Source organism: Delphinus delphis, chromosome 19, assembly GCF_949987515.2.
Source record: "Delphinus delphis chromosome 19, mDelDel1.2, whole genome shotgun sequence".
Taxonomy (NCBI): Eukaryota; Metazoa; Chordata; class Mammalia; order Artiodactyla; family Delphinidae; genus Delphinus; species Delphinus delphis.
Window position 1 is genome coordinate 31,691,767 of NC_082701.1, and position 71,635 is coordinate 31,763,401.

Consider the following 71,635-nt stretch of genomic DNA (forward strand, 5'->3'; position numbering starts at 1 on the left):
AGTCCAGTCCTGAGCTGTACAGACTGGCAGCCTCCAGCCACCTGTAGCTGTGGAGCACCTGTGCTACTGTGAGTCTGAACCCACAGGCTGGAGTGTAAAATACACACGTGGGATTCCAAACTTAGTATAAAAACACTGTAAACTATCTCAGTATTTCTAAAGTCCATTACATGATGGAAAAACGGGTTAAACTATTATTAATTTCATCTGCTTTTTCCTTTTTACTGAGGCTCCTAAAAATTTAAACTATGTCTACTGGACGGCACTGGTCCTGAAACGGGCCTGGGTTTTCAATTTTCTGTCCACATCCTTTATGTGGACTTGTTCACGTACTCTTAGTCTTACTTTCTGATCATCATAGAGTTAAAAATGTTCACTCTCTGGCCTAGATGCTGCCAAGTTTCTCCTGGACTTGTTTACATAAAAATAGGCAAAATGATGGATCTCTCCTGCCAGCGCTTTTCCAATTCTCAGTTCCACAGCTTTCCTGTGGGCTGGTCCATCAGCCACTGCGGTGTGTGTTCGGGGAAACGGCACAAGGCATGATCCTCATGCTGTTGCAGAGCAGTCATGGTTGAGAACCTGGCTTTGAGCCTCAGCTCCACTCCATCCGCAAACTGGTCTAGTCTCAATCTTCTACCTGTGGCATCAGGCCCTGCCTCGCTGGGTTGTCATGAGACTAATAAGTATTACCTGTAAAAAAGCACGGCGTCTGACAGGAAGTTCTCCAGCTAAACCTTGTTCGATCTTCAGCTTGCAGTGGTTAGGTGCCACCTCTAAGCTGTACAAGGTGCAGCAGTAACCCCAGAACCCAGCCTCCACGCTGACACCCCACGAGGTCTGGTCACTCCACCCGTACCCAACAGGGCTCCAATGCACACAAACACCTGCAACGAGAACAGGCTGGATGCTCTAGCTCCCGTGCTCAGCCACCCACCTCTCCCTTACACCCTTCTCCAGCCCCGGCTTCTCCCAAGAGGTCAAGTTCACACTTCAGCTGGCCCCTGGATGGCCCACAGGTAATTCAAAGAACATATCAAAAATGTACTCGCCCGGAGGGTCGTCGTCTGGCCGGGTGGAACAAGCACCTCTGTAAAACCGGAAACCCGCTCCTCTGTAAAAGCAACAAGATTACCGGCAAAATGGTCAAACTCAACGTTTTCAGAACTCTGGCAATTAATCAAAGGCCCACAGCAATCTAAGAAGTGTTCATCCGAAGAGTACATGCCTTTCAGCAACTTCCAACTCACCTTCCCTCCAATATTCCACCCCTGAAGGTTAAAACCCGAGACACCAAGCACAGCCCACCTCCGCATCCCCACGGCCTCCCCTACCCCGTCCTGGGGCCTTAGCCAAGGACCCTGACCCCGTCATTTGTCAGACCAAGAGCCACCCCAGAGGAAGCCTGTTTCGGCTGGACCACCCTGGCTTTGGTCTCTGCTCCTTCACCTCGCCCATCCTCCTTCCTGCACCAGAATCACGTGGTTCCCACCTTCAAAACCCCTCCATGGCTCACAAAGATAGAGACCAAACCCACACACCCAGCTTTGTGAACCCTCCTCAAACTAGCTTGAAGGCTCCCATACACCCTTTCCTGTTCCAGTGATGCAAACTGTAGGGAACAAAGCTGAGACCTGAGTATAATCCGCCTTGGCCGAAGTCACACCCAACTGCTGCTGGGACTTAGGGCTGTTGGCAGGTAAGACCACATGAGAGCTGGCAGTGGGCCAAGCTCTGTGCAAGCAGAGATATCCGGTTGGCCAGAAAGTTCATTCGGGTCTTCCCGTAACACCCTACAGAAAAAGACCCAAACGAACTTTTTGGCCAACCCAACACTTCCATTTCATTTCATTGCCTTACGAGGTTGGTACCATTATCTGATCCCACAGATGAGGGAAATTGAGGCTTTTATTTTAACCACTTGGTCCCCACAGCTTGGGAGAGTGGCTGCAGCTCTGCAGAAGGATGCCTTCAGTGTGAAGGACCCCAGGGCTATCTCAGCTCCCCAGAGACCCCTGGAGGGGTGGGCAAGCCCAGAGGCACAGAGGCCTGGACCTACCTTTAAGAGGCGGGGCCCCTGGATCAAGACTTAGCTCTGCTCTCACCATGTAAATGTATTTTTTTTTATATCATTCTTAGCACTACAGTACCTTAAATAACTTCACAGATCTATCAGGAATGCACAAAGAATTGGGGAAACCAGTGCTTTAAACTCAAGCCTGGCTATTTGAGACCGTCACTGGGGGAAGCCAGAGGAAGCTTGGCTCCCACCGTGTGGGGCAAAGGCAGGGAAAATACCAGACGGAGATTTCTGGCTAAACTGTCTTCAAAGGAGCCATGGGTCTCCTAGTTTAGTTGGGACCCTACAGCCCATCACACTTACAACCATCCTTCACTCCCCTTTTTCACCATGGAAAAAAATGGACTCAAAGTTACAAGGTATACAATTTGAGATTTATATAAGCTTAAGTTATTTAAACCGCACAGTGCTGAATGCAGTCTAAAAAAGAATCAAACACACACCACTGCAAGGTAATTCAATGAGCTGCTTTTTTTTCTTTTCCTTTTTTTTAAACAAATTTGTACAGAAAATAAACAAAAACAAAAATCCCCGGATCACACCTATACCATACAGTCACCCTGTCAGGTATGCAGGATGCGATGGGAGCTGGGACGGGCAGCGGTAGCCGGCACAAGTAACTTCTGCTCACAGACAACATGGGATGTGGAAAAATCGTGGGTTCCCTTTGTTCTCCAGTGTATCTTGTACAAAATAATTACATTTTTTTAAACATATTTACAGAGTTTGCACAAATAGAAAATGGTTACAAATTACAACAGGATTGGCAAGACAACAGTTCCCCCCTCTCCCACTGACCGAGGCTGGAGGTATGATTGCTTTGTATTTACAGATGCATTAAAAAGTCTGCCTTCTTAGAGACCTAGACGGAATTTATAAAAAACGGTTAAATATCATAAATTCATTTGTAAGCTGTACAAGTGATCGATGCCCATCAGTCAGTTCGTGTCTTGCTCCCTGAAGATAGACTCTGAAGGTAAAAGAAACCCTTCCCCACAAGCAAGCGACACCTCCCCTGGCCCGTCTGCCACAGGGGCTTGGGTCTGGGTAGCGGAGGAAATAGGAATAATGGAGGGGGGGGCAGGACAACCTGGTTGAGACGGTTTTCCTTCCGCTTTTGTTTTAAATAAACAGCTTGCAACCAGGTTTAGCCAACTGGCTTGTTACGCGCCATCCTATGGCTTTGAAAAGAACCCACAGTTCTTTCCTTGTCTCAGAGACGGAACATCTCAACATGACTACAGTACAGAAAGAAAGGACTTTCGGGGGAGGACAAATGTTTGTAATTCTGATGTAAAGTCTTTGCCTTGAGTACCAAGCCCAACTTCAACAGTGCAAAAAAGACTCCAGAAGCGGCGTGGGGAGGGGGTCAGAGGCTCGAGTAATAGCTGTCCACCCACTGAGCAAGTCCTCGCTCCACCAGCGACCGGTTTATCAACACCACCTAGGAGAGAAAGGTCTCTGGAGAGCATGGCCACGGCACCAGGGACCACTTCCCAAGCCAGCGTGGGTTCCCCCCTCACAGCAGGCGCCTGAGTCATGGGGTGGAAATTTGATTCATCTTCTGGGCCAACAGGGGATTCACTTACAGGTTCTGTCGGCATGCAAACAGCCTTTCCAATAGGCTGAGGAAATCTAGGCTTTAGTACCAGGAGATGAAGGAGAAAACCCAAACGGACAAGGTCCAGGAAGGCTCACGGACATTCCGCTGTGGGGACTGTCACGTGCACTGTAGGACGTTTAGCGGCACCTCCGGCCTCTACCCACTAAGATGACACTAGCATTACTCCCAACTGTGGCCACCAACAGCGTCTCTGGGCGTTAAAAGGGAAAGAAGGACAGAACTCACTTCATCTCCAATCACACTCCAGAGCTGAATCAGAGGAAGGCCGGTTGGACTATACCTCGTCACCTGAAAAAAAAAACAAAAACCAAACCCTCCACACCATGTTTAAAAGCTACCCCATGCACCTCTCCTTAGAGACTGCTGGCCAACCCGGGGTGTGAGGCACAGGAAAGCAGGCACCGAAAAGTCAGTTCCCAAGAAGCCCAGAGAGTTAGGCGAGGCCGGGAGGGACTGCAGATGCCAGGGAGGAGGCTCCTGAGACAGACCCTGTCCGGCCTGCCCCCCGCCCCTGCCCCCCCCCCCCCCGACCAGCCACACACCTGAGCCAGCAGTGCTGCATTGCCTGTCATCTCACTCATAGCTGCATCCGCCTCAGGTGAGAAGTGGTCATCATCTTTAGAAGGAAAAGCAGCATTTAGACTCTCACTGAGGCGAGGCACTCGTCACTCACACAGCTTGCAGGTGTTTTCCAAGCAGAAGACTTCACACACTCCCGTGGACTTAAGAACTCCATGGGGCGTAGCCACACCTACGCCAGGTTCAGAGCCCCAGGCCTCCCCGGGGCTCCACGTGGGTACACTCGGGGTGCCTGCTGCATGCCAACCGCTGGGGGACGGAGGGCCAAAGGGACAGAAACTCTGCCTTCAGCGGAAATACCACCGCCACCGCTTATTTGGGGGCCATGTGGACTGAGCACGTTGTATGTGTTCTCACACCAAATCAAGAACACGCTTTACAGGCGAGAGCACGGAGACACAGGCCAGTGGCCAAAGGTCAACCAGCTCCCAGAGTGATGCAGGTGGAATTCAGATCGATGCAGCTGGCCACACAGCCCAATTCAGGCAGTGACTCTAAGTGGGCAGGGCACGCAGACCACATTCTTTGTCAGGTTATACAGGTCACGTCCTTGTACAAGGACATACCCAAGGCGAGAGGCAGTGAGGACGGGAGGGGCAGGATTAAGGTCTGGGAACGTCTTATGAGCCACGTTCTGGTAGGTGCCTCTGTTGGAAGCCGGAAGCCTCTCAAAGCTGGAGGCCTGGGCAGAGTCTAGAACAGTGGATCTGAAAGGGTGGTCCACGGACCAGCAGTACTGGCATCGCTGCAGAACTCGTTAGAAATGCGAGTTCTCAGGCTTCCGCCCAGACCTATTCCATTGGAAGAGTGGCAGCAATCTGTTTGCGCTTAAGCCCTGTAGGTGAGAACGAGGGTCTCAAAGAGGAAGACCTACTTTCAACACCTGCCTGCACCCCCCCAAGCCAGAGGCCCCCCCTGTTACCTGACAGGGGCATCACGCTGTCCAGAAGGACCTCTGCTCCCTGGAACGGCAGGGTCACAAAGTCAGACCTAGAAAGGCAAGAAAGGCACAAGCTGAACAGGGACTTCACGGCTGACTCACTCTGGGCTGACGTTCGCCTTCTGCTTAGCACCGTGACCCCCACAACCCAGGGTGAAGCCACACAGAGGTACACACGACAGGCAGCAGGCCACAGCACCCAGCTCGCCCTGCCACAGGCCTGGCCTCAGAGGCGCTGCCTGCATCCCGCTCCCCAAGAGAAGCCGCCTCACTTTTGCCTAATGACACTTGGGGGAATTCTTCTACCAGACGGGCCTTTCTAGCTCCGTCTGGCTGAGGCGAGCATGGAGTTTGTTTATATCATACTCTGCTAAAACAGAGTAGGCAGCAGCAGGGAAGAGTCAACCCACGTCCCAGGCTCCAGCTCTGCAGAAACCACTCCCGACTCACCGGATCTGCCGGAGCACGCCTACTTTCACTCTCTTGTATCCACCGTAGTCAACGTAGCGAATCTCGACTTCATTGGTCTCCTCGTAGGAGGCCACCACCTGGGCTCGCCACCAGGCACCGTCCACGCCAGGGGCAGCGCAGATGACCGTTACTGCAGGGCAGGACGAGAGCATGTGCAAAGGCCCGGCGCAGGGCAGGGCGACAGCAAGCATCCCCCAAGGGAAGGACTTGGCCCGCCTCACATCTGCGCCGCCCAAAAAGCTACCCAGACCAGAAAGTGTTCATCCACATCTGTTTACTCTGAGACTCACTGAAGCCAGAGGTAGACACAGATTAACTGGAATAAACCAAGTAAATTCCACAATTCAGGGAATGGACCAGCAACTCTGCCTTCTACTCTTTAAGGGAATGTCCCAGAAAAACATCGAGAGCCTCTGAGTGCAGATCTCAATGGCTGGTTGCTAGCACCTGCTCTGGCCCACGACAACTCAGATGCAGGGCCCATCAGAAGGCTCCCAGGCCCAAACCCCAGTTCTTCTGGCCTTTGCTTCAGGAAGGCACTGAGAGCACTAATGCCCGGGACAGCCAACCAGGCCAGAGAGCAAGTGCCCCACAGCGTCACCAACCACACCCTGGCGCAGCAGGGGGGGGGGGGGGTCTGTGACACAGCTGGCCACGCCGTGTCCTAACCCTTAAAGGCAGCCCCTGACGTAGTCACCTCCTGGACTCCAGTTTGCTCTTTACTTCTGGGCTGAAGCAACATCAGAGAATCTGACAAAAGTGAAATCCTTATTCCTCTAAAAGAAAACCCATAAAAAATGCTACCGAAATTTCAAAGGTTTTCCTCACGCCTTAAAGCCCTCTGGGGGCTCCAGGTTAGGAGTCCCTGATGGGGTGGGTTAGAGACACGTTTCAACGTTCGATTCCCTCCCGCTAACGAGGGCAACAAAGGTAACAGCTCCTGCGCAGGGACCACCTGGGCACGTCACTGACTCTCTCACCTGTCCACTAGAGATGACCCAAACCACCACAGGACTTGCTGCACTTGGGGATCTTCTATGGGACCTGCATCTGCATCAGGTACTGTGCATGTTTAACACACACAGTAGCCAACTGCAATTCCTAGATCAGCCCCACTCAACAGGTAAGTAGCAGAGCTGGTGCCAACACTCTACTCTGACCCCTTTCCTCCGTCAGCCGATGGAAACGCCATATTGGGCTAGCCAGGAAACTCAGCCCAGCACACTCCATGCCAACAGCAAGAACCCAGGGATGCTGCTCCCATGAAGGGTCCAAAACAGCCTCCTCTCGGTCAAGACCAAGGGCAGAACAACAGGAGACCCCCCAAAGCTTCTCCCCAAGCCTGGCCAGAGCCCAGGTTCCCCTCTGACCCCCAGGGCAGCACTTACTTTCCACTGGGGTGGGCAAGGTGGGGATTCCAGGCTGAGAGTAGCAGAGGTACATCTGCTGGTCCAGGCTGCGCAGCGCATGGAAGGTAGGGTGTGTGTGCTGCTGCACAAACAGGTGCCCGGCATTGACCTGGTTGACCACGATCACCTCCACAGTGATGCCATCCGGGAGCATGAGCTGCAGAGGAGAGGGGTGGTGAGCACGGCAGCAACTCTTCTCATGTCTGGGATGAGCACTGAGGCCCCAGGGGAAGTGTCTGAACTGGCACATCTTTGAAAAAGGCATGACTACCCAAAGCAACATGGCACCCAGAGGCTGACAGAGGTTCAAGGAGAACTATTTTAGCCGTGCAGTGTTTGGCTCCACTGTGGCCCTTGCCCTGCAATACCACAAGTAACCACTAGAGGCAGCCTCAGCTCAGCTGGGCAGAGAGGCTCCCAGGAGCCAGCTGTGGATGCAACGTCCCGCCTCCCACTGGCCTGGGCACAACTTCCCTCCCTCGCCTCTTCAAGAGTCTGTAAGACCCAGGGAAGACAAACAGGAATGAGGTGGCCACTGAGAACAAGAATAAGAGGTAGACCAGCCCTCGGACCCCTCAGCCAGCTCACTGGGACCTGCAGCTGACCCCAGGAGCTCTGGTTTGACAGCATCTCTCTGCTCTGCCTTTCTACCAGCAAGCAGAGGCCTGAGGTCAGGTCCACTGTCAAGGTCTGCACAGTCCGAGTCATTTGTTCTTCTCGACTCTCCACAGACATCCTCCCAACTCATTCCCACTCTGGGATTTGGAATGTAGGTTTGCTCGGTGTGAGGTCCCATGCTAAAGACCCTACAAGAGGCCAAGACTGGTCTCTCCAAAAAAAAAAAAAAAAAAAAAAAAAAAAAACTGTCCTTAAGGCACTAGTTTCCCTGATACTAAGGCAACATCCAGGTGCGCCGGATGGACACAGTAGGGCATCTACTCCACCTCCCAGCCAGGTGGCCACAAAAAGCCTCTGGCTGAGAATTCTGTGCCTCCCCCCGCTCCTGCCCCCGTCCTCTCAGCGCTGCTGGCTGAGAGGCACCTCTCCAGTCCCACCCAGCCACAGAGCACAAGGGCAGGAAGCCTTACCAACCACTCACTTACTTTCACCTCTCCCCGCAAAGCACAAGGGTCTTTGGAGGGAGGAAGATACCCTCCCCTAAACGAAATCCAGCTTGGAGCTGCACATTCACTCCGCCTGTGAAATGCAGTGTTCTCGGCCTTCAGAACCCTACAGCTCTACTCCCGGTGAGACGGGGCTCAACAGGGCTGGGGGCACACAGCAGGGAAGGATGACAGGCCCCAGAGAGCCTGCAGCCCCAGCACGCAGGCCCCCGACGCGCCCGCTACCCCTCCGCCAGGGCTTCCGGGGTGGGGGCGGAGGCAGGGGTTCTTCTCCTTTATGACCCAGGAACCTCCCGTGAGGCAGGAAGGCGAAGGGGAGCCTTCGCCAGGGCCACCGCTAGACCTGGCTCAACTAGGAGGAAGGAACGACGACACAGTAAGAGCCCGTTCGAGCCCAAAACGGTGGGTCCCAACCAGGTCTCAGAGGTGATCCAGGACACAGCACCAGCTTTAAGGAGTCCCGAGCCAGCCTGCACACACCCAGTCTGGACAGACTACAATCCTCTCTAGGCAAACGCCCTGAAAACACGAAGGGTGCCCAGGCGGCAGAGCCAGGGGAGAGTGGTCCTTCCGAGCAGCAGGGACCGAGAGGCCTGTGCCTTCCGACCAGCACTGTGGCCCCCAACCCGATCCAGAGCACAGGCTAGAAGCAGAACTGACCAGTGGAGGGCAGAGGTGAGAGGGCACCGGCATCAGGGTGCTCCCGGCCTTCCTGGCCCACGCTCTTGGGAGTCTCCTGTTTGGGGTAGGCTGGGGGAAAGGGGCAAGGCAGCCCCGGCCCCCAGAGGCATGCTCACCCAGGAAGTCATCGGGAGAGAAGGCAGGGCCAGCGAAGGCAGTGGGGGAGCGTAGATGTTGGTGAGGTTCAGTTCCTTGAACTTCTTCCCAATCAAGCTCAGGGCCTTGTCCACATGATGCTGAGAGCCTGAGTGGGGTGTGGGAAGCAGGACACAGCCACAGGGTAAGACAGACAGCAGAAGGGCACTCAGGCACACCCCCCACTGCACGGGACTTTTCCTAGAGTTCGGGTACATCTCTCATGTGCCAGAATGCCCGGCCTCGCCTCCGGATGAAAGGCATCTAAGAAGCTGGCCGCCTGCTGACCTTTCAAACGAGACCTCTACTGCTGTGACTACACTCACGGTAACAGGAGCCTAGCCGCCAGGGAGGCCCAGCCTTCGTCGACCATCAACCCAGGACCCCTGGCCTGCCCCTGAGTGCCCACACCTCTCCTGACCAGAAGACCAGACTCAGGGGGGACCCGAGTCTCTTTCAAGCACCAGAAGTGGAAAGGAGGGTAAAGGGAAGCCCCGCTCCCTTCACCTAGGGTGAGGAGCAGGGCTTTCCACTCAGAGACTTAAATCCCAAAAGGGGAGCAACCGGGACTCAAACGCTTCAAGTTACTTACACTTCAGGTAAGAAAACTCAACACAGGGCAGCAGCTGCCACTGACCTTCTATGTGGCAGATCTGGACGTTCTGGGTGTACGGAAGGCTCGAGATGTAGATCTTGGCACCAGACGTCTGCTTCAGAAAACTCACATACCGTCCCTGCTTGCCAATCAGCCGCCCAACTAGGTGCTTCCAGAGAGACAGAAAGACGAGAACTCAGTGAGAAATCAACTCCCTGCATCCCCAAGACCTGCCTTTGTTTTATACCAGGTCAGGCTCGAACATAATATCTGTTAACACGTCAGCACTCACTTGCCAGGCACCGTTCTAAGCACTTACATTTACTCAGAATAAATGTATGAAACAAACAGCATGTGTTTATCACCATTTTACAGTTGAGGGAACAAACCCAGAGGGGTTAAGTAACTCGCCCAGCTCACACAGCGACTAAGCAGCTGAACTAGGCAGTATGGCTCCAGGCCTGGGCAGTTTCCATTTCATCCCCGACAGTGGGGCCCGTATTCAGAAGCTGCAGAGGCAGTATTTTCTCCTCCCAGATCCACACTATGAGATGTTTCACTAGCACAAAGTTTGATTTACAAGTCGTCCACTCCTCCAAGTCTGCTCAGGTCCGAAAAAGAGGCTCGATTTGAAAATAAAAGTCTATGAAAGAGCCCTTGGGCTCCAAACTTAGCCACAACATTAAGACGAGCCCTGAAACATTCCCCAACGACCCCACCCCGAGGAGCCGCTAGGGACATGGTCACTCCTCACCCAGAGCTGCCTGGGTGTGCCCTTTGCAACCACTGAAGGAGAAGAGGGCAGGACTGCCATCTGGGTGACCAGGGGAAGAAAGAACTCAGGAAGCCAGAACCGCAGGGCAGAGCAGCCCCCTAGACCCCGAGTTCAAACCAATCCAAGTCTCCACCTCGGTGGGAGGCTAAGAGCCTCAGGAGAATGCAGTCGGCCAATTATTTCTGAGCCCCAGAGACAGCCATCAAGATCAAGCTAGTAAGATATAAGTTAGAAAAGAAGCTAGAAACCACTTAAGCACGCTGGAACTGGGGGACTGGTGAAGTAAATTGACATTCACACAATGCATAATGCAGTTAAAATTACATTTTCAAAGAATAACTCAGAAAGCTAAATTGTTAAATATTTAAAGGCATTAATTAGAGCAACAGAATCTTAGTTTTGTTTAAAAACCACAGGGTGCAAGATGAGAAGGAAATAGAAGTCTTCCCCGTCACTCTCGGGGGTGGAATTAGAGACTGATTTTTATTTTCTTCCTACACGGCTATACTTCTCAAGCCCTCTAAGATACAAGTTTATGCTGTGCTCAATCATAAAACACACTTTGCATCGGAGAGCACGAGAAGAGCAGCGAGGGGACTCCCGGCCGGCCCCTGCCCTCCGTCCGGTCTTGCTGCCATCTCCAAACAGATCTGAGTCCCAGGCCCACAAGAAAAGCCCCAGAGGAGGGGAGCAGGCCTGCGAGTGGGAAGAGGATGCTCCTGAAGGCAGCCGGAGGGATTCCACTCTGCAGGAAGCTCTCTGGATCCCGGCAAAGTGGAGCGCTCCCATCCCTTCGGCCTCTGGCTCCCTGGGGGCTTCTTCCGGTTTACGGCCCCTCCCTCAGACCCCTGACCCCAGCCTGGGGGCACCGAGAGCTCGCAGCCCTTACCTTAGGCACCTCGATCTCCCAGACGGTGAGGTCGACCTTCTTGGGATGGGAGCCTGCCTGGGCATTTTGGAAACCGTCAGGCTTCCTGAGGCCACAGCAGCTGTCCACCGAATCCATGCTGTTCCCGTCCGAACCTGCAGGGGAGGAAGCAACACGCACAGACACACAGACAGACACCAGCCGGAGCAGTTAATAACATCCAACTTCCAAACTCGCATTCCCGGGAGGCCCCCGCCCCTTGCCCCCTCCCTCAAACTTGGCAGGTGACTGTCAACTCACAGTCTAGAAGGCTCAGAACAGCCCCCAATGAAAGGAGGCCTGGGGGTGTAGAGACACCTAATTTTAGCCTGTCACTTACAGTCCCACTTGCTTAATTGGCAGCCGCGCCCAGCACAGCTGCTGGAGCAGAGACAAGTGGTGAACTACGAAGAGGGCGACGCTGGCCCAGGAAGGGGGGCCCACGGGGGGGAGGGGGGCCGGCAGGTCCCACGGTCTCAGCAGCTGGAAGTAGGTCCCCATGGAGACCAACCCGTCACAGCTGGTCCACACCCTTCCAACTAGGCAGCCCCTCAGACGAAGGGCCCCTGGTCCCCAAGGCCCCAGGCCTGGGCACACAGGCGGTGGCCTTCCGCCAAGCAGAGCTAGAGAGAGTCCTCCACGGCCCTTATCCCGGACAGGGCCCTGCTAGAGAAGGTGACGGAAGGAGGCCCCCCTCCCCTCCGCTTAGGCCTGACTCGTGCCGCCCCTCTGAGTGCTCTTCTGGGCCCAGGGGGTCTTCGACCCCCGCTCAAAACCGGAGCGAAAGTTCGGTCCCGGTCCCGAGAGGAGAGAGCGGGAAGCGGGACTGGCTCCGACAGGGGCTGCTCCACTCCCGCGCGGGGTGTGCCAAGGGGCCCATCTCAGAAAACGGGGGCCACACCAGCTTCAGAGAAGTGGCTCTGGCTTCAATATGGAAGGCTCAACTGCCAGGAGGTCGTTCCTCAGCGTCTACTAACTAGGTTATTTTCCACACCGTTTCTCCAAACCCTGGACGGACACAGGCCCCTGCCGAGCAATCCACCTGCTACCTGGATGCCGGGGAGGCAGGCGCTGCTGCCAGCTAAGGACGAGTCCCCGTGAAGCGACTCCTTCAGCCCCGGGGGCCCAGACGGGCTTCACGCAGGGAACGCCACCCCTTCGGAGAGAAGCCTGCTTAGCCGACCTGCTAGGACCAGAGGTGGCTGACGGGGGGGCTTGGCTCATACACGGCCCCCAGCCGCTGCCCGACGGAACAGGACGCGCCTGTCACCCCAGTGACACCTAGAGGCAGCTCCAACCACACCAGGAACTCCGGCAAGGCCGGCTCCACTCAGCTGGGTGGTCCCTGGGCCACTCTAAGCTTCGACCTCCTCGCGCCCAAGGCAGGGCTACTGCGGGAGAATGCTGGAAGGCTCGAGCCTGGAGCCGGGCACAGCTAGTGCTCAGTGGGTGGCTCCACCACGCTCCCACCTGCCATGCCCACACCTCCCCGCTCACCACTCTCTCCCCTGCAGCCTGGACACATCTGAGTAGCTACTACAATCAAACTGGAGTCAGCATGGTGAGGCTGAGGGGCAAGAGGCAAAGGGAAACTCCTTTATTCCTAAAAGATTTTCACCCATTTTAAGATGCTTTAAAACAATTTTAAAGCATTTTAACATCCCTGAAGTTGGGTGCACCTTACGGTCTCTGGCTTCCTACACTCGTGAGCAGCAGCATTTCTTTTTTCTTTTGGAGGTACACACAAAACAGCAGCGCCTTAACAACAGCATCTTACAGGTGACGACTTGTAGCGTGTGGTACACACCAGATGCTGCCGAAAGCAGTGATATTCCCAAGAGTCCCGACCTTCCTGGAGCCGCAACGGTAGGGAGTGGCTCCAGGACAAGCAAGCTGGATACCCACAGAGGGAATCCATGGCCTCCTTCCGTGAGATCAATGAAAATACCCCAGGGAAGCTGCAAAACCGGGGACAGGAGCTGCTGACCTGTCTACGCTGGGGTCAGCACTCGAAAAACCCAGTGGACACTTCGTTACCAAAGTGCCCCTTTCCCGGGGGTGGAACTGCAGCTGCACAGAAAGGAAATGCCTGAGGTTCTCTGCGAAGGAATAGGTGACAGCAACACGCAGGGAGGCGTGAGCCTCCCGCGAGGATTCAAGGCTGTGGCCATTCTCTGGGCACTTACCCCGAAAGAGCTTCTGGAGAAGGAAAGCAGGCGGAGACATGGGAACAAGCACATGATTAAAAGGAAATAAACCATAAAAAAAAGCTTACCCATCCTTGGTACTCAAGGGAATTAAAGCTGAGGAGGCCTCTCCTTTTTAGAAAAAAAGCTATTACGAGGTTAGCGTTTAAGAGAGAGACACACTCAGGTTAATGGGTGAACCCAACTTTGAGCTGGTTCCTTCGGAAGGACTGGGAAGGGTCCCTGGCTGACGAACCAAGTTACAGTTCCCGTGGCTTTGGGGTTCAGGGCAGCCTAACTTCTCAGTTACCCACCAGCTCTATGCTGTACCCCGACTTTCTGCAGGCCGGCTGGGACACAGCACTGGAGAGCGTCATTACTTGCACAAGGAGCAGAGGCAGGCCGGCTGCCTTTCCCGACCAAATAAAGGGAGACCCCTGGTCCTCTGAGGGACACCCCAGGCCCTCCTACCTCCCGAATGATCTGCTTCCGCACCCACGGTCCATCCATCCTCAGCCCCCAGGTCCGACAGCTCCCCTTTCAGCACCCCGTTGCTGAAGGGCACAGTACTTTCTGGCAGCAGCGGGGTGGTAGCCTTGTCCCTGGGGCTGGAGGTGGTCTCTGTACAAGAGTCTTCGAGCCCCGAAGTGCTGACAGAATCTGAGCACTGCCCAGAAGAGGCCACGGAGGGGACACCCTGGCCGTTGCTGGACACGCAGGTGACACAAGCGGCATCTTCTGCCAGGATGCTTGCCTCGTCCAGTGACTCTCCAAGGGAGGCAGCCGGTGGAGGGCAGGGGGCCAGGGAGACGTGGTGCGCGGAGTTCTTTGGCTTCCTGTCCTTGGTGGGGCTGGACAGGGGGCTGGTCAGGCAGCTCACGTACGTCTTTGGTGGGGGCAGATCCTCTGCCGGCAGGTCTGCAGAGGGGAAGGCGGCGTCCACCGGGCCCGTGGCTGCCTCCGCTGTGGCCAGAGCAGGCTCCGCGGCATCCTGGCCCAGGGCAGCTCTCTGGTGGGCTCGGGCGCAGCTCTCCTCCTTCGGCCCTTGGAGCTGAGCGGCCGAGGCCGGATGCATCCGACCCGCGATCCTGCCCATCGTGGTGCTCAGCACCTCCTCGGTGGCCTCCAGGATCACTTTGGAGATGATCTGGAAGGCAGCCTGCTCGACCTTCTCGTTTCTGTCCAAGGTCTCTTCCTTGCCCAGCTCCCGGCTGAAGTCTCCGTCCCAGCCTCTGCTCCCCCTGACCCGGGGCGCTGGTGTCTCATCGGGCGTTGCCAGCTCCGAGTGGGCCGACTCCACGAAGCTACTCAGCAACTTCCCCACGGGGTCCTCGTCCACCGCCAGCAGGCTGCTCCCCTTCTCTCCCCCTCCTCCCAAGGGAGCCAGGCTGGGGGCTCTGCTGCTCGGCAACTCGGGGCCCTGCTCCCGGGACACGGGACCTTCTTCCGGCACGTTTTCTCCCGTCACCGCGTCACCTGTGCCTTCGGCGCCACCCATCTCCCTGGTCTTCTCCCCAGGGTCCACCTTCTCTGCGGGCGCTGCAGACTGGCCCTGCTGGCACCGCCCTGCCGGCCTGCCCATCACGGTCTCTCGATTACACACCTCAGCTGCTTCGTGGGGGAACGGAACGCCTTTTGGGGACGGCAGGGGACACTCTAGAGGAGCACACTTGGCTTCGTCACCCGTCAGAGCGAGCTCCACCCTTGCACTGTCCTCTTTGCATGGTCCTGATGGAAACCTCGTGTCCGCGGTGTTGGGAAGGCCGCCCGAGGACTCTGGTCGCCGGTAGGCCGGGTGTGCCCGCAGCAGGGCCGGCGGCTCCACAGGGGGCTTGCTGGCGGTGGGGAGCTCCCTCTCCGGCGGCTGGGCGGCACCGGGGGGCGGGGCCGCTGCTCCAGGACAGGGGTCCTCCGCGGGAAGCGCGTCCTCCGTGGCAGGGCCAGCCCTCAGCTTCACAGCGCTGGCCCCCATCTGTTTGTTGTGGCTGCTGAAGTGCTCTTTTTTACGAGAGAAAAACCACCACCAGCCGAGGAGCGCCAGCACTCCAGGCAGTGCCAAGGGGAAAAGTGAGCGGAACTGGATCGCCATCCTGGAGGCCTGAAGTAACTATACCTGCGAGAACAGGAGAGAAAAGGGGATGCTGTGAGAGCCAGGTAAGAGGATCCCCGATGCGACTGCACAGCAAAGACAAACAGGTTCTGGCAGAGCCCTCGCTCCCCCACTTTCCCTGACCCCGCAAGGAGCATCCCTCCCTCTCGGCACACCCAAGACTCTGGGTGATCCTTGGAGGTGGGTGGGCAGGAAGACACACCTCCCCCCGCTTCTGCTCCCTCATCCATGCACACTCCCTTGAAACAAGCTGAGCCTTCTCTTGAAACCAAATCCCTTCCTGCATCACTTCTTTTTTTTTTTTTGCGGTACGCGGGCCTCTCACAGTTGTGGCCTCTCCCGTTGCGGAGCACAGGCTCCAGATGCGCAGGCTCAGCGGCCACAGCTCACGGGCCCAGCCGCTCCGCGGCATGTGGGATCCTCCCGGACTGGGGCACGAACCCGCGTCCCCTGCATCGGCAGGCAGACTCTCAACCACTGCGCCACCAGGGAAGCCCTTGCATCACTTCTTGATGCCAAATTCTCCCTATGTTCCCCCAAGGGACTAGTTATGTTTAGTGCTTTAGTTCTCTAAACTCCCAGAGCACTTATCTATCCAGGTGGTGTTGGAGCATTTTTAAATACCAATGGAATCCACATGTACATGTCCCTTGCGTGCACCCCCAAAATCATGAGTCAGTGAAATAGTAGTTACGCAGCAGTAAAGTCAGAACAGAGGATGAGTAAGATTTTTAAAAGGATAGGGGAGGACTTCCCTGGTGGCACAGTGGTTAAGAATCTGCCTGCCAATGCAGGGGACAAAGGTTCGATCCCTGGTCCGGGAAGATCCCACATGCCGCGGAGCAACTAAGCCCGTGCGCCACAACTACTGAGCTCACGTGCTGCAACTACTGAAGCCAGCACACCTAGAGCCTGTGCTCCGCAACAAGGGAAGCCACTGCAATGAGAAGCCCGCGCACCACAACAGAGTAGCCCCCGCTCGCCGCAACTAGAGAAAGCCCACACGCAGCAACGAAGACACAACGCAGCCGCCCCAGAAAAAGGATAGGGGATACTCCAAGGTGAGGGACCAGTAAAACACACAGTGGCGTGGAGATACGGTCATGTTTGAGAGTCAAGTCGTTTACTGGGCTCGATGAGGGTCCTGCACCCGCTGCAGAGTCTGGACTTTTTCCTGTAGACAACAGAGAACCAGCTTTGGTCTGCAAGGCACACACACCAAACTGTGTCTCTAGCTTATTCTGGGAGCAGGACAAAGAGTATTAAGCGAAAGAAAGCTGAAGACCTAGAGTCCGTTAGATCCCGGTAAGTAGAAATAAGAGCCTAGAGGAAGGCGGGAGACACGTAAAGGAGACAGGGAACTGTTTTCTTCACCTGTAAGGTGGGGACACACCTTGTAAAGGATGGCTGGTATAAGATCACTTGAGATACGTGTTAATCATTGTAAAGCAGGTTAGCTCTCATTAGAGGTATGCGACAAACTTATTCTAGAATACACACTTGTATCCTCTGCCTCCCATACAGCAAATTTTATTCTGTCTGCAAAAACTGTAAGTCTTCTTAAAACCAAAAATCCTCCACTGATATGGTGAATTACTCCTTAATTTGGTTTGTGCTTTGTTGCAGAGATGAATGTAAATGCTTTAACAACTCTTATTTACTTATATCAATGTTTAATTTTCTTATATCAATGTTCTCGGGAAAACCCAGAACAGAGTTCCCCAGGTGGTTCTAATGTTCAACCGAGGCAAAAAAAGTTTAACCACTGCACAAAAAAAAAAAAAAGTCCTGGAGACTCTGCTTCTCAAAGTGCAGTTTATGGACCAGAAGCACTGAGCATCACCTGAGAAACTGCTCTAAATACAGTATCTCAGCTCTACCCCAGACCATTTAACAAGACCAGCAAAGGACTCACAAGCAACATGACAGCTTGTGAAGGACTAGGAAAAGTGTTCTGCTCCAAAGTGAGGGGGTCGGGGAGGGGTGGGAGGGGTCATCTCCAGAAACTCCTTCATCTGTAAAAATAAACCTTCTTGCTAATATCTGAAGATGAAGCAATGGAATTGGAAAATACAAAGCAGAGTTAAACAATGGCCAGGGCTCAGAAGACTATATTCATCCCTTCAGGCACAAAACTCCAATGATGCTACCTTAGAGCTTCAAATTCAAACACGGAACCTCACTAGATGCTTTCCCTTGCATTGCTTAATCCTCAACCACCGGGTTTGCAATATGCATTACCATCCTAAAGGTTAAAATAACTCCAGGTCACACAGCCAAGAGGTTGAACTCAGGTTCTACTCCACATTAAATCTAGAACCCACTTTAATGAGTCTGTGCAGACGAGGCATTGTACAGGCCAAGGAAAGGAGAAGTTTGTACCCCTCTTAAAACTTGATGGCCCTATTTTTTGACCCACCTCCTCGAGTAATGGAAATAAGAACAAAAATAAACAAATGGGACCTAATGAAACTTAGAAGTTTTTCACAGCAAAGGAAACCATAAACAAGACGAAAAGACAACCCTCAGAATGGGAGAAAATATTTGCGAATGAATCAATGGATAAAGGATTAATCTCCAAAATATACAAACAGCTCATGCAGCTCAATATCAAAACAACAAATAACTCAATCAAAAAATGGGCAGAAGACCTAAATAGACGTTTCTCCAAAGAAGACATACAGATGGCCAAGAGGCACATGAAAAGATGCTCAACATCACTAATTATTAGAGAATGCAAATCAAAACTACAATGAGGTATCACCTCACACCGGTCAAAATGGCCATCACCAAAAAATCTACAAACAATAAATGCTGGAGAGGGTGTGGAGAAAAGGGAACCCTCTTGCACTGTTGGTGGGAATGTAAATTGATACAGCCACTATGGAGAACAGTAGAATAGAAAAACAGAATTACCATATGACCCAGCAATCCCACAACTGGGCATATACCCTGAGAAAACCATAATTCAAAAAGACACATGCACCCCAATGTTCACTGCAGCACTAATTACAGGTTATGGAAGCAACCTAAATGCCCATCGACAGATGAATGGATAAAGAAGATGTGGTACATATACATACAATGGAATATTACTCAACCATAAAAAGGAATGAAATTGGGTCATTTGTAGAGACGTGGGTGGACCTAGAGACTGTCATACAGAGTGAAGTAAGTCAGAAAGAGAAAAACAAATATCGTATATTAATGCATATATGTGGAATCTAGAAAAATGGTACAGATGAACCTGTTTGCAAGGCAGAAATTGAGACACAGATGTAGGGAACCAATGTATGGACACCAAGGGGGGAAAGGAGCGGGGTGGCATGAATTGGGAGATTGGGACTGACATATATACATTATTATGTATAAAACAAATAACTAATGAGAACCTGCTATATATAGCACAGGGAACTTGACTCCTCTTTGCTGTACAGCAGAAACTAACACAACACTCTAAAACAACTATACCCCAACTAAAAAAACACAAAACACCTTGATGACCCTACCCTATGACCCCAAAATCCCACACCTGGAATCTTTCCTTAAAAAAAATACCACAGGCAGAGGTCTATATAAGAGTGCTCACTGGGGTACCATTTGAAACAAGACTCAAAGCAACGGCTGCTAAATCTATCGTAGACTCCATGGTCATACCAGTTTTGGAAAATGAGGCTGATTCTCCTGTACTGACATGGAAAACTTGCCATGATACAGAAAATAAAAGCGGTAGACCACTGTGGGTACGTGATGTCTATGTCCACATAATCCCATGGAAAAACTGGGAAGGATCCAGGCCAAACCTTTCAGCTGTGGAAGAGGGGAAGGTTTGTACATTGATCTTGTATCCTACAAACCCTCCCAAACTTGTTTTTTTCCTTATCTGCAAATAGGGATAGTGTTCCCTTTTTCCTTTTGGAAAGAGAGAGTTTTAAATTTCTTTAACAGAGATCCTCCAACTTGGCTGCCCACCAGCATCACTTGGGAGGCTTTTAAAATCTCACAGTGGTACCCAGAACAATTACATCAGAACCTGAGGGTGAAACCTGGGCATCGGGTTTGTTTTTTTTTTCCACTGTGCAGTCAAGTTGGGGAAGCCACTGTTCTGGAACAACCTGCACACGCCCGCAAAAAGGTGGTGGCAGATTATGGAGATTTGCTTTCTGTTCAACGTCCTTCACATAAAAATAAATAAATAAATAAAATGAAATGTGAGAAGGAAAAGAGGTTATGGGGGACGGGCACACTCAGGATAAGGCCCATTATCAGGAAATCAAGTCCCACCCAACAGATCACCTGCCACAGGAAGTGGGGCTGGGGTCTGAACACAGGTTTTCTCCTCGTCAGTAAAGTTATATTCTAATTCCTTATTATTCTAATCCCATTTCAGCAGGGCTTATAGCTGTGATTCCCATAGTATTCCAGCAATTCTCTGCTCTCAGGTAAAAGACTAAATGGAATGGGATGGAGAGGAAGAAAAAGAATCCTATGTCTTAACTACCCATAGGGGGCAGTCTCCTCACTTTACACACCAAGGACCCAAGGCCACAGACTTACATGGGGGGGGGGGGTGGTGTGTGTGTGTGTGTGTGTGTGTGTGTGTGTGTGTGTGTGTGTAAGGGGGGAGTTGCTACCAAGACATAAACTGCTTCTCAAAATAGCTGGAAGAAGCCCCCCCCCCTTTGGAAGTAAAAGCCAATCACAGGGGTCTGCTCTCCAGCAGGTGTCCCCATCCAACCCCCAGGATCTCAGAAGTTGGCTACACTACAATAGGGCAGAGGCCCAACACAAACCACCAGTCTAGCTCTGGTTCTGCACTCCACGAGGTCCACACCGCGACCCAGACCACAGCCCACCACGTCCCTGGCCTCCCCTGCCGCCTCATCTGTTCCGTTCCCAGCCCTAGTTCAGATTGAACGCACAGAACCAGCCGCCTGGGGCCATGACACGTGTTCCCTGCCTGCTGCCCAGGGACACCGCTGCCACCTGCCCACCTAACCCTGCCAGCCGAGCTCGGTCCCCAAGAGACTGAGGCACAAGCCCCCGGATCCACCATCTATAGCCCCCCCACCGCCCCCCAACAGGCTACTCAGCTAATGACAGCTCAGGAGACACGTTCTGCATTTCCAAGCCAGACAAATACCCCGTTGTTGTGCCAGAAGGGCCTCAGAGAAGGGGGGTGATGCTGCCACCGTGAAGCAGTGTCAGCCACCCCACAGGACCCTGAATGTCCCACCTGATCCCAGTGGCCACCACTCACCCCAGGGACTAGAGCTGGGGCGCCAGGAGCCGCTGCTTCTACGTGGGGAGCAGCAGTGGCCCCTCTTCTCCACGCCCACAGGGACAGGAACCGCCCGACAGGGAGAGCTCCAGGCGCTTGAGAAAAGAAGTATGAGATCCCCAGAAAGAAGGGGAACACAGGGCTCGTGTACTTTTTCCCAGCAACCAGGGGACCGTGAATAGCCTCAGGAGCCAGCTCCACCAAGAACAGAGCCAGGGGCCGCCGGGATCAGCAGACACCCCACCCAAAGGTGGCGGGTTCAGGAGGCTAGTGGGTTTCACCAAGGGCGCGGCGGCCTGGGGGCACCTCACGGGGAGCCCCACTTCTCACGAGTCAAGGAAAGTCCCTCACTTCCTCGGCCCTTCAACTTGGAAGGGCCCTACCTGAGCCAATTCACTCAGACAGACTTGTGCATCGGTAAGGCACCGTTTTCCCTGCTCCACCCGGTCTGATAGGCCTGGACAGGGGGTGCAGGATGTACCCACCTTCCCTGAATCCTGAAGGGGCTGCCTTCACGCACACACACAGCGGCAGCCCTCACGAGGCCCGCTGCTACCTTCCTTCTCTGGGCACAGACTCATGTATGAGCTGCTCTCTTTGCCCTGGTTTTGTGTGCATGTGGTTTTTTTTTTTTCTTTTTTAAACCTGAACCTCTGAAGAGGTTTGTAGTGGCATTTAACACTGGAGGTCTAACGGCCTTCACACTCGCTCACTAGTGAAGATGGCCTCCTCCCCCAGGGCCTCCCACCCCAGGCCCAGGACACTCAGGCGCAGGAAAAACCTTGCAGAAGAATGCAGAGCCGGCCCTAGCACTGGTGGGGAGGAGACCTGGCTATTTTGAATCTGGCTGCCTGCTTATTTTTAGCAGGTCCATTTGCTGGGAAATAGATGCAGGCTGGCTGGCCGCCCAGTGGTCACACAGAGCTCAACGCAGGCACGTGCCACAGCCCCCCAAGGCTGCAGCATTCACCTGGGTCAGTCCAGGTCCTAAGAAGACGTCTTCCTTCTCCCAGAGGAGCCGGCAGCTTCTCAGAACAGCTTACCTCCGGAGAAGTAATGGTCTCACTCCCAAGCGTGATGACCAGGGCAGTCACTGCAGTTTAGAGCCTTCTGCTAAATAAGAAGGCAGATCTTTGCGAGATTTACTAAACAAGAAAACAAAGAGTGTTGGTTCCATTAAATCAATTTGGCTGTGGTTACTGTGGGAAAAGAGCTGCGTGTGATTAATGATGGGGGGGGGGAAATCGACCCTAAAACAAGAGCTTAGGGGGCCAAGAGCCTTACAAGTCCAGTGTGGGCTTGGGCCTGGCCAGTGAAGCCAGATCTACTCTATGATCTGGGTCTTAGTTGCGGCATGCATGCGGGATCCAGTTCCCCGACCAGGGATCGAACCCAGGCCCCCTACAATGGGAGCGCAGAGTCTTACCAGCGGGCCACCAGGGAAGTCCCTACTCTGTGTTCTGAGTGGGCTTTTAAACACTCTCCAAGAAATCTGAACATTTCTTCCATTATTCCAGCATTACATGTTCACTTTTGCTGAAGACGGTCCCTGGGTGTTCACCAACAGGGGGCGCAAGACAGCCCATCTCTGGAGTGTCCAGCACATCAAATTCTTGCTAAGGGGCTTCCCCTCTTGAAGGGGGCCTTCCAAGGACAGGGAACAGCTACATGACTCAGAACCTAAAGCCTAGCACTTGCTGCCGCTGCATTCAGAAAATAACGGCAGGCTGCTGGCTGGGCCCATGTCGTCCCCCACCTGCCCCCCACCCCAGAGGTCTTTACAAGACTACAAGGGTGTCTCTGGGTTTGTACAGGATGCATTTACCCAATTCCTCATCAGGTTGAGCTTCCGCACATACAAATACGTTTAAGTCGCTGCAAGAAAACGCTTCTGGCCACCAGAAGCTCACAGTCCGGATGGAGGAATCTCTCTCTCTCACACACAGATGCACCGAGCTGAGCCTGACTTCGGAAGTGGGCAAAGAGAACACAAGGAGGCTGTCTCAAGGAAGGCCATGACTTCCTTAGGCTGTAATGGTGGGCTAACAGCATAAATTAAGGTTCTAAACCCAAGATGCCTTGGGGGGTGGAGCGCGCAGCAGAGTAGAGCAGGATGAGTCCGGGAGCTGGAGCCGAATGGCTGGCAGGGCCGGACAAATGGTGTTTGACCTCTGCTGTCAGGACAACGGGAAGAAGCCGTGGCAGCTGTGGCACGGCCAAAGCAGCAGGTCGCAAGAGGCAAAGGCCTGAGCCGCCCCCGAGGGGGGACTGCAGTCCAGGACTGGTGGCCACTTAAGGCACAGGGGGCCCCTGAGCGCTGGAAACGTGACCAGTGTGACTGGGGGACTGAATCTTAAAGTTTATTTGATGTTAATGTACATCTTAAACAGCCACATACAGCTGGTGGCTACCTAGTGGACAGCGCAGTGCTAGGTGGTGTCCCCGAAGACCTGAAGGAAACACAAGGGCTGGATAAACGCTGCAACGGCCAGCGCCTACCTTGCTGAGCAGAGCATGGTCCTGCCCCTGGGGGTGGGGGACGATGGTGAGCTGGGCCACTGACCCTCAGCAGCATGGCTGGGGCCCAGGAATCACAGCGCTGGGGCCATGCCTCAGGCGGCTGGTCTCGCCCAGCCGTGTTCACAGGGTTGTTACCTTCATCCTTAGGGGGCCTGGATGGGCTGTGACTCATGTTGGCACCCTAAAGACTCCAAATTAGCTCACAGTGAGGACTGTCCCCCACACCCTCCATTGTGATGGCCCAGCACAGCGGCCAGGGGAGCTAGACCAACCACACTGCCCGTTCTGGGTGGACCAGCTGTCCCACAAAAGTCACGGAACACTTCCAGTCTGCTTTCTGGGAGACCAGAGGCTTTGCCCAGTAACATCTGGGTGGGAGAACCTGCTCACTGAAGCCTCCTCCAACCAAAGCGGAAACTCGGGGTCCAGTACCTGAGCTCCAGGTAAGAAGAGTCAGAAACAAAAAAATCCCATCTGGACATGGTCTCAAATTAAGAGCTCTTCCTCCTCCAGCTCAATTGAAAATTAAACTTCCACTTAGGAAAACTCAAGAAATCAGGGACCCACGCAGGGTTAACTGCCCAACCTCTCTCCTCCTCCTCTGACCAAACCCACAGCCATCCAGTCTCACCAGGCTTCAGATGATATGGGAAAATCAGCATCTCCTACAAAGGACTTCCCATTGCTTCCCTTGGGGGTAGGGATGTGGTTCTTAAAAACGTGAAAGACTATGTCACATCTATCCTGCCCCTTATATCTGGCTCCTGGCAACCTTCTTGCTTTACAAGTGAATTCTGACAGGTTTCTGAGGACAGTGATAGAGCAGGGGCCAGGAAACTGTTCCCAGGCACACGGAGTTCCCACCCATGACCACAGAACACAAGACTGCCCAAAAGGTATGCAGGTGTGCTCTGACAACACGCTCACCTGAAAGCTAATAAGGACGGCATGTGCCTTCAGAAGGAATCAGAAAAGATGCTGCTATGAGGCAAAAGACCCTTCCCACCACCATCTCGGGTGGGAAAAGCAAAGAGGTAAGACAATGGCTTTCCAAATGGCAGACAGTGCAATATGACCAATCCCATAAAGGCACATAACGTAATTTCTACTCAACAAACATTCATCGGTACCAACAGCGTACAAAGCTCGGTGCGACACAGACAGGAATCAACAAACGCACTGCCCTCTTTCAAGACTTTCAATTCCTTTGGGGGCAAAACCCCCAATGACCTCTGCTCCAGTGGGCCTGGTACTGCCACCCTCTGCCACAGCCCAAAAGTCAGGCAAACGTCCTGGCTGGGCCAGGAGGCGGGGGTAGGAATCAGGCCGCCAGACACCCCAAATTAGGATGTTCTAGTGTCCTGGGGTGAGAGATGAAAGGACGTTAGCCTTAATGGCAGTGCCATGGGAGCCAAGGGGGCTGGGGTGCCCCCTTCAGCATGCAGACTTTCATTCTCACCACGACTTGGTACCCAGGTCCAGATCCCCTCTCATTTCAACTACTCCTGAAGTAAAGGCCGGCCTTTTGCTGGTGTGGCAGAAGGGACCTGGGGGCCTGGTTGTCTCTGCCGTCTTTCCACCAACCCTCAGCCTTCAGCTGCACAGCTCCGACCCCTGCCTTCAAAGGGGCTTGTCCTTGGGCACAGATCAGCATGCTTCTGGTTGGCTGCCCACCCTCGCACACTTTCTCACCAAGACGAGGGAGTAAAACAAGAAAGGAGGGGGCACCAATCCAGGAAGCAACACAAGAGAAGGGGAGAAGGAAGTCCCAGGATGCAGGGGAAGCAGAGCCAGGGGACCGGGGATGCTTCCCAGGAGCGACTCGGAACTGCTGAGTTTGCAGTAAGTTTAAGCACGAGAGGAGTTTCCCGAGAGGAGCTTCCGGGCAATCGACCCGCAGTGGCCAAGGCCCAGGGGTGAGTCAGAGAACTGGTGAGACATACAAAGAAAACCAAGCTAAGGAAACAAAGGAAATTAACTAGGAGAAGAGAAGGGAGGGGGGAGACAAGAAAGGAAATAGGATTGCAGCCATAGCAATATTTAGATCACAACACTGTCATGTGACCAAATGTTGGGTTACCTCTATACTGAGAGGATGAGGGGGGAAAAAGTGTAGGAATGGGCCAAGTCCTTATCTTGCAGAGCAGAAAAACAAAACAGATAATATTTTTAAAAAGGAAGGAAGGAAAAAAAGGAGTAGTATACTATTTAGAAATACAGTCGGCCCTCCCTGTCTGTGGATGCAGAACCCGAGGACAGAGGCTGTAAGGGATTTGAGCATCCGCAGATTTTGGTTATCTGCGGGGGTCCTGGAACAAACGCCCCAGGAGACCAAGAGTCAACTGTGTAGAGGTAAGTGGCAGGGAGGCCGGCTGCCTCTAGAAGAGAACAGGACAGGGTGGGGAAGCACTCCAAGCAAAGGGCTGTTCTTTCAAAGCTTACCAGAGTCAAAAGTCAAATCTGTCTACAAGCAACGCTTTGACAGAAAATTAATACGTTCTTAAGTATTACCTACAATGGATGCTCTACTACCATACAACTTTATGTTTCTTGTTAACCATTGTAACAAATATGTATTAGTGCCAATTCATCTTTTTTTTTTTTTTTTTTTTTTTACGGTACGCGGGCCTCTCACTGCTCTGGCCTCTCCGTTGCGGAGCACAGGCTCCGGACGCGCAGGCTCAGCGGCCACGGCTCACGGGCCCAGCCGCTCTGCAGCATGTGGGATCTCCCCGGACCAGGGCACGAACCCATGTCCCCTGCATCAGCAGGCGGACTCTCAACCACTGAGCCACCAGGGAGGCCCCCAATTCATCTATGCACAAACTTATACTGCTTTATTTTCCCATAATAACTGATACCAACCTTCCTTCAGAAAACCCCCAACTGCCCCGCTGACATACAGTAACACTCAGAAAGAGAACATGCTTACTGACAGCTAGACCCTTTCAGAGACAAGGCATATGATCCCCCCCACCCCGGTGAGGTCACACCAACCCCCCAGGGCTAGCCATTTAATAAAGATTTTAATACCCACAGCGAGCCAGGTTCCACTGGGGTTGGGGGCAGGGAGGTGGGGGAGCCCTCCGGAAGCAAAGGTGGAAGGAGGGGTAGGGAGTCACATTTCAGATGAGATAATACCGCAAAGAAGCCGGAACCTGCAGCCTCTCTCAACAGATTCAGACAGCTGAGCCCTAGGCATCCCCTGCACGTAATGAATTAACCAGACTCCTGTGCATCCAGAATGGTACTAGTTGGGAGAGCTGAGAAAGCCAATCACTTTCTGTGTTGCGTAGATTAAACGAGGAACCCAGGCTGACGAAGGCTGGATCAAGTGTGCCTGGGAGAGGGGGAGCTTTAGACAGAATGGTCAAGGAAGGTCTCTCTGCAGAGGTGGCAGGAGAGTGAACAGCAAGGAGCAGCTCTGCCAAGATCCTGAGAGGACAGGGAAAGGAGAGGGGGAGAAGGTTCCAGCGGGGAGAAGACGTGCCAGCAACCTAAGGCAGGAACAAGCCTGGCTGACTCAAGAGACAGCAAGAAGGGGAGGCAAAGACGAGGCTGGAGGGCCGCTGCCAGAGAAACTGCTCCCCAGCATCGCTGCGCAGAAGCCATGCTGAAGGTTACGAACCTGGAAGACCAGGTTCACCCAACTCCCTCCAGAGAGGGGGACCGACTTGCCCAAAAAGCCAGGGGACTGTAGTTTCTGAATGAACAGAAGTCGACTGCAGCGTCCGCTCCAGGACAGAGTGCCTCTGTGGCTGGTAGCATGGCGGGCACGTACTGTGAGCCAACAGAGGTTGGCTCTGAGTTCTCAGCAAATGCATCTGCCAGGAAGCCCTGGGGTCGTTAGCCCTGGAGGACCGCAGCTAAGCCCTCACCCACAGTGCCTCCACACCCTCAAGTGCATCTGTCCCAATAAGGTGGCCCAGCCCCCCTCCGGGGGTGGGGGTGGGGTTGCGGATGGAGGACAGAGACAGACAGACACACACACAGAAGTCCCTGCCACTTCTTTGAATCGGACTTTGCGAAAACAACCTTGTTCTCCAGCCAACGTAAACCATAGGCAACAGAGGACCTTATATGGCTCTAAGCTTTCTTAATCAGAAACAAGAGAGATGGGCTGGAGCTGGCAGCTCCAAGTTAGAGGAAAGAAGGGACAAGAAAGGGGGGAGAATGGAGGGCAGCGAGAAACAAAACTTGTTTGTCAAACCCCTTTTTCATATCTCTTCAGCCTCAGTGGCTTCCCAGTAAGAATTCCTGCTGAAGGGCATGGGTTTGCCTTCTCTCGTGGTTTTATTTTGGCTTAAGTCAGAGGATGCCAGTTATGAGGCTGCCGCGGATTCATAGTTTTACAGAGTTTTTAGTGGCCTGTCCTCAGGCTGGGTGACTTCCCACGAAGACAGAACTAATGTGATTTCCTGAGAAATCGGCTGCTGGGTCGTCCTTCCCTAGGACAGCAATCCTGACCTAGGAGTGCCGGCTCACTGGGCTGCCTCGGTCACATGCCTGCCTGGCCCGGGAGGCAGGGGTGGGTCCTTGCCACAGGTCCAGATAGAAAAAGCAGCCCAGGGACCTCTTAAGTGACCGCACACACATATACATCCCCCATGACAGTCTCTAGGGTGGCTTTATTCTCCTTCCTCCCCTGATTAGGAGAGGCAGCAGCTCTGGCACCAGGACCTGCCCCGTACACTGAAGCCACATGCACTTGGCCCTCCTAAAGGATACCACCTGCTAAAAATAGCATGATAGCACATGCTTGGCTGGGCGGGCCTCACCAAAGTCAAAGGACAAAGCAAGGAGGTTAGTCTCAGCATGGCCTCTCCTCACTAGAGACAGAGCTCACGCCCATCCCAGTGCAGCTCAGGGCAAGCCACTCCTCTCTCTCAGGAGGGGCAGGAAGGGGGAGGGGCAGGAGATCTGTCTTCCCAGCCAAGGCTGGAGGGAAGGGGCGGGGCAGGGCAGCGTGCTGAGAGCTGAGGGCTGGGCTTGAAGGGATCCTGCTGCCTGCTCCAACAGGGAGCAAGCCAAGCTACTCTCAGGCGATGGCCTGTTGAGGCCAGGGGATGGTCTCGAAACCCTGTGTGAGGTCTGACAGGCCACACTATTACTAGCCAGGGAATGAGTGACTTCAAGGCTGCCTTTTCAACCAGGTGATCAAACTAAGCCAGAGTCTCAAGAGCAGTCCTCCAGGCCCTAAGGCATGGTTATGCAGCTCCAAGGCACTGGATGGTTGCGTAATTCTGATAAAATACTTGCCTTAAAGATCCTTAACTTCTGTTTCCTGTAAAATGATAACATCCAAAGAAATGGGATACAAATACCTCCCTCCTAGGGCTGAATGAGGCTGTAATGACCTAACAGTCTGACTCAGTTTGTGGGATTTTATTCTTTTAAAAACCCAGTTTCACTTTCTGGATGAGGATGGAGGGGTAATGGGGCAGTTAACAAGAAACAGCCTCTAAGCAGGGAGCTAGAGATACTGAACCCTGATCTAAGCCCCAAGACAGCCCAGTCCTGTGCCCTGGGATCAGCTTACCTTCCTTAGGGCCTCTGTTTCCACATACACAAACTAGAAATTCTTTTTTTTTTTAATTAATTAATTTATCTTTGGCTGCATTGGGTCTTCATTGCGCACGGGCTTTCTCTAGTTGCTACTCTTCATTGTGGTGCGTGGGCTTCTCACTGCGGTGGCTTCTCTGGTTGCGGAGCACGGGCTCTAGGCGCGAGGGCTTTAGTAGTCGTGCCTCGTGGGGTCAGTAGTTGTGGCTCGTGGGCTCTAGAGTGCAGGCTCAGTAGTTGTGGCGCACGGGCTTAGCTGCTTCTCAGCATGTGGGATCTTCCCAGACCAGGGCTCGAACCCGGTCCCCTGCATTGACAGGCAGATTCGTAACCACTGTGCCATCAGGAAAGTCCACAAACTAGGAATTCTTAACCTCATAGGATTGAGAGAGAATAAAAAGGGAATAACGTGCAAAAACCCTGCCAAATTATCAGGTATACGATAGGTACTCAGTAAGTGTCTGTTATGCATCTTCTGCTGTTGGGGTCCAAAGAAAGAGTTCACATTATATGCCAAAGGCCAGTCTAGTAGGGTTCAAACTAAGCACACCCAGGACTAGATGAGGGGCATCTGGAAATAGAGCGCACTCCCCAGAGCCGGCTCCACACCAACACTTCGGGATCCCCACTGGGGACCAACTCTCCCCGAGGCCTTCAGTAAAGCCAGGCCTCCTAACACTGAGATGGACCGGAGAAGCAGAATGAAAATGACGCTTGTCCGCAAGGTGTCTGCAACCTGGTTCAGCAGAGGGCCCACACTGAGACCTGCAGGAAGTCATCAGGTGAGTGAAGGACCAAATAGCAAGTCTCCTGACGTAACGACCAAGCCAGTGAGCACTGGCCTTGGAGAAGCAGCGAGGACCTTTACACTGATAAACAGGCTCTCAAGCGAAAACGGCTTTCCAAAGGCTTAGCGTCTGGCCCCTTCACTTCACACTCCCATCCCCAGAGCCCTCACTACACTCCTTTCTCAAACTGTTTCATAATTGATCACTGCCCTCCAAGCTGGCAGGCCGGAACTTGCTCTGAACATGCCATGGAGAGGACTGATAAATAACTTGTCACCAAAGCTGTTGGGTGTGTGGAATACGGAAGACTAAGCCCAAACACATGATGCTTTACAAGGCGAGACAATGAAGCTTTTAGAGTTGGGCAAAGAACTAAGTCCAGTGCTGTCCGACAGAGCTTTATGTGATGATGAAAATGTTCCAGAACCTGCACTGTCCAGTACTGCAGCCACTGGCCACATGAAGCTACTGAGCACTTGAAATGTGACTACTGTCACCAAGGAACTAATTTTTTAATTTTACTTAATGCTTTAAAAAAGTTATATTTAACTAGCTACACATAACTAGTAGCTACCCTATAGGACAAGGCAGCTCTAGACCCTCAACCCTAAAGACAGACTGAGGAGAATAAAGATATTGTAAAAAATAAAAATATTTAGTACAGTAGCACCTTAGAGTTAAATGAACTTCCAATGCACCTAAAACAGTGGGTTGTCATTTTTTTCTTAGACTTCGGCTTGTACTACCCAGGCACCCCCAGCCCAAACACACCCTGCCTCCCATACACAACCTGCGGCAACTCTACCTCCCAGCAGCCTAAGGGGCTGACTAACTCCAGGGGTTAAGATTGTGCTCTTAGGGGCACAGTCTGAATGCCTTTGGTGTTGACCAATCTTCTTTCACCAGCTAAAGAAACTAAGACCCTGAGGGCCAACAGACCTGCCTGGAACCCCAGCCAGGTTTCAACCCTGAAAGCGGCACCCAGATCTCAACCTCCACTCCACCCACAACCCCCAATCCAGGGCTCTTGCTAGCTAAGTCCAGGGTGAAACAAGCCTCATCAGCCCTCAGCACTGCATACCTTTACTTCCAGAACTCTTCTGAGGCCCTGCTTTGTTCCTAAGTACACGGGCCTCAGTGAGGACCGGCTAAGTGAAGGCAGCCAGGCTGTACGACCAGATGGGGACAGAATGTTTACTGTCAACTGTTGCAAACTTATCAAACCGAGCTGCAGAGACACTCAAGATGGCAAGAACTGGACAGAACAAAGACCACTTAGTAGAACCATTTAGGAAGAGGAAAAGGACACCTCGAAAGTTCCTTATAACTGAAAGCCAGTCCTCAGAATGCTGAATGATAACACACATTCCTTTACTGCAACAATCTGCTTAGAAAGCAACAGAAAGATTAGGTGAAAAGCCCATGGACTTGATGACTCCTTGTCCTTCTCACAAAAGCCCTCTAGTTCAAGTCCAAACCCACACTTGTCGGTTTCTCTATCCCTCTATTTGTATTTTTTATTTGCCACTGAAACAATCCCGAATGAACTCTAGCTTCACCCTCAACTGCACTCAGAGGTGTCAGGATTAAAGGATTAGGGAGGCGTTTGCTTGTAACTCACCTCCCAGAGTAACTATCAAGGAAGAGGTGTCCCCTAAATTTTAGTTTCCATGTCCCCACCAGCTATTTCTCCAGCTACTCTGTCCTACCCGAAACACTGTCACTGTTTTACACGGCCCAAGTTTAAAACTAGGTACGAGGGCCAGCAGGTTTGCTCGGTGGAAATGCCACACACAAAGGGTACTTGATGTTAAACGATCAAAGGTGAAACCTGTGTGAGACATTACACCAGAAAGGGATGTGGAAGAAACAACCTGCCCTAGAAATGAAGGTTTAGGATTAAAATACATCCCACAAAGATCAGCAACTCAAATAGCATGAAATGATTTCAGTGGGATAAGAGGCCCGTAAGGGCCCACCACCACCTGCCCAGAGCAGAGGGAAACTCCCTAGCGGGGTAAGCTGAAGGTACTAAGTCACACCCAAAACTTCCCCACAAGAGCACAGCGGTCCAGACTGCAGAGAAGCCCATTCATTCTAGACTCACAGGGAAGATGAGGAAGGAGGAGCCTGGGGAGAATGGGCTGGAAGGCACCAGCTCACCAGGCACATGGGGTGCTGTAGGCTTGAGCCAGGAGGCTGGCTGGCAAAGTGTGGGGAAGCCAATTTGTTTTCCCCCTCCTTCCAACCAAGTTTCCAGGTCAGAGGTTGGGGAGTAGGGTACTTTTATTAGAATTCAAGTCACTTCACAGATTCAAGGGAAACTTAAAGTCAGTCTCAGAGACTCTTTAAGAAAGAGGGAAAAAAAGAAATCAATGCTTGAGCAGCCATCGTGTACCAGGCACAGTGCCATGCCCCACGAATATTATCGCAATTTGTCTTTAGGATGGGAGAACACCGAAAAGCCTAAAACTAGCCTTCACCCACAAACGATGGTTATGACCTGGCCTGGGTTCAAAGCCCAAGAATAACTGGGGTTACCAGGTAGAGCAAAACAAATGACTTTAAAATACTGATGCTGAGCAACCTTATACTGGAGACACATCCCCGTGGCACCTGAGCAGCCACTTCCAACAGACACCTTCACTGCCGCCCTGCAGTGGCCAAGTCTGAGTGTACTTCCTAGAAACAGCTGGGAGGAGGAAATGATAGTCACACAAAGGGCTCCAGCTAGACACTCACAGGCTGGGAGGGGATCAGTTACCTGCAACTTCTGGGCCATCACCTGACAAAACATATGACAAGAGAGCCTATTTAATCCAGGTAGGCACAAAGGCTTCAAAGATTTGCATACTTGTAGGACGCAGAGAACCTACTCTAGCCTAGGGCCATTCTTCATCTGAGAATATACCCAGGAATTACTACCCAGAACCCACAAAACTAGTTTTGAGGTTCAAGAGGAAAGGTTCAACACAAGTCAGAAAAGCTCCCCCAAAATTACTTCACTTGCTTCCAGTGCTGAGAAAATCTTAAATAATCAGCAGGTGAACCACCTGAACTTCAAGAAAAGAGGAACTGATAAATGGTCAAATCATGCTGCCCTCTCTGCATTTCTAAGATGCTCTGTACCTTTAAGAGCAAAGAGGGTGGGTGGTGCTTACTAAGAGCCCAAACTTCTAAATAGAATTAAAAAAAAAAAAAAAAAAAAACTAATCCGGGAAGGACTTAGTTACAATAACAGGGTAGCAAAGTAAGGTCACTAGCTGCCAGAATTAATAGCTTCTTGTGAATGGTGCTTCTTGATCAATAATTTCGACAAACGGGGTGGGGGGCTTGGATAGCAAACCAACAGATATGACTGTACCAAGTGTCCAGCAACCCAGATTTCCCTGCAGGAAATAAATTTAAACACCAAGCAGCCTGAACTTCATAGGGGAAAGATGTCTAGTTTAACCTAATTGTCCTGCCCACACACCCTACCCGACCTGAGAGGCCTCCTCTCACACCTGGAGTTAAGTGCACCGGGTTTGTGTTAGTAGAGGCCGGGGGGGCAAGAAGGCGCCAGCCAACCTCTGCATGTCCGCGGAGAAGGGAGACCGCGAAACGCCCAGGGCTTCCAAGCAGTCCCAGGTCTATTCGGCACCACCCAACACACCAACAGCTCCTATCCGTCTCTTGTGCCTTCCTTGGAGGGGAAATGGGAGGAACCGCACCCAAGGGCACAAAATAGTAAAACTGGTGAAAGCCTGCCCAAATACACTTTGATCCAGAACCCCGAAACCAGCGTGGTCCCTCCGGCCCGAGGACCAGAGGTGGGTGCAGGCGGAGCCCGACACGTGACCCACAAACCCGCGGGCATTAAGTCAGCGGACACACGGGACAGGACAGCCTCCGCCTCTCCGACACCCTTTAAGGGGCTGCAAAAGCTAATCCTCTTGAGAGACACCAAGCCTTTCACATCGGGAAACGGTTTCCCTCCGCCCGCAACAAGGTTCCAATCACGACCTATCTCCTAGCTCATCCTCCCGGCTCTGCAAACCGAGCCCCTTCCCCTGGTTCGCCGCACTGAACTCCCAGGGGCAGAGAGACCAGCTCTAGTCTGCCACCGCCGGCCTCGATGGGGAGCACCCCCGGGCGATATAAAGGGGCCCAGAAGTTGGGTGAGGTTCCTGAAGTGACCAATTCAACTCAGTGGGGAAGGAGTGCCCGCAGGCCTTGGGACACTTCCTCGCCCTTGTGAACACCTGGCCCTGCCCACAGCCCGCCCGCCGGCGCCTCTCCCGGCTCAGACTGGGTACACACGACCTTTGAAAAGTAAACGCGTGTGGGGTTGGGCGACCTTGGGTGGAACGCACTCAGGTCCGTCTCTCGGGAGAGTGTGTGCGCTCGGGGAAAGTTAAGCCGCAGAGGGGCATCCCGGGCGTCGCGCCCTCGCTTCCCGCCCCCGAGGATGGTGACGCGCGTAGGGGACACCGCGCGGCTGCGGAGCGCGGCCCCAGCCAAGCACAAGCGATTTGTCAGCAAGAACCCGGCGGAGAAGGACGAGGGGGCGCGCAGGCGACGAAAGAGAAAGGGCCTGCTTGACAGCAGGCGACGGGCCGGAACCCCTCTGCACGCCCTCAGCGTCGGGAGCCTCGCACCCCGTGAGTCCTGGAGCACGCGACGCACCCTGCACCTGCACCCTAGGATCACCATCACCCCAACGGCGCCGCCCTCGGGGCCCCGGCAGGTGGTCCCCAGTTCAGCCGCTCCCTGCGGCCCCAACTTACCAGCTCCTCGGCGACCGTCAGGATGCAGAGTCCTCGCGCCGCCGCCGCCCCCTGGCCCCTCGGCCCCCGCCTCTGCCCCGCCTCAGCCCCTCTGCCAGGCCGGTCCCGCAGCGTTGCACTCCGGCCGCTCCCCCACGTGCTCACCCAGACCCGTGGAACACAGAGACATTAAATACTGAGGACGCGCAGAGACGTGCCCGCGGCGCGACGCAAGGCCCCGCCCCCCGCCCTCGTGCCCCCGCGCCTTCCCGGCTCACCTGCGCGTGCGCGCCGCCGGCCGCTCCCGCCAGCGCCTCTGCCAGCTGCGCCAGAGGGGGCGCGGTCTAGAGTGTTCCGCCAACATCCCGCCCCCGCCGCCCGCAGCCGGGCCTTGCTCAGGCTCTCGCGAGATGAGCTGTAATCTCGGCTGGGCTCGGGAGAGAGGCCTGGCTGGAGTCTTCGGAACGCCCCTCGCTCCTCCCCCACCTACGAACCTCGAAGCTCTGGACCCCTCAAGACCTGCGCGAATTCGCCCGCCTCGGATGTGGGAGATTTCGAGGGGCCAGTTAGACCCTCTGCCTGCCTCTGTATAGAGAGGCCCCTGGAAAAGGCAAAGGGGCAAGTGATGCGCAGGGCTCCTCTTGCCTCCCTTGCCTATATATACTATATAGATAGAATATAGATCTATATTATATAGGTATATTCACTGTAATTCATCATTACATTGTACGCATGATTTAGTGATATTAATAACTGCACGATAATAACTGCGTGATGGGAGTACGTGGCACCACTCAGATGCGGCATTCTTGCGCATTTTCACAACTTGGTGATGTCAAAGTGAAACAAACTTTCCTCCAAAGGGGGTTGGGTTTTGGAATAATTCCTGCCAAGAGATAGTCATCATGATCTATCAGTGACTCCCTGAGGAAACTTGAGAAAATAAATTGCCCCCAAACAGGTGGACAGGGTGGGGGTTCCAGCTGGCCAGAGACATAGGGACTTTAAGTGAAAAGAGGTCATGCTAAGAACTATTACTTGGGAACATGGTTAATCCTAACTAGTTATCAAATGCAAATTTAAATGATGATGAGATACCTATTAAGTTTAAGTTCATATATGTATATGAATCCCAATTGCATGGTGTGATTAGGGACATGAAGGAAACAATCAGGAAAGAAATAACAAGAGACCTATTTTAGGTTCTGTGGTTCAAAAAGGCCTAAGGTGAGACTTCAACTGAAACCTGCTTGATGAGAAGGAGCTGGCCTTGCAAATTGTACTTGAGAATAAAGGTTGGGGAGTATTCCAGCAGAGGCAGCAACACTGCCTGTGTTGCAGGAAACAGCGTTTGGTGAAGATTGGTGTGGATGGACTACAGTGAGGTGGGGAGAGTGCTAGAAAAGAAGGTTGGAGACTATAAAGGGAGGAGGGGTTTTTTGGGGGGGGCAGGGGGTGTGAGGGAACTGGACCACTTTATAAACCATAGTAAAGCTTAGATTTTCTTCTTCTCTGTTTAGCTCCCAGGCATACTTCTACCCCAGGGCCTTTGCACTTGCTATTCTCTCCAACTGGAATATTCTGCAGAGCTCAACTCCCTCATTTCTTTCAAGTCCTTTGCTCAAAGATCACCTACTCAGTCTCAGTGAACCTTCCTTGGAGTCCCTGTTTAATAACTGTAAAGACACACACACACACACACACACACACACACACACACACACAAAATTCCCTGTCCTTCACGCCTTCTTTATTTTTCTTCACAGCATTTACCACTATCTACATACTACATATTTCTTTTATTTCGTGAGTGGAGGCGTTGTTGAGGGTATGGCACACCGAGGGCACTCAGTAAAAATATGTTTAGTGAATGAATGGGAAGCCATTAAAGAGGGTTAAGTAGAGAGTGACACAGTATAATTTCGGTTTGGAAATGGGAGCTGTAGCTGCTGTGGAAAGAATGGACTAGAGGAACACTAGCATAGAAGCAGTGAGACCAGTTGGGAGGCTGGTACAGTGGCCCAGGTGAGAAATCATGTTGGCTGAGCCGAGAGTCATGGCAGTGAACATGAAGAGACTGCTTTGGACTCAAGACAGATTTTAGAAGTAGTAGCAACAAGACTCACTCATGTTGTTGGGGGTAAAGAAGAAGGAGCAATGCTTCCTCTGGCCTGAGTTACTGTGTGAAATGGGGTACAGTTTATTGAGATGGGGGAAGATGAGGGCAGAGAATCATTCGTTTCATTTTGGACCCATTAAGTTTGTAATGTTTTCGTAACATCCAAGTGCAAATAGTAATTAAGCTGGATATGCAAGCCTGCAGCTCAGAGGACTTGGGCTCAGAGGGGTGGATGGGAAATACAAGTATGTATTGAAAACCATGTAAAAAGTGGATATTTTAAAGACAGACAATGCCCTGGTGGTGGTGGAGGTAGGAAATATCCACAAGGAAGAAACTGAAAAATGATGCCGGGGGGTGAGACCTGGAAAGGTGGCAGGAAAAAATGGGGGGACGGAGGCAGAGGGGAGGAAGAGGAAGAAAGAGGGAGATGGAGCTATGAGTATGGTTATGAGAAGGAGGGACAGAAAGCAGGGGCAAAGAAGACGGAGATGTCAGTCATATCTATGCCTGGGGATGAGGGCAAAGCCTGCCAGGATAAAAGGAATGAGGGGAGAAAAGAGGAGAGGGAGAACGGGAACACTAGGGAAGATACAAGACTCAAGTCCAAGGGGGAAAGGTGAGAATACAGATTAACTGTAATCACAACTAGAAATCAGCCCAGCAGCTGTGGCTGAGGAGGTGACCACAAGGTCAGGGCAGTTCAGAGGTCAAAGAGTGATTCTAGTATGAGATTAGAGGATAGAGGAATGAGAAGGGAGGTGAGGATGGAATGTGAGTCTAAGAACGTGGCCATGAGGAAAATAGGATTCTATTATTAAACTCCAACATGAGCTCATAATGGGCAAAAGCCTGCTTAAGGCAGGGATTTTAAGCTAGGTTGCCCAAGCTTCTGGATGTCCATGAGCTCCCCAAAATTGCACACATAGTTTTATAAGTATGGTATTTTCTGTGGAAATAGGTTATATTTAATATATTGCTTTTGTCTCATTAGATTAATATAACACCCCGAACAAAGTGAAACAAACCTCTCTAACTCTCCATCCCACTCCCTGTTCCCTTAAACTGCAGAAGCATTTGGTTCTGCCCCAGGACATGTGTGTCTGCAGGGAAGAATAAATGGTCTCCTTCTAGGGAAGTCAATGGACAGAGTTGGGAAGTAACAACACTAATGGCTAATGCTTAATGAGCACTTAACGCGCAGCACCGTTCACAGCACCTTATCCTAACCTCCACAAACCTCAGTCACACAGCAGCAGAGACAAAGTTTTTAACCCAAGAAATCTGGCTCGGAACCCATGGGTTAACCAGTTCACTATACTAGAGGCGGATCTAGGGATCCAGAGAGCGGTATTATACAGGAACGTGTCTGCTATAAGTTGAATTGTGCCCCCCCCCCGCAAAAAGATAATGATGAAGTCCTAACCCCCAGCACCTCTGAATGTGACTTTATTTGGAAATATGGCTGTTGCAAATGTAATTAGTTGAGCTGAGGTCATAACTGGAGTAGATTGGACCCCTGATGCAATATGACTGGTGTCCTTATAAGAAGATGGCCATGCGAAGACAGGGAAACAGAGAGAACATCATGTGATTACAGCAGATTGGATTTATGCATCTATAAGCCAAGGAATGCCAAAGATCACCCACAAACCACCAGAAGCAAGTAAGGGCCAAGGAAGGATTCCCCTGCAGGCTTCAGAGGGAACAGAGCCTGCTAACATCTTGATTTTGGACTTAATCCCTCCTATACTGTGAGACAATACATTTCTATTGTTTTAAGCCATCCAGTTGGTGGTACTTTGTCACAGCAGCCCTAAGAAACTGATACAGTGCCCTTCTTTCTTGAACCCATGGGTGCCAGGTGGTACAAGAGAATGTGAAGTCATTCAGCAGTTGATAAAAGGTGGCTGTCCCCTTCCTCCCATCTGGGCCCAAGGTGCCATGTCTTCACAAGGCAGAGGCCTCATCCAAGTGGCTATGATGAAAGGGCCTCAGATAGGCACTACCCAGGCTCTGACACCATCACCACTACATAGTTCTTGGGAATTTTCCAGCTACATAGTTAAGATCTTAATTCTGGTTCTGTTCAGTGGGCGTCTGGCAGGGGTATGGTTGGCCATTTCCCAGAGCCCCCTCCACTCTTCCCAGCTTCTTCCAGTTTTGAAGTGGAGCCTGAAAAACTCTGCAAGCTCCAGATAGGGTGAAATTCTACCCCAAACCAAGTTAGGTCCTTCAACTATAGCCAAGCTCGTGCATATAGAGAAGCAATTAAATCTTCTATAGATAGACTGTTACCTACCTCATTTTGTTCCACGAGAGGCATCTCTTTGGGGCCAACTGTTGGGATCTGTAAGGCCACACATGCTGGGTGCTGTATGAATGTTTGAATTGCTTGGACTCTATGAGAAAAATTGCAGTGAGCCCTCTTTGGTAAGGTTAATAATCTTTACGAAATACTTTTGTTTGCATACCTTGCTGTGCACCACTGCAGCTGGGAGGGTCTGAAACAGCAAGATCCGGAAGTCTCAAGTAACTGCAGACAGACCGGAACTTCCCTGGGGATGAGACATTTAGTCAAGGTGACCCACCTCTAGGAGGGATGGGGCAGAGCACATAGCACTATGGGGGCTCAGACCCCTCTCAAATTTTCCATTGCCCCCAGCCTCCGCATACCCTCTGCTATTTCTCTGGAACCATTTCCTTGCTCTATCCATTCTAAAACCTGGCAAGTTTCTTAGTCATCTCTGTCTTCTGTTTGATCAGGCATTCAGGTTTCCCATAGACTAGCACATTCTACCCAGGAGTATCACTAGTCCACCCAGTGGCATTGTGCAGATTAGGTAACAAGGGTCCCTTCCCCCAGAGAGGCAGCTCTGTGCCAGGCACCATGGTGAGCACAGTGTGAAAGCATAGCCTGGATTTCAGTCCCTACTTGCCCTTGGGCCGGATGCCCTCGTGCAGAACCTGACCTGCACAACCCTCCTTGACGTTCCTGTAGTTGGGAGGCAGCCTTCACAGAGCGAGTGCTGTCTACCATGACACAGTCATCCAACCAGACGCCTGCGGGTTTTGGGCACCATACTGAAGTGGCTTCATTCATCTAATTGCTGCGAAAGCCTAAGGCATTGCCTTGCTCAGCACAGGTACACTTGTGACCTCAAGGAACTTTGCCTAGACTCTGTTTCGTCCTCTGTAAAATGAGGATAATAATAAGACCTACTTCATGGGATCGTTGTGACAATTAAATGAGATATTCAGCATTAAATACTTTGCACAGTGCTGAGCCCAAGAATAAAAGCAATGATTGCATTTCAAGTTCTTTCATCAATAAATCAAGAGCAAGTCGAGGTTCATTCAACAAGTATGTATTAACAGCTATTTTGTGCCAGGCATTGTGTAGGGTGTTGTGGTTACCAAGGTGAATACTCCCAATGTGGTAGAGAAGGCAGACGTGGATGTATACAAAGGCTGTGTACAGTGGGATCAGGGCTGTGGCAGAGGTCAGTACAGAGGTGGGAGGAGAGGTGGTAAATGTCAACGAGTTTCATTCTGCTTGTGTTAGGATTAAGGAAGCTTGACTATATCATTGGTACTCCTTCTGCATTTGACATTCACCAAAATAAAATGTATTGCTTTAGTTCTATTGTTGCGTATCAATTCACCCCCAAACTGAAATGGCTTAAAACAACCATTGAGGGCTTCCCTGGTGGCGCAGTGGTTGAGAATCCGCCTGCCAATACAGGGGACACAGGTTCGAGCCCTGGTCCGGGAAGATCACACATGCCGCGGAGCAACTAAGCCCGTGCGCCACAACTACTGAGCCTGTGCTCTAGAGCCCGTGAGCCACAACTACTGAAGCCCGCGTGCCTAGAGCCCGTGCTCCACAATGAAAGAAGCCACCACAATGAGAAGCCCGTGCACTGCAATAAAGAGTAGCCCCCACTCGCCACAACTAGAGAAAGCCCACGCGCAGCAACGAAGACCCAACACAACCAAAAATAAATAAATTAAAAAAAAAAAACAACGATTGATTGTCAGCTCATCGGGAGGGTTTGTTTCTGCTCCAGATGTTGTTGGCATGGTGACTCAGCTGAGATTGGAGGATCCAAATGGCGTCACTCACATGTCTGGTGCCTGAGGTGAGATGGCTGGAACAGCTGGGCTGGCCAGGCATTTACCTCTCCCTCCTCGCGGTCTCTCCAGCAAGGAAGTGGAACACGTCTATATAGTGGCTTGAGGTCCCAAGAGGATGAAGGCTGAATCTGCCAGGTGTCTTAAGACCTAGGTCCAGACCTAGGCAGCATCGCTTGTGCTGCATTCTATTGGTCAAAATAAGTCACCAAACCAGCCCAGGTTCAAGGGAAGCACCAATAGACTCCACCTCTGGGTGGGAGAAGAGGCAGAGAACTGGAGACATGTTTAACCCACCACATCTGTTATATCATATTCCATTTTACAGCCTATTTATTTATTTAATAAATTTATTTATTTATTTTTGACTGCACTGGTCTTCGTTGCTGTGCACTGGCTTTCTCTGGTTGCGGTGAGCGGGGGCTACTCTTTGCGGTGCGCGGGCTTCTCATTGCAGTGGCTTCTCTTGTTGCGGAGCATGGGCTCTAGGTGTGTGGGCTTCAGTAGTTGTGGCACGCAGGCTCAGTAGTTGTGGCTCACGGGCTCTAGAGCGCAGGCTCAGTAGTTTTGGCACACGGGCTTAGTTGGTCTGCGGCATGTGGGATTTTCCCGGACCAGGGCTTGAACCCACGTCCCCTGCATTGGCAGACGGATTCTTAACCACTGTGCCAGCAGGGAAGTCCCATTACAGCCGATTTATGACTTAGGAGGTATCTATCAATAATTGGTGAGATTCCGTGGCTGCTTCAGAAATCAGTGGCGTAAAATGCAGTGTGGTATAGCAGTGATAAAACACAGGGTTCAAACCCTCATTTCAGTACTAACTTGCTGTATGACCCTCGGGCAAGTTATCATACCTCTCTTCCCACCCTTTCCTAATCTGTAAAATGAGGGGCAGTAAGATCTAATTTGCCAGGGTTATTTTGAGTATTAGAGAGAATGCATGGAAAGTGCCGGCGCCCGGTAGATGAGATAGCTGAGCAGTTCTGTAATACTGTTGTTATTAGATTGCCTTTCTTCTTCTTTTTTTTTTTAATTTAATTTTTTGCAGTTATCTTCGGGTCTTTGACCATTTCCTGGGCAAAGAGAAACATTTTATTTTTAACATTTTTTATTTATTTATTTATTTTTGACTGTGTTGGGTCTGTTGCTGCATGTGGGCTTTCTCTAGTTGCGGCGATTGGGGGCTACTCTTAGTTGCGGTGCGCGGGCTTCTCATCGCGGTGGCTTCTCTTGTCGTGGAGCACAGGCTCTAGGTGCGTGGGCTTCAGTACTTGTGGCACTCGTGCTCAGTAATTGTGGCTCACAGGCTCTAGAGCGCAGGCTCAGTAGTTGTGGCGCACGGGCTTAGTTGCTCTGCGGCATGTGGGATCTTCCCGGACCAGGGCACGAGCCCGTGTCCCCTGCATTGGCAGGCAGATTCTTAACCACTGTGCCACCAGGGAAGCCCTGTCTTTCTTCTTAAGTAAGGTAATAGGACTGGTAATAGAGTGATTTCTTCTACCTGTCAGGGGAACACCTAACAGACCTCTAGTATTGCTTGCCCCTCCCTGAAAACCTCGGCAATTATGCTGTGGAGTTGAGGCATGGCTTTGTCAATTTGTTCAACCTTTTGGAAAGCAATTTAGTAATCATTAACAAGAGTCGTAAAAAACGTTCATATCCTTTGACCCAATAACCAGATTTCAAAAAAATTATTCCAAGGGAACTGATTCAAAAGAAAAGCAAAATCCATATACATCAAGTTCTTCATTGCCATTTTCTGTAGAATGGCTAAAAATAGAGAAACAGCTTAAATGTCTAGTAATAAAGAAACGGTTAGTTAAATTATGATACAAATAAAAACTTGTTGGAATATTACATGATTCCTAAGGTGACAATTATTATCACTACATGAAAGCATGAAAACATTTTTTAACAAAATGCTAAGTGACAAATTCAGAATTAAAGAATTTCTCTACATAAACAACAACTAGAGACAAACAAGGAAAAAAAATTGTTAGTGTTTGGGAAGTGGTTTTGAAATTGATTTATTTTCTTTAAAAATATTCCTTATTTTTTAATATCAAAATCAGAAGAAAAATTTAGGCAGGGCCATGTGGGAAAGTGGTTTATTAAAAAAGAAATGCCACATCATAAAAGCCAGAGAATAAATTGCAGAGCTTTTAAAAATACAAATGCCCAAGCTCCTCCCTGGAGATTCTAATTCAGAAGGTCCCAGATAGGGCCCAGTTATTTGTATTTTTTCAGAGCTCCACAAATGATTTTGATGTACACGGGGGTGAAACTCATCATTATCCTTTCAAATGATCTAATAAACACTCTGTTTGATCAGAAATAGCAATACAAGGAAAACTTACATAACTAGAACTCTTTTTCCCTAATAAAATTGGTTTCTACTTGTGGGCCTTCTCCATTTCCAGTTATTTAGTTGTACTCTGATAAACTGTGGCCTTTGTACATAATCCAGAACACAGAAAGGACAGCTTTCGATACACATGTGTGGTTCTGTACAATGTAAGGAAACAGCATGACATAAGAGCTGATGACCTGGGGTTTAGCAGGAAGAGTAATAGCACCAGAAAAAATATCTCATCTCCGTATCAGTCAAAAGTTATTGACAGAATTTCAAGGATCATCTCCCACTGTGACCAGCTGTGGCCCTTTCTTGAGGAATAGAGGTAGTGGGTAGGCTCATGAAAATTAATATGCATATTTTTCTTTCTTTTTATATTGCTAACATTAACCCATAGACAGTTATTGTTAAAAACGGAAGAGTAGGAACAGATAAAGCCATATAGAGCCTTGTTCTACCCAACTTAGCTTCCACAGAATATAGTGAAAGAGACAGCACATTCTTTGAGAAAATCCTGGAGTTAACCAATTTTCACAATAACTGTTTCCTGAGACCATCATTTCCCAAAGTGAGCTCTTTGTAAAAAGCAGTTCCTCAGAAGGCTGAAAGGTATTGCCTGAAAAGGGGTTCCGTAATGAAATAAATTTGGAATGAAGGATTTAACTGAGGTAGAGAGGTTTCTTTGCAGGACTTGTCAGGGCCTTTGTGAATCTCTCAGAAAGAATTGTAATATGGAATATGAAAACCTCCTCTTGGTCGACGAGACATGCTTTGCAAAACACTTCCATAGACCATATGATTTCCAGTAAGAGCTAAATAAATGTTAGTTGTTAAGTCAAAGAAAATTAATACAGGGTATTATGATCCTAAGTTTACATTACTAAATTTGCATATTTCACCTAAGGAAAATTAACTTTTGTGTAAAAATTAGGAGATAAAATTTCTAGAAAATTCAAGAGCCTCTCCAGACAAATCCTCAGAACTGATGGATTTCCAGTAAAAAGAAAGTTGCAAAAAAAAAAAAAAAGCAAATAATTGGAAAATTTGATTTTAAAATACCATTCATAATAGGACAAAAATCTATAAGCTATATAGGAATAAGTCTTATAAAATATGGTCAGACTTCTATGAAGAACAATTTAAAGCTTTTACTGAAAGACTTAAAAGTATTCCTAAACAAATGGAGAGATGATACCATGTCTGTGGCTGCGGAGACTCAATGTAGTAAAGATGTAATAGTCTCCATCTTTCACTTCCTTTGCTTCCTAATGAAGACCTTTACTTCTCATCCTTTCATTTTCTTGTTTCTTGTAATGTCCAAAAACAAAGAAGGTAGTAGCTCTTTCATTGCCAGAATGTCTTCTGCCTATCTTAACAAGCCTCTAGTGAGATGCATTTTAGAGCTCCATCTAAAGATGCCCAGTGTACCCTGGTAGTTGTTTTTAAGGTTTCCAGTGTAATATTCGTGTAATATCAGATCCTGTGAGGGGCCTAGGCAAGTTGTGTCTTCCAACCATTGGATATCTCTTTGCATAGCTTAGTTAGAAAGGGCTTTTCTTGTGTTCGAAATTGCCAATTTAATTTACTAAGCAGGGTGCGATAGAGATAAATGAAGGTAGCTTCCTGGCTCACAATAATACTCCTAGTGGCCACATTTGTGCTACAGTTCCCCTGATAATAAACTCAACCTCAAGTCACAGAGGTGGGCAAGCAATCCCACCTGGGTTAATTAAAATGCCTCATTTCTCAGGCCTGTAATTGGACCAGTGGTGGATACATGACCTGAGCTGGGCTGATCAGTCTTTCCTGATAGGCAGAAGGATAAAGCTAAGAGGAAAAGAGCAGAAGAGATAAGAGACTCATAGTTTTTGAAATCCTGGCTCCAGTCACCCCTCTTCTTTCATGGGTTGAGGATATAAGCCAAAAACGGTCCCTCTTTTGCTTAAATTAGTTCAGTATGGCTTTCCGTCTCTTGCAACAAAAGAATCTTCACGATAAGTGAGCAGGTGGAAGCTTCCGTGCATCGATTTCCCAGGAGTCTCCACAGGCTACTAGTAATGCAGTCAGAGGTTATTCAGGGAAGCAGAAATGCTCCAAGTCATAGAGTAGGAATTTATTATAGGAAGGAGACTTACACAATGGTGGGAGAATCTGGTGAAGAGAAGGACCAGGAGGAAAGTTGGGGATCAGAGAAGAGATCACTGTTTGGTCAATCTGAGAAGCTAAGCACATCCAGCACCAAAATGAGCCAAGTCTCATGGGAGGTCAGTGGGAAGCTGTGCCTTTGGGGAGCGACTGCCTTTGCGGATCACTGTCAAGCATCTGGTGTCGGGGGCCACTCTTAGTCATCAGGGTTAGCAGTTGGTAAGAAGAGGCAGATCAGGGGCTTCCCTGGTGGCGCAGTGGTTGAGAGTCCGCCTGCCGAGGCAGGGGACGCGGGTTTGTGCCCCGGTCCGGGAAGATCCCACATGCCGCGGAGCGGCTGGGCCCGTGAGCCGTGGCCGCTGAGCCTGCGCGTCCCGAGCCTGTGCTCTGCAACGGGAGAGGCCACAACAGTGAGAGGCCCGCGTACCGGAAAAAAAAAAAAAAAAAAGAAGAGGCAGATCAGGAGCAGAGGAGAACAAGGACGAGCTGGAACCCACAGGCACCTCTGCAGCTATCTGTAACCGCTTCCGACCACAACAACCTGCCGAGGGTGATGGCTACTGCTTCCCCTCCACCTTCCAAATCTCATGCCAATTCCTTTTTTGGCCAAACGCTACCTGGAACCATACAGAGAAGGGGATCCTGGGAAACGTACATCCCAACTTAGTCAAACAGACACAGTACAAATTATCCTAACTTTATCCAGGAGGCACACATTGAGAACGTCCTGTAAAGGTTCTCCATTGAGAAGGACAACCAGACGCTACTGCACTTGACTTGACCGTGGGCTCTGCAATAGTCTGACCCTCCAGATACTTCTCATCGGGCAGTTTTTCTCACCCCCTTCCAGGTTCTCAGCTCTGCAGCTCTCTTCCCTTATACCCGAGAGCCCTTGATCCTCCTCCCAAACCTGTAGACTCAGCCTTGTCACAATTTCTAGGACCAATTCTAACTTTAGAAAAGGAAGATTAATGTTTAGTCTGATGATCAGGGACACGACATAAAGGTACGCTTGCTCTGAGATCATCTTTGACTTCTTGCTCTGTCCTAGGTTCCTTTGGCTGGGGCCAACAAGGCCCTTGTTGTTGTTTTTTTTTAGCTTAAACAACAGAAATTTATTTTTTTCCCAGTTCTGGAGGCTGGAAGCCCCAGATCACGGTGCCAGCACGGTTGGGTTCTGGTGAGGACTCTCTTCCTAGCTTGCAAATAGCATGTGTCCTCACATGGCAGAAAGAGATAGAAGCATCAAGGCCCTTTTTCTTATCACCCTAGCCCTCCCAGGACTAAGTCCTTACCTTGCTTTGGCTCTGCCCACACCCCACCCAAGTCCTGCCTCTGAACTCCAGCTGGGAGAAATGGCTGCTACCTGCAAACATGCTTTCCCGAAACCGGCGCCTACAGGCTTGATTTCCAATTGCAGCAAACCCATGACATGCTTGAGCAATACTCTTCCAAGCCATTTCGAACCCCAACATTGTACAAGTGACTCCGTTGCAGAGCGCAGGCTCTGCGGCCATGGCTCACGGGCCCAGCCGCTCTGCGGCATGTGGGATCTTCCCGGACCGGGGCACGAACCCATGTCCCCTGCATCGTCAGGCGGACTCTCAACCACTGTGCCACCAGGGAAGCCCTGTATAAGTGACTCTTGTTCTCCAGAATCAAAGGGTCACCTGCTTGTCGTGTGTAGCCTCTCATCACCTACTCACCTCCCTTTCAACGTTCACTAAAATTTAACTCTCTTTTGATGACCAGTTTCTGTGCCATACTCAAACAGCTTCTTTAATTTCTATTTTTGTATAGAACACAAGTGGACCTGTTCATCCCTTCCAGCCCAGCACAGCTGAGTTTGACATTCAGTTATATTTCATTTTTTCTGACTAAATTTCTCTTCAGTTTAATACCAGCGTCAGCAGCTAACTTCCTCTTTCAAAGAAAAAAAAAAACATTGTGGTTATTGTTATTTTTTAATTACCTAAGGAAAATTTCTGTATGCCCAACAATGAGCAAAGAATCACAGCGTCATGGTGAGATGGAAGACCAGTCATTCGCTCAGTTAGCTCACACGTGCTCAGGTATTTAAGATGCTTGTCCTGGCAAAATGACAAATGGCTGCATGTCATGGATCTTTGGGTCCCTCAAAAGTATTTTAAGTGGTGACTGTGACATCCAAGAATTCCAAGGGTGTTAATTTATTAGCTGCTCTGTTGTTACCCTGTATCCGCCTCTTGTCATATCAGATGACCCTGATGTCTCCTATTTTACAAAACAACTGCTTATCATTGATTGCCCTGTTCCCCAGATTCCACGCTCTGCCTGCAACACTGGAGAGCCTCCTAGCACCCCAACCTGTGGGCTGCATTCCCAGGGCATATCCTGGGTAGGTGTGTCAAGTGCCAGGTCCCCACCCCTTCCAGTGCACCTTGTTTCTTCAATGCTCTGGACCAGATTGGCTAGGATGGCTGCCATTACCAATAACACATTGAACACTGGATATACTGACTCATGGAAATAGTTTAAAATACCTCAGCTGGTTCCAGGGAAACATATCAAGAGAAAATACAGGAATCCATAAGATATCTTAGATCATTAAATCACCTCTTATGAGCCATCTAAACTCTAACAAGTTGAGCGAGATTATCATTTACCCTTTATAGCCATCAACTTAGGCTCTAGCTCAAGTGTATGATCCAACGGCACTTTTATGCACTTACAGCTCATTGGGCTCTTGTGTAATCATTGCAGCTATATTTAAGTCTGTTTTATAGAAGTTGAAGCAGCACACTTTTATTGTTCTAGGTGATAATAGATTTTATAATCTTTTCTCCTAGGATGTATTTTTGACCATGTCTCTGACTTATTTAATGCTGAGTCCTTGGTTAGGAGCCCACTGTCCCATTTTAATAGTATTCCTATGAAGAAATGAAATACATCTTCATTTTTTCATTCAATGAATATGTTAATGTTTAAATGACCCATTCTGCTACTGAGGACATCATGAGCAGTCTGCCTCTGATTTGTGCACTGAGTGTGTGTGTGTGTGTGTGTGTGTGTGTGTGTGTAGCCAATAGTGAGGGATGGGGTGGTGTGGAATGGATATGATCCTTGGAGAAGAAGCTCTATTCTAGGACTGATAAGTGTGACAAGTTTCCCAAATGGCAATAAAAGTAGAGAGCCTGCTGGTTGGGATGACCCTGAGCCAGGCTCCCCCAAAGATTCAACATCTTCAGCTTCCCCTAGGTTTCCTCCCTTAGAATTTCAGCTCATTCTTGTTCTTTCTCTGGACAAAATGGAGCCATTCCTTTTTATCTTGACCCTACTTTGTCTAGAGGCCCTAGCGTCTTTTCCCTGAAGCCTCAGCCTCTCCTAAGTACCTCCCAGGGATGTCCACATCTTAATCCCCAGAACATGGGAATATGCTACCTTGCAGGGCAAAGGGGACTTGGCAGATGTCATTAAGTGAAGGATCTTGAGATGGGAAGATTATCCTGGATTATTTGTGTGGGCGCAACATAATCACAACGGTCCTTATAAGAGGGATGCAGGAGGGTTAGAGCCAGAGAAGGAGATGTGACTATGGAAGCAGAAGTTGGAGTGATGTGGGGCTATGAGCCAAGGAATGTGGACAGCCTCTAGAAGCTGAAAGAGGCGAGGTAACAGTGTCTCCAGAAAGAAGGCAACCTGACCAATATCTTAGCCCAGTAATACCCATTTTGGACTTCTGATCTCCAGAACTATAAGAAAATAAATTTGTGTTGTCTTATGCCACTCAATTTGGGGTGACTTGTTACAGCAGCAATAAGAAACTAATACAGTGCCCCAGCCAACATTGACTAGAAGGTAGAGACAGAGGGCTTATCTAGAGCCGTGCTGTCCAATATGGTAGCCATAGCCACACGTAGCTACTGAGCAGTTGAAATGTGGGAGGTCTGAATTAAGATGTGCTGCCAGTGTAAAATACACACCAGATTTTAGGAACTTCATGAACATTTTGGATACATTGGGTTAAATAAAATATACCATTAGGATTCCTTTCACCTGATTATTTTTACTTGTTTAAATGTAGCCACTAGAAAATTTAAAGTTACACCTGTGACTTGCATTATACTTCTATTGGTCAGCGCCGTTCTAGGGATTTGGATGAATCTTGCTGCTGGGGTTTCTTTTATTACTATGAAACCTGACTGGGTTGGTGCTTCCAGCTCAGATGTCTCTAGTCCCTGTTGAGTACTCCAGAATGCTGCCAGAAGGAGGACCAGTCCTGAAGTTCCCTGCCTGTCTTGAGTCCTGGTATTCCACTTTAAAAGTTTTATGGACTGGGGGCCACCTTTAAGAAAAAGAACAGAAAATTAGGTATGGGTCTTGGAGCAGTCTGTGCAAATAAAGGGCTTGGAAGCTTAAGCCTCATTTAGCCTCATGGTGATCTGCCTCTGCCCCCTCTCCCAAATCTCACCTAGCGGGTCTCCTTTCTCCTGGTTGCTGATCTGCCAGGTTTTCCAGTCTCCATAGATTCTCACTATTCCAAAGACAACATCCAAAGTGGCCACCACAGCCCTTAATCCAGGCAAAAGGGGCCCAAGCCTTGAGCTTTACACAACAGATAAGTGTATTAAGGAATGGAAGAGTGCCCATCATTTGGGGTTTGGCAGTCAGTGCTACCACAGCACAATCTGTAAACCCTAAACATTTGTTCTCGTGACTCACACTGCTCAGCTCCCAAGAAATGGCTTCCTTACATTTCTAACCCTATGCCCTTGAAATAGAAAGGGACTGAGACCAAATGCCAGGAAGATTTGTCAGTGGTGCTACCGCTAACATAGAGCTAGACATTGCCTCCGAGCGCAAGGAGGAGGAAGAATTTAAGAAAAAAAGACAAATCAATTAACTTGTCAAATCCTTCCTCTCAGCTAGCTTGAATGCAACAGATTCCTGCATAACAAGGTTGTCATTTCCCGGTGGTGCATGGTTCTGGTATTTGCAAGAGTTGCAAGTAAAAGCTAAGGGATATTTTGTAACACTAAATAATTCATATCACTCTTAAATTTGTATATATGCAAGTTTAGATGCAACATTCAGGAAACATTATATGAATTGGCAACTAGGTGGACAAATACAGTGGCAACTAGATGCACATTGAATGCTAAAATGATTAATTTTCATTAACATTTGAATAAGATGTAAATTTTTCCAAGATTTAGATATACATTTCAGCTTTATTTAAATAATTTTGAAAATGAGTACAAGATCATCATAGAGATAGAAAATACAAAAGTGAAGCTCAGTGAAGAAAAAAGATGAAGGAAAAGGAAGTATTGATAGAAAGCAGTCTGCTTACATAGAGAACAGACTTGTGGTTGCCAAGGGGAAGAGAGGGTGGGAGAGGAACTAATCGGGAGTTTGAGGTTAGCAGATGCAAACTATTATATATAGAATGGATAAACAACACGTCCTACTGTATAGCACAGGGAGCTATATTCAATATCCTGTGATAAACCATAATGGAAAAGAATATAAAAAAGAATATATATATAGATATATATACACATACATATATGTATGTGTAACTGAATCACTTTGCTGTACAGCAGAAATTAACACAACATTGTAAGTCGACTACACTTCAATAAGAAAAAAAAGCAGTGCTTAAATTTCTAAAAACTAGAAACAATGAAAGTGAGCAGGTTTCTGCTGAGCATGACCCACATAAAGAGATAGACAGGATTTTACAAATTTTTTACCTAATAAAGATTTCATTACTAATCAAATAACAATGAACAAAATAATTTCCAACTCATCTTTTGGAAAGATTAGATGAAATCCCTGCAACTTCATATTCTCCATTAAATAAAGGCTTAATTATTGATTAAAATGATAACAGCAACAAAAAGAATTATTCATAACAAAATTATGACTCAGGGAGCCAAATGCAATTCTGGCCTGTCCGATAGCATATGAAGAAAATTGCATTTATAAAAGCTGAAATTGAACGTGAAAACGAAAAACCTCTGGCGCTTTACTGTGCTTATTGGACAGTGATCCTGAAAAATGGCTGTCACATCTTTCCGACAGTGTAAATATATTTCTAGCAAGATGCATTCCAAGTCAAATGAATGAGTACAATTTTCCACTGTATGTATATGGCAGAATTAAATTTAGTATTTAATTTTACAGCAAAATTATTTTAGATGGAGAAAGAAATTGTAGAAATAGCTGTTATATGTTTTTATATCCTAGGTCCAAAAGCAGTATTTTGTTACCACTGTGACAAAATTTTAAAGCAAGCCTCATGATCAGTTTTAGCCAATTAAGGTGTTTGTTTCTGGAATCACTTAGGTTCTTGACTAAAATGAAACACCACTTGCACACAAAAAATATTGCATATGTAACTACTACAATTAATTTTTAAAAGATTGAATAAACAGCAAAACAAAAATAGTATTCGACAGAGACAAATGATGTTCTTATATTATGTATGATGCTCTTATAAAATAGTATGTGTCCAGATGGCAAATAGGCACATGAAAAGAAGCTCAACATCGCTAATTATTAAAAAAATGCAAATCAAAGCTACAATGAGGTATCACCTCACACCAGTCAGAATGGCCATCATCAAAAATACACATACAGGGCTTCCCTGGTGGCGCAGTGGTTGAGAGTCCGCCTGCGAGGCAGGGGACACGGGTTCGTGCCCCGGTCTGGGAAGATCCCACATGCCGCGGAGCGGCTGGGCCCGTGAGCCATGGCCGCTGAGCCTGCGCGTCCGGAGCCTGTGCTCCGCAACGGGAGAAGCCACAGCAGTGAGAGGCCCGCGTACCGCAAAAAAAAAAAAAAAAAAAAATTATAAAGTAAGAGGAAAAATCATATACAACATACTTAGAAGTAAATTTTACTTAGGTACTCAATTTACTTAGATCATATTACAGAATATAATCAAAAGTATTATTTCTTTTTCTTTATTATTATAAAGGTAACATTTCAAGTCATGGAAAACAAGTCGTATATATTATATATATTGATGAACTACCAGAAGGAAAAAAAAGACAAGGAAATTGAAATTAATATTCACTGCAGTAATAATTACATTCAGTTATCTTTGCTATTTTGTTGGCTTTAAGTCATGTTAAAAACCACAGCTTTATGGGTTTTAAAAAAAATTTTGTTATGAAAGTATGTTTGTTTTGTTGTGATGAAGCTGTATGTGAGAGTTAGAATTTATTTTATTTAACCATTTATTAGTTTGATTCTAAACTCTTAATTATTTAGACATATGGTACATGAATCTATTTAATATTCTTACTTGGGCCCAGCAAATGTTAGGTGTAGACCCAGCTGCCACCCACCACCTTTCTCAGGTCTGCAGACTCAGAGCCTTTAGGAACCCAACTTGCAGCTACACCAGTTTGCCAAGTCCTGGTCACACCAATTCCCAGCTTCTTCCACAACCCACATAGCTAGTTGTTGATGTACCATCAGGTCTCAGGCACAAGGGCACATATGTAACTACCATAAAAGTCTCCAAAGTGTAAAACATACTAAATCAACCATGTGTGAGGAGCAGCCTCACAGATGAACACTTTTACCTGCTGACGAAATGATCCTACTTCTTTCTCCCACACTCTAGGCTCCCAGACAACTAGTGTTTGGAGTACCAGACCCATGGGAAGTGAAGAGAGACTTAAATTTATACTAATCTTCCTCATCCAGAGCCTAATTACGTCATGGCCATTCGTCTGTGTGAACTCAAACGGCTGTGTAGAGTCGGGGAAGTCACGTATTAATTATTCAAATTACTGATCTCCTGTATGAATTAGACCCTTACCTTCGCCCAAAGTCCCCAGCCTGGTTTCCTCTCTCATCATCCACTCTCTTGTGGGATACAAGCTCTTTCGAACTGTCAGAGCAGTACATTTGCTGGTTCAAAAAACAAAAACTGGGCTTCCCTGGTGGCGCAGTGGTTGAGAGTCCGCCTGCCGAGGCAGGGGACACGGGTTCGTGCCCCGGTCCGGGAAGATCCCACATGCCGCGGAGCGGCTGGGCCCGTGAGCCATGGCCGCTGAGTCTGCGCGTCCGGAGCCTGTGCGCCGCAACGGGAGAGGCCACAACAGTGAGAAGCCCACGTACCGAAAAAACAAAACAAAACAAAAACTAAGTACCTGTAGATGAACACCCTGGGTTCAGTCACCAATGGTTTGGAGGATCTCCTCATGTTTTCTATCACTGCTCCTTTCTATTATCACAGATCCTTAAGAGTAGCTGCAAAGAGAAGAATTTAGTGGCAAGCTGTGCCCACATCCAGATAAGCGACAAACTGCTCCAGGCTCTTTGATGTCCAGGATAGCCTTGAGTCTGTGTGGTAGGATTTCCCTGGGAGCGGTGCTTGTATTCATCAAAGACAGACTGAGAGAGTGAAAAAACAAACAAAAAACAAAACAAAACAAAACAAAAAAAAATAGGACAACTGAAGCCTGCCAAGATAGGCTTATCCATCCCATGGCATCTGGTCATGAAGCTTTGCTAGATCTTCCAGAAAAATCATTCACTGTTTCTCTTTCTTTTATAATGACATGGCTTTTTTGTTTCTTTTTATCATTCCATAATAGTTGCTATGTATTGTACAAACTAGAGGAATTACAGATTGGCAGAATAATATACAGCCAACTGCATATGTGCAAAGTAAAATATAATTTTAAAAATCACCTGTAGTTCTACCCACACTATCATTGGTAAGTTCTGGTGTATATCCTTCCAGTTGTGTGTGTGTGTGTGTGTGTGTGTGTGTGTGTGTGTGTGTGTATTTTAATAAAAATGAGATCATGTTGTAAATGCTCTTCTGACAATCTGACTTTTTAATCTATAATATTATGAATGGTTTTCATGGCTTAGAATTTTCTGCTATATTATCATGATTATTATTATTGAAAATGAATTCTCAGTATATGATAGCTACTTCTATGTGCCATGTACTATACTAAGCACTTCACCTATACCATCACCTATACCATTTAATCATTTCTGTGACCCTGGGAGGTAAGTATTACTATCCCTATTTCACAGATTAGGAAATTAAGTCTCAGAGAGATTGAATAAGTTAAAATATGCCAAAGAGTTAGTAAATGCCATAGCAGATTGGAGCCCAGTTCTCTCTGCTGACAGAGCTCAGGTTTTTAACCAATATGATAATAATTCTGATTAGCAGAACTGAGTGTTCTAATAACCTTTTAGTTAGAAACATGGATAGATCAACAGGTAGTAGGGAGATCAACAATCAAAAGATATACATAAACATATGTAAATATAGTCGAGCATGTCATCATATACATGGACGTGCATGGGTATTTGTAGACACATACACACGTGCGCATGCACACACACACACACGCAGAAAAACAATATAATCCAGGATCAAAAGAAGGAAAACCAGAAGAGAGAGTAAGGTCAGAGGCAATGACATAGAAAATGTTCTCATTCTTTGCCTGGATAAGTTGTGGATGTCTTGGAGAAGTAGAAACTACCCTTTAGTTTTCCTTTAACTCTTTTTTTCTCCTATTGGAGTAAAATTGCTTTACAATGTTCTGTTCGTTTCTGCTGTACAATGAAGTGAATCAGCTGTATGTATATCTATAACCCCTCCCTCATGGACCTCCCTCCCACCCCCCCATCCCACCTATCTAGGTCGTCACAGAGCACGAAGCTGAGTTCCCTGTGCTATACAGCAGGTTCCCACTAACTATCTATTTTACACATGGTAGTGTATTTATGTCAAACCTAATCTCCCAATTTGTTGCACCCTTCCCCACCGTGTTCCCCACCATGTTCTCTACATCTATGTCTCTATTCCTGCCCACAAATAGGTTCATCTGTACTATTTTTCTAGATTCCACATGTATGCGTTAATATATGATATTTGTTTTTCTCTTTCTGACTTACTTCACTCTGTATGACAGACTCTAGGTCCATCTACGTCTCTACAAATGACCCAATTTCATTCCTTTTTATGGCTGAGTAATATTCCATTGTATATATGTACCACATCTTCTTTATCCATTCATCTATTTCTGGACATTTAGGTTGTTTCCATGTCCTGGCTATTGTAAATAGTGACGCAATGAACATTGGAGTACATAAGTTCTTTTGAATTATGGTTTTCTCAGGGTATATGCCTGGTAGTGGGATTGCTGGGTCGTATGGTAGTTCTATTTTTAGTTTTTTAAGGAACATCCATACTGTTCTCCATAGTGCTGTATCAATTTACATTCCCACCAACAGTGCAAGAGGGTTCCCTTTTCTCCACACCCTCTCCAGCATTTATTGTTTGTAGATTTTTTTTTTTTTTTTTTTTTTTGTGGTACGCGGGCCTCTCACTGTTGTGGCCTCTCCCTTTGTGGAGCACAGGCTCTGGATGCGCAGGCTCAGCGGCCACGGCTCACGGGCCCAGCCACTCCGTGGCATGTGGGATCTTCCTGGACTGGGGCACGAACCTGTGTCCCCTGCATCGGTAGGCAGACTCTCAACCACTGCGCCACCAGCGAAGCCCTGTTTGTAGATTTTTTGATGATGGCCATTCTGACTGGTGTGAGGTGACACCTCATTGTAGCTTTGATTTGCTTTTCTCTAATAATTAGTGTTGTTGAGCATCTTTACTTGTGTCTCTTGGCCATCTGTATGTCTTCTTTGGTGAAATATCTATTTAGGTCTTCTGCCCATTTTTGTGTTTGTTTTTCTGATATTGAGCTCCATGAGCTGTTTGTATATTTTGGAGATTAATCCTTTGTCCGTTGCTTCATTTGTAAATATTTTCTCCCATTCTGAGGGTTGTCTTTTCATCTTCTTTATGGTTTCCTTTGCTTTGCAAAAACTTTTAAGTTTAATTAGGTCACATTTGTTTATTTTTGTTTGTATTTCCATTACTCTGGAAGGTGGGTCAGAAAAGATCTTGCTGGGGTTTATGTCAAAGTGTGTTTTTCCTGTTTTCCTCTAAGAGTTTGATAGTGTCCAGTCTTATATTTAGGTCTTTAATTTATTTGGAGTTTATTTTTGTGTATGGTGTTAGGTACTGTTCTAGTTTCATTCTTTTACATGTAGCTGTCCAGTTTTCCCAGCACCACTTATTGAAGAGACTGTCTTTTCTCCATTGTATATTCTTGCCTACTTTGTCATAAATTAGGTGACCATACGTGCATGGGTTTATCTCTGGGCTTTCTGTCCTGTACCATTGATCTATATTTCTGTTTTTGTGCCAGTACCATACTGTCTTGATTACTGTAGCTCTGTAGTATAGTTTGAATTGAGGGAGCCTGATTCCTCCAGCTCCATTTTTCTTTCTCCAGATTGCTTTGGCTATTTGGGGTCTTTTGTGTTTCCATATGAATTGTAAAATTTTTGTTCTAATTCTGTGAAAAATGCCATTGGTAGTTTGATAGGGGTTGCACTGAATCTGTAGATTGCTTTGGGTAGTATAGTCATTTTCACAATATTGATTCTTCCAATCCAAGAACATGGTATATTTCTTTACCTGTTTATGTCATCTTTGATTTCTTTCATCAGTGCTTTATAGTTTTCTGAGTACAAGTCTTTCGCCTCCTTAGGCAGGGTTATTCCTAGGTATTTTATTCTTTTTGTTGCAGTGGTAAATGGAAGTGTTTCCTTAATTTCTCTTTCTGATTTTTCACTGTTGGTGCATAGGAATGCCAGAGATTTCTGTGCATTAACTTTGTATCCTGCAACCTTACCAAATTCATTGATTAGTTCTAGTAGTTTTCTGGTGGCATCTTTAGGATTTTCTATGTACAGTATCATGTCATTGGTAAACAGTGACAGTTTTACTTCTTTTCCAATTTGTATTCGTTTTATTGCTTTTTCTTCTCTGGTTGCTGTGGCTGGGACTTCCAAAAGCTATGTTGAATAAGAGTGGTGAGAGTGGACATCCTTGTCTTGTTCCTGATCTTAGTGGAAATGCTTTCAGTTTTTCACCATTGAGTACTATGCTTGCTGTGGTTTTGTCATACATGGTCTTTATTACGCTGAGGTAGGTTCCCTCTATGCCTATTTTCTGGAGAGTTTTTATCATAAATCGGTATTGAATTTTGCCAAAAGCTTTTTCTGCATCTATTGAGATGATCATATGGTTTTTATTCCTTAATTTGTTATTGTGGTGTATCACATTGACTGATTTGCATATATTGAAGAATCCTTGCATCCCTGGGATAAATGCCACTCGATCATGGTGTATGACTCTTTTAATGTGCTGTTGGATTCTGTTTGCTAGTATTTTGTTCAGGATTTTTGCATCTATGTTCATCAGTGATATTGGTCTGTAATTTTCTTTTTTTGTGTTATCTTTTTCTGGTTTTGGTATGAGAGTGATGGTGGCCTCATAGAACGAATTTGGGAGTGTTCCTTCCTCTGTAATTTTTTGGAAGAGTTTGAGAAGGATAGGTGTTAGCTCTTCTCTAAATGTTTGATAGAATTCTCCTGTGAAGCCATCTGGTCCTGGACTTTTGTTTGTTGGAAGAATATTAATTACAGTTTCAATTACAGTGCTTGTGATAGGTCTGTTTATATTTTCTAATTCTTCCTGGTTCAGTCTTGGAAAATTGTACCTTTCCAAGAATTTGTCCATTTCTTTGTGGGTCTTCTTTTTATTGGCATATAGTTTTTTGTAGTAGTCGCTTACAATCCTTTGTATTTCTGCGGTGTCAGTTATGATTTCTACTTCTTCATTTCTAATTTCATTGAATTGCATCCTCTCCCATTTTTTCTTGATGAGTCTGGCTAAAGGTTTATCGATTTTGTTTATCTTCTCAAAGAACCAACTTTTAGTTTTATTGATCTTTGCTATTGTTTTCTTTGTTTCTATTTCATTTATTTTTGTTCTGATCCTTATGATTTCTTTCCTTCTACTGACTCCGGGTTTTCTTTGTTCTTCTTTCTCTAGTTGCTTTAGGTATAAGGATAGATTGTTTATTTGAGATTTTTCCTTTCTTGAGGTGAGATTGAATTGCTGTAAACTTCCCTCTTAGAACTGTTTTTGCTGCATCTCATAGGTTTTGGGTCATTGTGTTTTTGTTGTCATTTGTTTCTATGTATTTTTTAAATTTCTTTTTTGATTTCCTCAGTGATCTCTTGGTTATTTAGTAGCACACTGTTTGGTCTCCATGTATTTGTGCTTTTAACAGTTTTTTTACTGTAATTGATTTCCAATCTCATAGTGTTGTGGTCAGAAAAGATGCTTGATATGATTGCAATTTTCTTAAATTTTCCAAGGCTTGATTTGTGACCCAAGATGTGATCTATCCTGGAGAATGTTCCGTGTGCACTTGAGAAGAGAGTGTATTCTGCCACTTTTGGGTGGAATGTCCTATAAATATCAACTAAATCTATCTGGTCTACTGTGTCATTTAAAGCTTGTGTTTCCTTATTTATTTTCTGTTTGGATGATCTGTCCATTGGTGTAAGTGGGGTGTTAAATTCCCCTACTATTATTGTGTTACTGTCAATTTCCCCTTTCATTGTTGTTAGCATTGCCTTATGTATTGAGGTACTCCTATGCTGGGTGCATAAATATTTATTATTGTTATATCTTCTTCTTGGATTGATCCCTTGATCATTATGTATTGTCCTTCCTTATCTCTTGTAACAGTCTTTATTTTAAAGTTTATTTTATCTGATACGAGTATTGCTACTCCATTTTTCTTTTGATTTCTATTTGCATGGAATATCTTTTTCCATCCCTTCACTTTCAGTCTGTATGTGTCCCTAGGTCTGAAGTGGGTCTCTTGTAGACAGCATATATATGGGTCTTGTTTTTGTATTCATTCAGTCAGCCTGTGTCTTTTGTTTGGAGCATTTAATCCATTTACATTCAAGGTCATTATCAGTATGTATGTGCCTATTACCATTTTCTTGTTTTGGGTTTGTTTTTGTGGGTCTTTTTCTTCTCTTGTGTTTCCCACCTAGAGAAGTTTCTTTAGCATTTGTTGTAAAGCCTGTTTGGTGGTGCTGAATTGTCTTAGCTTTTGCTTGTCTGTAAAGCTTTTGATTTTTCCGTTGAATGTGAATGAGATCCTTGCTGGGTAATCTTGGTTGTAAGTTTTTTTCTTTCATCACTTTAACTATATCCTACCACTCCCTTCTGGCCTGCAGAGTTTCTGCTGAAAAATCAGCTGATAACCTTATGGGGATTCCTTTGTATGTTATTTTTGCTTTTCCCTTTGCTTTTCATATTTTTTCTTTGAATTTAGTTTTTGTTAGTTTGATTAATATGTGTCTTGGTGTGTTTCTTCTAGGGTTTATCCTGTATGGGATTCTCTGTGCTTCCTGGACTTGGGTGCCTATTTCCTTTCCCATGTTAGGGAAGTTTTCCACTATAGTCTCTTCAAATATTTTCTCAGACCCTTTCTTTCTCTCTTCCTCTGGGACCCCTATAATTCGAATGCTGGCATGTTTAGTGTTGGCCCAGAGGTCCCTGAGACTGTCCTCAATTCTTTTCATTCTTTTTCTTTATTCTGCTCCTTGGCAGTGATTTCCACCATTCCTTCTTCCAGCTCACTTATTCGTTCTTCTGCCTCAGTTATTCTGTTATTGATTCCTTCTAGTGTGTTTTTCATTTCAGTTATTGTGTTGTTTATCTCTGCTTGTTTGTTCATTAGTCCTTCTAGATCTTTGTTAAACGTTTCTTGTATTTTCTCAATCTGTTCCTCCATTCTATTTCCGAGATTCTGGATCATCTTTACTATCATTACTCTGAATTCTTTTTCAGATAGGTTGCCTTTTTCTTCTTTATTTATTTGGTCTTTTAGGTTTTTACCTTGCTCCTTCATCTGTGACATATTTTTTTGTCATCTCATTTTTTTTTTTTTTTTTTTTTTTTTGCGGTACGCGGGCCTCTCACTGTTGTGGCCTCTCCCGTTGCGGAGCACAGGCTCCGGATGCGCAGGCCCAGCAGCCATGGCTCATGGGCCCAGCCGCTCCACGGCATGTGGGATCTTCCCGGACCGGGGCACGAACCCGTGTCCCCTGCATCGGCAGGCGGACTCTCAACCACTGTGCCACCAGGGACGCCCTCTTTTTTTTTTTTTTTTGATGGGTGGAATTGCGTTCCTGTCTTACTGGTTGTTTGGCCTGAGGCTTCCCGCACTGGAATTTGTAGGCTGTTGGGTAGAGCTGGGTCTTGGTGCCAAGATGAGGCCCTCCTGGAGACCACACTCTGATGAGTATTCCCTGGGGTCTGAGTCTCTCTGTTAGTCCAGTGGTTTGGACTTGGAGCTCCCACCGCATGAGCTCTGGCCCGACCGCTGGCTTGTGAACCAAAGTCCCACAAGCCGTGTGGGGCAGCAAAAAACAGAAAAGAATAAAAGGAGCAGAACTGTAACAAAGAGTAAAAAATAAAATAAGGTTAGAAAATTAACAGATATGTTAGAAAGAGTAAAAAAGTAAAAATATAGATGAAACAGCAACCAGAAGGTAAAACAGAACCACTGTAGTAAAAAAGAGGAGACGAAAAAAAAAAGAAGCTGGAAAAGGCCTTGGCTGGGGGTTGGGGCTTAGGCTTCACTCAGCAGGAGGGGCCCAGGAGTGCCTCTGGCCTTGGAGGGCAGAGGACCAGGTCCAGGACCCCAGCAGGCTCACTGGGCCCGAATGGGTGGGGGAAATGCTAGGTACGTTCTTCCTGATCCCCTGATCCCAGAGGGCCCCTCCCCATTGGCATCTCTTTTTCTTCTCCTCCCCTCCCTCCTATGCCCCTAGTAGCCATATGGACAGAGGGGACCCCAGAAGGCAGGGAGGGGACCAGACCTGGAAGCCCAACAGGCTTCCTGGGGCCAAGTGAGGGGGGAGATACCCTCCATGCCACCCCAGATCCTCCAGTCCTGGAGGGTCTGCCCCCCACCGTCAGCCTCTCTCCTCTTCCCCCCTCCTCTCTCCCTCCTATGCCCCTAGGATCCACAAGACTGGAGGGGGCCCCAGAGAATGGAGGACCAGAAAATCATTCCAGGGAGTTTTGTAGGAAATAATGGGAAGAGACTCTTCCTTTCAGAGTTTGTGGATAATAAGAAACTGCTGGTTGCTATTTTTATCATGACTAGGGAGACACTAGTTGAGAATGAAGCCCAAACAAAAGGGAGCTGGATCACTGAAGACGACTCTGAGTATCTAGATCCAGCTGTGTCTGAAGCCAAACGACCCCTAGACTCAGGTAAGTCAGCAAATTCCCCTTACTGCTCTGGCCAATTCAAATATGATTTGCCATTTGTAACTGAAAGAGACTTGTAGCCTTCACAGGGCTCTTCACAAATACTCTGCTTCTTTCTTTCCAGACACGTGGTAAGACTGTACTTCCACATCCTCTTTAAGTTAGGGGTGGTTATGGGACCTGCTTTGACCAATTACGTGTGAACAGATATTTTAAGAGCCAGTACAAGATACGCCACTTTTTTCTCTGTGCCGTAGCAACCAGCAATACTCCAGATAGCGTCTCTCCCATCAGCCTGGCTCCCAGCTGACCTGCAATGGACATGTAGCGTGAGCTAAAAATAAACCTTTATTGTTTTCAAGCTACTGAGATTTTGGAGTTGTTACTACAGCATAACCTATGCCATCCTCACCAACACTAATATAGACTAGTTTAGAAAGGAAAGGGATTATTGCTTTGTTAATCTGTGTATCATTTAAAAATCGTCAGCATGCACAATGATGTAAATATACACAACGCCACTGAACTGTACTCTTAAAACCGGTTAAAACGGCACAGCCCCTTTAAGGGGGTTACAGTATCATCACCACTTTACTGCAGGCTGTGAGCCCGAGTACCAGAGCTGTGACATCAGTCACCTTCATGAATGATGCTCTTCATTTACACTTTAAAGTTGCTCACTCTCACCTAGCTCAGCACCAGACTGATGTAGCCCTTCCACTACTGTCCATCTTCAATCCCACTACAGCACAGAGAGCAATGCAGGGGCATATATATGAGGTTTCTGATTGGACTGTAACCATGAGCAATACCAAATTTCAAAATTCCACTCTCCAGTTCGGATATTGTATGATGCCCTATGACAGCTCTGAGGATAAAATTAAAAGGCCAGGTTACTTTCTTCTGGAAATAAAAAGGTTAAAATTGTCAATTTTATGCTATCTATATTTTATCATAATAAAAAATATCACCAGCAGGCAATCAGGTATTTATTAGGGCCCTATGGGAGAGTTCCATGTAAATGGCTCTGATGGCCAAAAAAATTCTTTCTTGCATTCATTCAGCAGACCTTTATTGAGCACCTACTATGTGCCTATCACCATGCTAGGCACTGGGGCTACAGAGACCACACTTTTGCTCTTGAAAAGCTTTCATCCAGCAAGAGGGCACTCATCACAGCTGGTCATCAACTCATCACAGCTGTTCGTCATCCTCGACTCCCTGTCCACCCCCTCACCACCACTTTCAGGTTCTTGTATTATCACTAGACCCATCTATGGGCCTCATCAAGCAGTACTGACTCAAAGCCATTGTAGCCATTTAAAGAACACTCCCTCTTTCTAATCTCTTTGCCCTCCTCCTCACTAGGACAGTGTTTACGAGGATAGGCTGGAAGGTCCAGCAGGCAGAGTCAAATCCCAGCTCTACCACGTAATAGTTTTGTGACCTGGGCAAGTTACTTAATCTCTTAAAATGGAGATGCAAATAGTAACTGCTTTGTGATGGTTGTGAAGATTATATGCGGTATTTCACATAAACACGTAGCCCAATGCCTGTACAGAGTAAGTGCTGAATAAATATTAGTTATCATCAGTAGTTGTTCTGAACTTCTGGTTTGCCCTGTGATGCTTACATATCCAGCCCACTAGTGGAAGTTGCAGTCGAGGATCCTGTATCCCAGGCTTCTCCGTGTTCTCCATGTCCTGATACTTGGAGTTGGGCTCCCATTTCTTGCTTCTCTGCAGGGGACCATTGCTGGTCCACAGCCACTTGGGAGCACCCTTGAGTTAGGCACGACCTGTTCTCCCTCCAGACAGGTGGCTCCATTCCCAGCCAGCAGAATCCAGTCAGAACCCTTCACGTTCTCATTTAGTCAGAACTGGGTGTGTCCTCCCGGACACGGACACGAGGCTGGAGGCTGGTTCCCAACAGCTAAAGGAGGCCACCCCTGCTGCGAGAAGGCTTATAAGCAGCTCAGTATCCCAACTTCCCAGCCTTGTCAGAAGGATTTGTAAGTGTGGCTGGATTAATATTTCAAAGTCCCCCTCACTCTTGTCAAATTTCTGGAAGGCCTCCCTGCATACCCTGCTCTTTCACCCTTTGTGAACAGGAGTCACCTTCTGAACCAGAGAACAATGGTGCAAACACCGGACAGTTATAGGCAAGATGCCGCTGGGCTAAACAAAGAGAGACCAAAGGGCACATTTGTAGAGAAAATCTCTGTGTACAATCCTTCTAGATGGTAATTAATAATTTTCTTCCAGGTGTTTGTAGTTATCTCAACCAAATCTAATTCCAATGATTTTTTTTTTAATTCCAAAAAATTTTATTTTTTGAAAAATTCCAAAACATCTTATTTGGATTTTTTCTTCTATTTTCCTTATCTCGTAAAAAATTAGCAGACACTTTTTAGAGCAGTTTTCGGTTTATAGAAAAATTGGGCAGAAAGTACAAAGAGTTCCCATATACCCCCTCTCCCCAAGTATACACTTTCCCGTGTTATTAACATCTGGCATTAGTGTGTTATACCTGTTACAATTAATGAATCAATAATGATGCATTATTATTAACTAAGGGCCCTAGCTGACATAAAGCCTCACTCTTTGTGTCATACAGTTCTATGTGTTTTGACAAATGCATAATGTCATGCACAGTATCAGACAATAGATTCACTGCCCTAAAAATCCCGTGTTCCATTACTCATTCATCCCGTTCCCAGCCCCTGACAACACTGATCTTTTTACTGCCTCTGTAGTTTTGCCTTTTCCAGAACATCATATATTTAGAATCATACAGTATGTAATCTTCTCAGATTGGCTTCTTTCACTTAGAAATATGCATTTATAGTTCTTCCATGGCTTTTCCTGGCTTGGTGGCTTGCTTGTTTGCTTCCTCTCTTCCTTCCTTCCTCCCTTTTTTTTTGTGGTGAGAACATTTAAGATCTATTCTCTTAGCAACTTTCAAGTAAATGAAACAGTATTATTAGCCATAATCACCACGTTGTACCTCAGATCCCCAAACTTGTTAATCTTATAACTGGAAGTTTGTACTCTTTGACCAATATTTCCCCCACCCCTGCCCCCAAGTGGCTCATTTCTTTTTATCATTGAATAATATTACACTGTATGGATGTACCATGATGCGTTTATCCATTCACCTATTGACGCACATCTTGCTTGGTTCCAAGTTTTGGCAGTTATGAATAAAGCTGCTATAAACATTTGTATACAGGTTTGTGTGTAGACATAAGTTTCCAACGCATTTGGGTTAATACCAAGAAATCTGATTGCTGGATCATATGGGAAGACTATGCTTAGTTTTTAAGAAACTGCCAGACTGTCTTCCAAAGTGGCTGTATTATTTTGCATTCCCACTCTTTCGGATGCTCATGTTTTGTTTTCATTAACGTGCAGTGAGAATTTGCAGTCAGAGGAGATCTAAGTATAGCATTTTTCCAGATAATAATTATCTTTCAGTCATTTGCAGTTATTTGAATCAAATCTAATTTTTTTTTAGCAGCTGTCTCTTATTGAGAAATCCCAAAACATCTAATTCGGAGTTTTCTTCTTCTTTTTTCCTTATTATCTTTTTTTTGGGGGGCGGTACGCGGGCCTCTCACTGCTGTGGCCTCTCCCGTTGCGGAGCACAGGCTCCCGACGCGCAGGCTCAGCGGCCATGGCTCACGGGCCCAGCCACTCCGCGGCATGTGGGATCTTCCCGGACCGGGGCACGAACCCGCGTCCCCTGCATCGGCAGGCGGACTCTCAACCACTGCGCCACCAGGGAAGCCCTCAACTAGTACTTTTATTGAGGTATGCCTTTATTGAGGTTATACCTTTATTAACGTAAAATTTATATACAATAAATTGCATCCATTTTAGTGTACAATTTGATGAGATTTAACAGATGTATATATACATCCTTGAAACCGCTGCCATAATCAAAACACAAAACATTTCTATCATCCCCCAAATTTTCTTGTGCCCATTTGCAGTCCATCCCTCCCTCTGCTGCCGTTCTCAGGCAACCATGAGCTGCCTTTTTTTTTTTTGACAACATACGTTTCCTCCTCATATTATTTTGAAGCAAATGTCACATATTGCTTAATCTATAAATATTTTACTATACATTTCTAAGAGATAAGAGCTCCTTAAAAATACGTAATGTCAGGACTTCCCTGGTGGTCCAGTGGTTAAGACTCTGTGCTTCCACTGCAGCAGGGCACGGGTTTGATCCCTGGTCAGGGAATTAAGATCCTTCATGCCACACTGTGTGGCCAAAAAAAAAGTAAAAAACAAAATGAAAAAACCCCAAATGTCGTTATCATACTTCATAATCAACAATAATTCCTTAATATTATCAACTATCCAGTGCAAAGCAGGTGTGCATCCTGCACACTAGGTAGAAACCCCCAAGGGCTGGCAAAAGGGAGAGAAACGTGAGCAGATCGAGCAAGTGCAGGCACTGCTGGCTGCAGAGCCCAGGAGCATTTCGCCTGCATCCAGCTGTCCTTTCCTTTGCTGGATGCTGGGTACTCTCTCCCCTAGGGTTGCCAAATAAATACACAAATAAAAATAGGATGCTCAGTTGAATAGTTGGATTTGAATTTCAGATAAGCAATGAATAATTTTTTTAGTATAAGTATGTCCCATGCAATACTTGCGGCATGCTTATACTAAAAAGTTATTCATTGTTTATCTGATATTCAGATTTAACAGGCGTCCAGTACTTTACCTGGCAAGGCTACCTCCTCTGAAATTGATGGTGGAAGGACGCTGTCATGAGCCCAGGGCATCTAGAGGGCTGGTAATTCACAGAGCAAATCTCCAACTGACTAAGGTGGGACTGGTTAGAAGGAGCTCCAAATCCCCCAAAGAGATAGGACATCTCCCAGCTCCCGACCCCCAGGCCCCTGTCCCTACTGATGGACAGAGACTGGCTTCCAAATCCCTCTCAAGTATTTCCAGCTGGTCTGGCTTCACAGCCTCACACAGCACCCACCCTAAAAGACCCCTCTGCGTTTTGGACAGATTCTAAAAGGGAATAAATTAAAGCCTAATTAGTCTGAGGTGCCCAGGGAGCGAGCTTTCCCTGGCACTTCTCTACAAAGTTGCTCTTTGCTTTGTACTGATCTAAGTGGCCATTGTTATAATGGGAATCGTCTCCAGCAGCCCTTTGTGGAATAGGAAAACCCCACTTGCTCAGACTTGCTGTATCAAATTGCAAGATGATCTCACCAAGCGCTTGTCCTCCTCAGAATTTATTTTGGGTGTAACACATGTTAAGAACATAGGGGTGAGCCAGGCTGTGAATCTATCTGTGCCAAAGGCAAAAAGACCTTATGCCCCTCATGTCTATAAAAGAGAGCTCTTTACCTGCCATCACAGGTGCCTGCACCTGGCAAGTAACATCCCACTCAATGCAATTGGTTCTTTATTGTCATTTTATTTATTGTGAGATATCTGATATATACAGAGGAGAAAATAAAAACACATGTACAGTTTAATGCATCATTAGAAACTGGACACCCATATAACAACCAACCAGGTCTAAAAGGGCACTCAGCCTTGTGAGGCCCCCATCCCAAATCATATTCCCCTCCTCCTCCAGAGACGGTCACTATCCTAACCTGTGCAAATCATTTCCATGCTTTTCTCTTTAGGGTTATGACTATTTGTGCACCGCTAAGCAAGCCCGTTTTTTTTTTAATTAATTAATTTATTTATTTTTATTTTTTGGCTGTGTTGGGTCTTCATTTCTGTGCGAGGGCTTTCTCTAGTTGCGGCAAGCGGGGGCTACTCTTCATCGCGGTGCGCGGGCCTCTCACTATCGCGGCCTCTCTTGTTGTGGAGCACAGGCTTCAGACGCGCAGGCTCAGTAGTTGTGGCTCACGGGCCCAGTTGCTCCGCAGCATGTGGGATCCTCCCAGACCAGGGCCTGAACCCGTGTCCCCCACATTAGCAGGCAGATTCTCAACCACTGCGCCACCAGGGAAGCCGCAAGCCCCTGTATTTGAACTTCATACAAATGGAAGGACATTGCATATATTCTCTGTGACTTGTTCCTTCCTCCCAATTGTTCTTAGACTAGCAATGTTTTCTGGACTAGGCTGTCTTCATAAAAATTACTGGCCTTGAAGTCACACTAACCAGTTTTGCCCTCCTGGCTCAGCCACTTACCCACTAACTGTGTGACCTCTCTTTTCCTCCTTTGTCAAATTGTATCCCTGGACATGAGCACCTCAAGAGCAGAAAGTGCATTTCATGTATCATTCTGTTCTCAGCAGCTCACAGGGCCTGATACCTGATGAATCTTGTGTGAATGAAGGCATTGTGGTGAGATGATGTATTCAGGGCCAAATCCCACACCTGATTCATAGCAAATGGTCAACACATGGTGGCTAAAATTATTATTGTCATCAGTGTTGTTTACTTGAATATGCACCTGCCTATGGGAGGAAGCCTCTGTAATGGCTGCCAATGGTCCCTGCCTCCTGATAGAATGTGGCAGGAGTGATAAGATGTCACTTCCAAGATTCCATTATAAAGGGCCATGACTTCCACCTTGGGTCCTCTTTCTCACTGTCCCTGGGGGAAGTCAGCTGCCACGTAATGAGGTAGTCCGGAGGAGAGGTCCCTGGGATGAGGGACGAAGGCCTGTCAACCACCACACAAGTGAGCTTTGAGGCATATTCCCTCTCCAGTGGAGCCTTCAGATGAGACCGTGACCCCAGTACAGCTTGACTACAACCTCTTGAGAGACCTTCAGCCAGAGGCTCCCAGCCAAACTGGGCCTGGATTCCTGACCCACAGAAACTATGAGATAATGAATATTTGCTGTTTTAAGCTACTACATTGGGGGGCAATTTGTTACACAGCAATGGATGACTAATACACTGCCTTTTCTTGGATGAAGGAGCACTGCTAATTTTTAGAGCATGTGGCAAACAAGGAAATGCAGTGTTCAGATCCCCATTTAAGGATGGACTCCTGCCCAGATGCAAGGAGTACAGTTAACTGACAGCCTTTGGGGTCCAGCCCAGCTTTCAAGCTGAGATCACATTTTTCTTAAGTGCCTTCCCCAGCCAACAGGTAAGCTGAAGTAGTGGTACAAGGGCTTGGCCATCTCCATCTCTGTTTTTGCTTACAGAGCTCCATGTTGGGCTCCAGAGACTTTGACAGGTCTGCACTGGAGTCTTGCCTTTCCATGGGTGTCACTTCCCAATAAACCTTTCTCGTTCCCAATCCCATCTCAGCCTATGTTTCCTAGATAACCCATTCTGCAAACCAAAGACAACATCTGCTTCATAGAAGCCCAAGCTTTCTAGTCAGCCCAGACCTGGATCCAATACAGACTCTGCCCCAAGCTAGTTCTGTGACTCTGTGGAAGTTACTTAACCTTTCTGAGCCTTTTTTCTCACATATAAATTGGATGGTAAATAACATGGGGCTCAAACAGGACTTTTATTTACAGTGTATAACAGAATGAGCGACACATAGTAAGTGCTAGATAAAGGACAACTATTGGGCTTCCCTGGCGGCGCAGTGGTTGAGAGTCCGCCTGCTGATGCGGGGGACACGGGTTCGTGCCCCGGTCTGGGAAGATGCCACAGAGTGGCTGGGCCCGTGAGCCATGGCCACGGAGCCTGTGCTCCGCAATGGGAGAGGCCACAACAGTGAGAGGCCCGCGTACCACAAAAAAAAAAAAAAAAAAAAGGACAACTATTGTCTATCCGTAGACTATATACCAACTAGTAGCCACTTTATATTTTCCATAAAGTTTTATTGGAAATTATTCCAGTAATTTGTCCAAAATATGTTGTCTAGTATATCTATAATAGACCTTTGATTTTCATGAGGGTGTCAACAAAAAATTAATCATTCAATCTAAGAAAAAAATGGAAAATTTTATTCAAGCCAAATTTGAGGATTATAACCTGGGAAGAGCATCTCAGAAAGCTCTGAGAACTGTTCCACCTCCTTAGAAGTCAAGGCACAGTTACATAAGGTTTTTTTTGTTTTGTTTTTGTTACATAAGTTTTTTGAGACAGAGGACTGTACCTCAAATGACATATTATTGACAGTTCACATAATCCAGATATAAGCCTCATCGTGGTGGGTCATGTGACCCCTAACAAGATCAAGAAGGAATGCTGTCTTTTAAGGAGTTGTCTTGTTGATGCTGGGAGAATGTTGCTCTTTATGGCTAAGCAGGTATTTCTACCGATGGGGGAGGTCTGGTCAATGTAAAATGCAGATACACAATGCACAGTGGGGGAGAGAGGAGGCCAAAGGGCAGAGATTTTTGTTTAAATTTTTCTTGTCTTGCCATAAAAATAAGACTTTTATTTCACAAGGGTTATACCTGTTATCTTTGTGAAACCTCAAACCACCAACTGCCCCTCTAGCACGTATTGTCAGCCATAAAATGAAATCAAGTACAACTCAAACACATACATGACCCTTTTAAGTCCTTAACAGTTCTATAAATAAGGAACTAAACCTTTTTAAAGCTGTTAACTTGTGCCAAAGCAACTGGGTGAATTGTTTCTCTTGTTTGCGTTGAACTTTACCACATCAGAGGTCTGAGCCACCTCTGAACGCTGCCCTTTTAATAAACCCAGTCATCTGAAGTTTAAGTCCAAACCTGTTCCTCCCACAGTCTGTCTCACTTTGATGGATAATTCCAAGCCGGGAGATGGGAAGCCATCTGTGTCACTGCCCTCTCTCACTCCCCACCTCCAGTCCAACAGCATGTTTTGTCTTCAAAACGCCCTAAATCCACGCACCTCTTTCCATCTCCATGGGCACCATCCCAGCCTCCTTTCTTTCAAGAGCCTCCTAACAGTCTTCCTCTTGCATTTAGAATAAAGACCAAAAAACCCTTTATCAAGGCCTAGGGGCTCTGCATGAACTGGCCCCTCCCCTCCAAATCTCACCTCTGTTCTCCAAACACTCCTTCCCATGTGTCAAGCTTGCTCTTGTCTCAGGACCATCCTGCAGACACTTCCGGTGTCTGGAACCGTCCTCTGTCCACTCTGTGCATTGCAGCCTCCTTTTCCTCCTAAAAATCTGAGCCTAGGGAACTGCTTTCTCAAGCTGGTTCCATCACTCTCAACCACAGCACCCAGGTCATTTCTTTCAAAGCGTGCATCTCACTCTGTCATGACATATTTATTCGTTTACTGAAGGTTTCCCTAGATTTATTACAGTTTCTCTGAGTGCAGCGGTCTTATCCCTTTTGTTCTTCCAGTGCCACGCCCAGTGCTGTCCACAATACAGCCTTGATAAACATCTGTTGGAGGGATTTTCTAGCTAAAAATATCACTTTTATCTTTAACAATTATTTTTCCCCTATTGCAAAAGCCATACTTTTCGTTGTAGAAAAGATTAGAAAGTACAGATTAAAAAAACAAAACAAAACATGTTATCTCACATTTAGAGATAGCTGCATTAGCCTTCAGGTGTATTCTTCCAGGGCAATTTCAATGCATCTCTACCCACGTATATAGGGATATATATGCTCCCAAGTCCTTCAACTTTCTGGGGCTACTCTTTCAACAGCCAAACAAAATGTCTTGGTCCCCGGGCAACACACAAAGGGAAATCAAGCCTTCTAGAGGGACTATAATGGGGCTTGGTATCCTAGGAGGAATAAACATTACAGTTTGTGGCAATCAGTGACAAAAGCCTTTGGGGAGGTCCCTGGAAGGGGAAGAGGAAGCAGCTAACATGCAGAACTGCCCAAAGCTAGAGGAAAAGGCTCTGGCTCATAATAAATGTGTTTGACTTAGTTTATTCCATCTTAGCCAGTTTAGTTTTCCCAGCAATCTCAAAATAGCCTTTGTCATACTTCAGCCAACCTGCCCAGCAAGATGCTAAGATGAGGCCAACTGGGTTTCCAGACAAAACAGAGGGAACAGTTCTCACTGAGTTTGACTCCAGTCAAACTTAACCAAACGTGGGAAAAGCCTGATGTCCTAGGAGCCCCCAGAGCTATTTAGAATATATGTGTAGTAAAGCATAGTAGGGCAGGGGAGCTCCTAGACAGTGTCATGATCAAAACAGATGGACAGGCCTTGGTCAGCTACTTTTCATGTTAGTTTACCCGCCCAACAAGCCTGCACCTCAGGTGAGGTGGTTTTTTACCCCTTTCACAGGGAGGTTAAGTAATTTGCCCA

General features: G+C 47.9%; 1 protein-coding gene across 2 annotated transcripts; it reads right to left on the reverse strand.

The window, feature by feature from the left end:
• Positions 1-2,432: 2,432 nt before the first annotated feature.
• Positions 2,433-34,601, reverse strand: AKAP1 (A-kinase anchoring protein 1). 2 transcript variants are annotated; one of them, XM_059998096.1, is made up of 11 exons: positions 34,537-34,601; positions 13,978-15,619; positions 11,303-11,436; positions 9,681-9,807; positions 9,025-9,152; positions 7,083-7,260; positions 5,674-5,824; positions 5,206-5,273; positions 4,247-4,320; positions 3,930-3,992; positions 2,433-3,524 (listed from the first exon to the last, which is right to left on the reverse strand). In XM_059998096.1, exons 2-11 carry the CDS (start codon positions 15,593-15,595, stop codon positions 3,450-3,452), a joined length of 2,616 nt encoding a protein of 871 aa, XP_059854079.1. In that variant the 5' UTR covers positions 15,596-15,619; positions 34,537-34,601; the 3' UTR covers positions 2,433-3,449. The 2 variants fall into 2 exon arrangements, with proteins under 2 accessions (XP_059854079.1, XP_059854078.1); XM_059998095.1 differs by lacking the exon at positions 34,537-34,601 and adding an exon at positions 16,700-16,860.
• Positions 34,602-71,635: the final 37,034 nt, after the last annotated feature.

Bases quoted from the DNA above. Each gene is read 5' to 3' on its own strand.
- AKAP1 (XM_059998096.1), bottom strand. From the start codon at position 15,595: ATGGCGATCCAGTTCCGCTCACTTTTCCCCTTGGCACTGCCTGGAGTG. The intron at 5,825-7,082 runs GTAAGTGCTGCC...CCTGCCCTGCAG, and splicing joins CTTGCCCACCCCAGTGGAAA to TAACGGTCATCTGCGCTGCC. The intron at 5,274-5,673 runs GTGAGTCGGGAG...TTGCCTTTCTAG, and splicing joins GGCGTGCTCCGGCAGATCCG to GTCTGACTTTGTGACCCTGC.